The 72,089-nt window shown below is 36.6% G+C and overlaps 1 protein-coding gene across 1 annotated transcript; it reads right to left on the reverse strand.

Annotated features, from left to right (window-relative positions):
- Positions 1-4,872: 4,872 nt before the first annotated feature.
- On the reverse strand, positions 4,873-59,774 carry LOC140147530 (protein NEDD1-like). The gene is made up of 15 exons (XM_072169312.1): positions 59,634-59,774; positions 52,054-52,212; positions 50,786-50,878; positions 49,920-50,036; positions 43,789-43,929; positions 42,219-42,448; positions 40,374-40,572; positions 39,366-39,612; positions 39,066-39,170; positions 36,870-36,983; positions 34,893-35,074; positions 18,722-18,965; positions 17,873-18,143; positions 14,126-14,192; positions 4,873-5,561 (listed from the first exon to the last, which is right to left on the reverse strand). Exons 2-15 carry the CDS (start codon positions 52,180-52,182, stop codon positions 5,457-5,459), a joined length of 2,244 nt encoding a protein of 747 aa, XP_072025413.1. The 5' UTR covers positions 52,183-52,212; positions 59,634-59,774; the 3' UTR covers positions 4,873-5,456.
- Positions 59,775-72,089: the final 12,315 nt, after the last annotated feature.

Genomic DNA, 72,089 nt, shown 5'->3' on the forward strand with positions numbered 1-72,089 from the left:
TGGTATAAACTATTTTAAAATTAATTTGAATCCACATACAAACTTGGTAACATTATATAACTGCTGCCACCTCATAAATTACAGCTAACATACTTGTAATGGATTTATAGGCCAACAATAATGTCAACTTAACATTAGGCGACAGTAATCTGTAGGCCTACTGTGAGTCACAAATCATAGACAACTATATCCATGCTATGTGATGTTACATATTCAAACAACACTTATCATGGAAAGTACACATACTGTCAACAGCTGATTTCAATGGGATTGTTATGCTAGCAAATTATCACAGGGGATTTAACATTATGCAGCAAAGAAAATGTACTCAAGTTAATACATAGCAGTGAGTAATACAAAATTGGTCCTATCATATCTATATATTCTAATTATTGTGGCATTTATTTATATATCCAGTAAAAGTCCAAAATGGTCTTATTGTTTAGTTTTGCTATATTTGATTTCCAAAAATTGTTTTTAGGGACAAATCAACTGATTATGAATTTATGCATTATTTTCATATTTAACTTTTCCATTTTACTTCAGCTTTATTTTCATAAAAACAGGCTTTTTTTCTTGAAAATTAAAACAAAAGAAAGAAAACATACATGGAAAATGTAAGATGTATTGTAGACAATATGTGAGGGATGCTCCTTGTATTGTGTTGTCACTTTTTCAGCAAACCTCTGAGATTTTGTTTGCATATCTCTTTTCAGAAAACCTCATGAGATATTGTTTGTATGTCTCTGAAATTATTATAAAAACATTCATGTCATTCGTCCTGTGTACGGGTCATTCATTAGTTGATTACCACTCAATATTGTTATCATCAACCAACACTGCTTGATAGTTTTTACCATCCCAATGACGCTTATGACACGTAATGCGTTATGACCATTTGTGCCTTTGCCAGGTATAGTAGTCATGTTGTGCACATGCAGGAAAGAGATTACTTTGTGACGTGACTTGTGTATGCATTGCCAATTTAATTATGGGTAAATTATTGTAAATATGAGCCAAATGATCGCTAAACCTGAATTATATCCATTGGCTTAGGAAAATTTTCATCTGGGGGGGGGCTGAAACTTGAAAAACTTTTGGTGGGCCAGCCTTGGGGGTGCCCTCGGTGTTTGCAAAAATATAGGTCACAAACACCCATTTTCCCTCTATTTTATCACAATTTTTGAACTTCACCTAGCATAAAGGTATTCCATCCCCCGTACCAAAATTATTGAGGGGACTGATCCCTCCAAGCCCCCCCCCCGGTTCCTAAGCCTATGAATATCATGGTCAAACTTAAATACCACTATAGTCCATATATCTACCTCACCGGCATTGCTTTGAAGTTCAGTGTGTTCTATGTTAGCTTTGTGTTACTTGGTGCGTGTACATATAATACTTTTACGTGTGCACGATCAAAGTGGCGCACATGTACACACAAGAAACAACGCTAAGTCAATGCAACACATGCTGAACTTCAAAGCTAGTGCCGGTGACTGGAGGTAGATGTATGGACTTATAGTTACAGAATTTATGTACTTGATATAAGACAAATATTAACTGGTTTAATATAATCAGCTGGTGAAGATGGATTGTAGTGCCTATAGCTAAAAGATTCTTTGAGCATGTTACTAGTTACTACATTTTGAGACATCCGACTTATTCTACTCAAGATTTTATCACATTTCCTTCAATGTGTATGCTCCTCCTGCATTAGTTAAGTAAAACTGACAATATTAAATGTCATCTTACACAGTAATAATCCAAAAACATGTGTGGTTGTTATGATTGTTTCATATCAGGCAACTGACTCACTACCAGCAAGGAAGAAAAATTAAATAATAAATTCCTTCACCAACTCATCATGATGATAATTGTTTTGCTTTAAGACAAAAAAGCCACTAAAACAGGTTTAACGTAAGAGGAATATATGTGAGTAATGTGACTGATCACTACTATGCTTTTAAAAGAAATGAATCACTCTTTGCAACGTACATATCTTGTCACTGCTTAACCCTGTTATGCAATATACAAAATTACATATAAACTTGGCAACATAAATATAGATAATTGGCATAATTTCACATACTGTAACCTCAAAGCATTCATTTTTCACTTAAAACTCTTAATGCATACAGAATACCTGACGATCATGATGATCAAATAATATACATGTTTCAAGTAAATGGTAAAAAGGCAATAATTTAAACAATACTTCAAAAGAAAAATACAGTTACTTTACACATCAAAATTTATGATCATTTGTACAAATCATCAAAACGCATTATTTAGCAAAGAATATGAACAGCACTTATGTTGTCTTCAGCAAACTCTGCAAAGTTTAACCTCGGAGGTATTTCTATATAGAAGTGGGAATTAGTATCACAAAACTGTACAATATTGGCACTACAAAAATACTTTCTTTTCAGTTTTATATTACAGAAATTTACTGATTGCAGATGCAAAAAGATCAATAGGATTACTTCTATACTATTCAAATGCAGCAATTTTAAACAATTACTACAAATTTGTGACATGATCTGGTCCATGGGGGCCCAAGGAGGCATTGTAATTATTACATTGCATATATACAATAGGTTATCATTTACTGAAAACACCAAAGGTCTAGCATACTTGGTTTTAAAGTTATGAAGTTTTTTGATGTCTATTTTCTTATGTATTTTATTGTTTTTTACTCCATATTTTTACCTTTATCTCAGTTTCAAATTTGCCACCTTTGGCCCCCATTGACCAGATTGTGTCACATTTGCATATTATTTGATATACTGTACATTACAGGATCATTGTCAAAAGCTGATGGGTAATGTATCTGTTATAATGTTGTCTATGCTACACAGAGCCATTGTCTCCCACAAAACCATTCTTCCATATTTCAAATATTTAGGAACAAACCAAAGATTAACCCTAACCGCCTAAGGGCTTTTTGGCGACGGAAGGGAAAGAAGGAAGGAATAAAGAGAAAAGAAGGAAAGAAGTTGTTTGCTCTGGGTGGGATTCAACCCGAGACCCCTCGCATGCCAGGCACTGGGTCGGCGACACTTTGCCACGGTCTTGGGCTTCAGCTGGCCAGCCGAAACCGTGCCTATATATCACTTAGGGCGATTGCGTCAGCACACCACGTGGGATGCATGCACGAACAGCGCATATATCAAGTAGTATTTTGTAGTATACCGTCCTGTTAGGGTTAAGGACATCATATAAATGGGAAATATATTAAGTTGTCTGTGCTATAGAGATCAATTGTCTCCCATAAAAAGCATTTTGTCATATTTCAAATTCTTAGGAACAAACCAAAGATTAAGGACATCATTATAAACATAAAGAATTTTGAGGAAGTAAGGAGCGAAGGGTTAAAAAGCTTTGGTTTGTTCGGTAACAGATCAGTGCTGTACGGTGCGACCATTTTAGGCGCATTGGCGACTAGATTTTTTCTGATGGCGACTAAATATTCAATCCCTGGCGCCAGTGGCGACCAACTATTGAAGCTTTTAATCGCCAGCAAATGCAAAACATGTATGTAATGTAGCATTCAAGAGTATGAATGTATGCTATGAATATATGCATTTATCATGTCTCAATGGGGTGTATAGTAAGAAGTATGTAGAGTTCAATGGGAATATGTAGATTGAGTAATGAGTACAGCAGCTATGAACATTCAACGCACATGGCTGTTCAGTTGGCACCACATATTTTTTACCTGGGAGCAAAATATGGGCGCCTAAATTTATAAAGTTAGGAGCCATTGGCTCCTCAATCAGGTTTTGCACCGTACAGCACTGTAACAGATACACTGTAAATAGGAGTCTCAAGTCAATTACGGCCTAAATTGTAAACATTTTAGGATCATTGATCTGGTAGGAAGGTGTCAACCAGATGGACCTCATGGAAGAACAGAGGATACCTTAAACATCCACTGAATGAGTAACCCAGGCAAAAGAAATAAAACAAACAAACAAACAAACAAAACCTATAAGATTTCATTTATATTTGGCTTGTCCCCTTAATGAATGATGGCAATCACAATCAGATATGGTCCAAGACATGCTGCATTTATGGGAATCTACATACATATATTCCAGTCACTATGAGGGTTAGGTTTTTAACCAAGGAACTGAATTTCTAGGAAATAATCCTGCTTCTTGGTTATATCAAAGTCACTAATATCACTGGCACCTCAAATATTTCACAGCTTTCACAACTTCAACAAAGCAGTGATCACTCTACCTGGTGCACAAATGAAACATTGTTTCTCAAAATTGGTGCAGTTTGGGGTTTAAATTTCATAATTTTTCACAGAGAATGGTTATTCTCTTGTGTATTTTCACTGCACCAAAATCACAACATATTGCCTCAGAGTGAGCACTGCTCTAGGATGGTTCAATTTCTTGCAATTTGTGTGCAACAATTTCAGATTCTTTATGCTGACTCAGTATCACGGTATTACATTCCCATGCAGCGATAAAGCTCATAATGCAAAATCCTACTTCATTTCCCACTTCTTCCTACTCTTAACAAACTTTCTTTTGAAGTTGATCTTTTTCAATTTCAAGTTGAAATCGTAATGACCCAGTTATAAAATGCACAACATGGTGACTTCACCCTGTGATGTCACCAGACACAGACAATATATATGTATCTGATAGCATCATTGATACACGCACCTGTTGCTAACATTTGCCACATCCCAGGTTACACCCAATGTTCTACCTATTTGTGTTATCACACATAAGGCAGCTAAAGATTTTGGGAAGAGTGAGAGGCACTGTTAACTGTAAACATGATCTGCAAGAGGAATTCAGTCACTTCTTATAGGTCACCCCGTTATCCGGTACTTATTTTACATGGCGCTACAGTCGGCTACACTTACGCTTTTCAACCCACAATAGATCGTGCAGCTGAGCGACTACTTGAAGACTTGTAGCAGAGCTCATTCAGTTGTTTACGTTCTGTTTTTACCTTGAGAATCGAGCAAATTTCTCGGCCGATTTCGGTAAAAAAAAGGTTAAATACTTGGCGAAAATTGCATTTTATGTGAAGCTGAACACATGAACATGTAGAGGAGAGTCTTTATTTTTGTTGTTGGCTGGAGGCCCCATGTCGAGAAGTTATAGAAATGGTAGTATTTTGGCCGATTTGAAAAGGGACAGCCCACAGAAAACTACAAATTTGACTTCTGAATCGGATTTGTTGTCAACGGAGGTCAACGGCTTGTGACGTCACTCCAGGGTCACCTATACTGTCCAAACAGCTCTCTACACTAGTAATTCCAGGAGAGCTTTTGATAGCTCCTCAGCTGCTTACAAAAGATGCAATAGCTTGTGTCTTATTGCTTCATGCATCAAACCTACTCTTCTCTGTCCAATAGGAGGTGGCAGTGGTTTACTTGCATAATACTCAGCTAGGTACGGCTCCAATAGCACATGGGCTCAACAATTCTAGTATTTGTTTTTCAATTGTTTGTTTTCTTCCCTCAATCTCTCTAGTTCACTCAGAAGTCCCTCATTGACCGAATATCTTTCCAACATGGCCTGCATCTCATTCTAATAAAAGGAAAAGAAAGAAATCAAAAGACATTTTGTTACTAATTGTTAACAGATTTCACACAACTTAAATTGTCACATGATACTTGATCAATGTTTTAAGATTTTCTTTAACAAGTTTATAAGTGGACAAACTTGTTAAAGAACACTATCTGTTTACTGATTTGAGTTTAGACACGTGAAAATTTAAAATTCTGCCCATTTTGACTGCAGAATTTTGCTGAAGATCTCATTCAAATCGTAAGTGCATAATTTAGCTGTAAATCTAAAAATTCAGTCCAATCCCTCCAAAAAATCCTTATCTTTTGTTTTAGTATTTTGTTGTTTTTCTGCACAATGAAAAAGTGGTCATAATGTTTACTTTTCATTCATGTTCCATGGGAAATCAAACCCCAATACCCAACCTCATATTTCAATCTCACATAAAATTGGGACTAAAAACAGCTCAGCGTGGTAATTATCAAGTTGTCTCTTTCCAATGACGTTGATAGCATTCGACATTATGTTTTCATAGCACTTAAGTAAAGATTAGATGCTTCCTTATTTATAAATGCATCCTCTTTGAGCGACAAGATCAACACTACTTATAATAATATCTTCCCAAAGTGATGGCGATTCACCTGAATTAAAGGATACATACATGCCAATGTTGTGTTGATGTAGTCAGCTTCCATAACTTGTTAATCAAACAGTTACAATGTATATATTGTATGCACAACATATGTTTTAATATCAATGTTTAGATTTTCTTATGTGTATGTAGTACCTGTGACATGATTTCCTTGTAACTATTTCTGTGACCTACTGGTCAGTCACAGGTAAAACCTCACACCGGGACTTCCAAGTAATGACTAGCTGCAAACTGCAATATACTGGGTGATTATGTGCAAATACTAATCTAATCAAGGAAGTAATTACAGATTGGATTGATATTACTTAGAAGCATTTTGTAAAATGTTTGTTCCAAATGGTTTCAGAGCTTTGGTCATAAATTCTGGTAATATCCCACAATTTTGCCTTGATGTGATACTCTAAACAAGATCATACCCATAAGAAACTATGACCAAATATGAATGTAAATAAGTAAAAGTCATAACATGTCTTCATTGACTCTTCTATTATAAGAGCAACCTGTCAAATATTTGGCAAATCCTTTTACGATATCATGATATGATACACCCAACATGAAAACATCATTTCCTCTTGCGTGAACTCCTAAGATAATATTCATGACTAGGCAAGTGTCATCACTATACTGATGTTAGCTAATCTTAACTTCACTGTAACTTCACATCATATTATCATATGTCATGTTATCTCAGCCTACCATCATTCATTCTTACAGGTGTGCAATGTATCACACAACTATTTCAAGGTATCACTCATCATCCTATCTATAGGTGACATCAATAAGAACATTTAGAAGGGAAGCCATTACTTTATGAAACCTCAACATAATAGGACCTGTGCCACCTATTCACAACCAACACAGAAGTGTACTTTTAAAAAGAGTAAGGGTATCTCTTCCAATGTGTAAAAGTACAATCCTTAAATCACACAATATTGAACTTCAACTAGACGGTGTTTTCAACTGGAATTTACTAACTTCTAATACAAATTATTTGACTTGCATGACTTTTATAATGTAGGCTACATAAAATAATCATGCTGGTATCAAATAAGTACAGAATTAAAGGGAAGCACAATGTCCCTTAGGGAGAAAGTCAAAGGAACAACATAGGTTTTAAGGAATCATTTAAAGGGAAAACTGACATTTGTGACAGATTTACAGGAAATCCCTACAAAAATACACCTATTAGCATGATCAGTGTATTTATAAATAGCCCTTTTTGTCACAGATAGTGAGATTTTAACAAGATAACAATGAACCTTTAATTAGTTGTGTTGATGTTTGGTAAGGAGTGTGTTTGGAAGTGTGTGTGTGTGTGGGGGGGGGGGTGATGTGTGGGTGGGGTGTGATGTGTGTGGGGGTGTGCTTAGCTTAGATCCACTGTTGTAAACACAATACTGAATGAATATGTCATATCCCAAGCTATGTTACTGCTTAACAGAGATTCTGCAAGGGTACCTTTGAAGCAAATATCAAAATGACAGAGTCTAATATCAGTCTCCATACTGCTAAGAGAAAATATTGTAATATTGATCAATGCTGAAATTTATTATACTTAGTTCTCTGGATTAAAAGGATGAACAAATTTGTATCTTTCCCCAGAGTAGCCAGTGCACATAAACATTGAAAAAAAAGGAATGCGACGAACATCATTCGAACCGAATACCTAGATTTATATCTTTCGCTCTTCTCCAGCGTGCCTCTTTAGCTCAGTTGGTTAGAGCGTTGTGCTAGTATTTCGAAGGTCGTCGGTTCGAATCAGGCCAAACGCACTGGTTTTGGGGTGTTTTTTTCAATGTTTATGTGCACTGGTTACTCTGGGGAAAGATTAAATTTGTTCATTGATCAATTCTGTTTATGGGATTGTGTTTGGCCAAATGATGTTTCCTTTAAAATACATAAGTAATCTTATTCTTAAGATATAGGTTAGCAGTAAATAAACTTTTTTGTTCCTTCCTCTGGTTAACCCTTTCCTTCCTATCTCAAGTGTACCACTATTTAATGTGTTGGTATGGCTGCTTGATAGCAAGGTTCACTTATAACGCACTCAAATATTTAATTAACTACAAGTGCCTTAACAATGCTTTAATATTAATATTTAAAATGCAATATATAATATAAAAGAAATTTATAAGGTATGTTAGTTATTTTTTGGTAAACATTTCGTCGGTGACATCAAACCTATTTTTTAATTGGTATTCATCCTTCTCATCATGGATATAGGTAGTTATAGAAACAATTTGTCAACAGACATTGCAATTCCAATTTGAATGATAACAGTTTCAATGACAGACCATATTCATATTTATTTGCATTTATGGAACAATCAATCATTCAATATTAAACAGGAGATTACCTAAATCCTCAAAGTTAAAAAGCAAACAATTTGGCACAAAGGACAAATTTTGACAGAAGTAAATGAAGCATATCATTTACTTTGGCACTACTATGGAACCACCTTGGTGGAAGTAACCAGGATATTCAATGGCATCCTGGCAACACTCAACAATTGATACACTCACAGTAATACTATATGGGACTATTGAAATCTTCCTGCTCCATACGGGCGGAGGGAAGGGAGGGAGAATGAGGGGGAGATAGAGGGAGCACACTAAGGTTACCCACAAGTTTACTTAGGGTAGAATTTATGCATGTGTAAAAAAATCATTTTTAACGATATAGGCGGTATTGCTCATGTAGTGGGAAGTTGTTGTGGGTTTTTTTGGGGGGCACAGTGTATTTTACCCATACGAAAAATCATTCCGTACGGACCGTACCGTGCATGCACAGATCACAGACAGTGACGCAATCAACCAATCAGCAGTTGGAAAATCGTTAACCCAATGACGTAATCGCTGCATTTTCATTGATAAAATTCAGAATCGCTCAAAAATACGAGTTTTAATTGCAAATATTTAATTTTGTAATTATGAATGTCACTGTCTATCTCAAATTAACATCGTGTATTATCGTAGCGTTGAATGCGCTGAAGCTTGTGAGGCGGATCCGTTGCAAATTTGGCGGATCTTTTGTTTTTTGTGACATTAAAAATCCATCTTTCGCATGGCCGCTGTGTGTGTGTGTGTGGGAATGGGGTTCAGCTATGCACGCGCTGCATGCATAAACACTAGTACTGCTGACTGCGTGTACCAATCGGAGCAGGGTGTAAAATATACATCAAAGTCAATGTTTAATCTCAAATACGTTATTGGGTAAATATAAGCATTTGAATAATTTAACAATAATTTGAATCTGAAAAATAAATGAACATGAAAGTTAATGAGTGATTTTACAACATATTTGACTGTTGGATAAATATGGGTGCTGCAGCTTTGGAGCTAAGGCAATATGGCGCATTACTTTGAAGTTGGTAATGGGTAAATTACACTGTGGGGGGAGGGTGGTTTTGTTTTTTTGTGACTAACAGTGCAAATGTATTTGTCTACTTCAATAGAGCACTTGTCCCCATTTTACATGGTAAGTGAATGCTTAATTGCTTATATTAAAATGACAATCAGAATGCCTTTCTAAATCAAAGGTGGTGTTTACAGAATCATAATCTAACATGCAATGCACCTCTATAGAGTACCTTTACTGTACCTACAATGTATGGTCAATTCAAATGGACAAAAGAATGACCCCTCATTGAGGAAAACCTGCAAGTGCAGATAACAGGTGAATACTTCCAATCCAAATCATAATTTACAACAAGTATCATATTCGACCTAATTAGCACTTAATCAGTAATTGGGGGATGGTACTAAAACAATCAAATAAAAGTGAAAATAAGATATGCATTACAAATACAATGTATCAGAATGTAATTTTAGAAGGGCATTTGACTGAATTAATTTGACACACTTAGACAGTCGTTCCTTGAAAAATGGTAAGGGCACTTATTTTGGGAAGGAGCACTAAATTTAATCTGGTAGATGAAAGGTCCAATGGCTGGTTAAGGTTGGTCTGAACATGGAATTATGAAAAACGTTTTTGTCTTGTAACTTCTAAATTGGTGATTTAAAGTGTATAAAAGTATACATATTTAGAATGGAAATGGCCTAACAAATCCAACAGTGACGTCAGATTTATGTAAAAATGCTTACTTTTGGAGAAAATCATACACCGTAACTAATTATTTTTTCAGTAAAAAAATTGTTCTTATTGATTTTCAAAAACTAGGTATGAAAATTTAGGATCCATTTTTTTTATTTTTTTGAATTTTGACCATCTTTTAGAAATATTCGATAAAAATGGTGGAAATTTGACAGTTTCAGCCTAATTTAGGCAATACTGGTGTAAATTTTTTATTTTTTGACAGAAATTTAAAAAAATGAAAAAACGGCTCCTAGAGGAAAAGGAGCTGTACACGATAAGACCAAAATCTTACCAGGTTTACAAATAGGTATTGGCTTCATTCAATGCCAGGAAGGTAAACAGACTCACTGTAGAGGTGTAGCACCCCCAGTTGAGGTGACATACATAATGGAGTCTGCTTGTGTATTCAACACTTAAATATACTTATAACAACCTTAAATTGCCTGTAAGTTGTTCAAATAACAAACCAATTATGGGTATTTCATTTGTCTCTTTTGATCAATTCTACTAGAATCAGAAGAGTGTATAGGTATAACATCTGTCCAATCCATACAATTGAATGCAAGGAAATAGTAGGGTTATACATGTCCAACCAATCCAAATGAATTGTGTTTACAAAATGCCAATGTTAATGTTGTTCCTCAATCCATGAACTGGAAACCGAGTCACTTTAATCTGGACAGGCAAGATAATATTGCTTGAAATTGAAATTTTGAATCAGGTTCAACAGCTGTAGGTCTGGAAATAGGTGACTAACAAGTACAATGACACCATATTAACAGATCTACAGATCAATCTATCATTTGCAATGGGACTTGGGAAAATGTGTCAAAATAACAGGATTGGAACTGGATAAATTATGACAAGGATAACTGGGGACTTTTGATTCAATTTATTCCATTCTAATAATTCATTCACTTGTAAAGTTTGAATACTTGATCACCAGGTGGCTGCAATCCATTTGATGATGTCATTATGTCAAGTTCTTTTAGCCACATTGAGGCAATACAGCCTGTAGCACTTTTTAAAGTTTAAAGCTTCCTTCAGGAAGTGATGTTTTTACACACCTGTGACGCATGCTTATGTTATCTTTGTGTGCTTGTGTACATGCAAGACAATTTCAGCGACTACTACAAAATACTGAACATTACTGCCCTAAGGTATCAAAAATTGCATTAGTTTTTAAAATACTACACTTGCCACACAAAGTCTGTCTTCCTGTCATCCCAATTTCATCTAAACTTTGAAGCCTTTCTTTTTGGTTGGTTTCATTTTCCCAATGTTTGGTTTATAGATTACGAATTATGATATCTGTATGCATTTTTAACATTTTTGGCAGACTTTAATCAATTGTTTATTCACTCCAGTACTTTCTAAGCCTGTATCTCATTTTTGCATGCTTGTCATCATTTGTTTTTGCTCTGTATTTTGATAATGTAAAGCGCTTAGAGTCATTTGGGCATCAAGCGCTGTTAAATGCTGCTTTACTATTATTTATATGACTTCTGTTTGTATTTTGACAAGTGATTACAAATGGATTTGCTTACTTCTCTTCATGGACAAAACTGTTGACCAATTAATCACAATAGACCCATTCCATGTCAACTCCAGGGATGTGCACCGCAGCACCTCTTCAATTTTTTTCTTTTTCTGTGTGGTGGTAGATATTGATGAGAAAGTAAAATCCTGAAAGTTTGAGCTTCATACTCCATTTACGTTTTCCGTGGCATCAATTTGAAATTTAGGGGTCAGCGTAAAATGTGTTGAATGTGTACTACGCCAAAGACTCCACGCTTGAGGTCCATAAATGCATAAAGGAACCCTTTACAACTTTGCGAGCAAATGCGTTGGAGGTCCATAAATGTATAAAGGGAACCCTTTACAACTTTGAAAAGTATGTATCCTGGGGTACTTTTTTGTGTAGAATTCAAATCTGGCATCAGAAAACTTGTAACTTCTTTATTTTAAAAGATATAGGGCCCTCAAAATGTTGACATTGGTTTTCTTGGGGTCAGAACTCCAAAAGTAAAAATAATTTTATTGTCCATTTTTTTTGCCAGTCAGAGCCCTATTGGTAACATGTATTCTTATCAATATTGATATTAGAGTACATTTACCTGAAGGGCTATTACCAAAAAATGGACAAAAAATTATTTTTACTTTTGAGTTCCCCTGAAAATCCTGTCAGACAATTTGCATTTTGAGGGCCCTATATCAATTTCAAGGAGTATGTTTTCTGATATGTTCTTGACATTTCTGACAGATATTGGCTTAGGATACTTGATACTTTTCAAAGTTAGTTAAGGTTTGCCTACTTTATACATTTATGGACCTCCAACGCCTGCAGTACACATTTTTGATTTCGCATGTTCAAATTGATAATGATTTAATGTACAACTCTGGAGTATGAAGCTCAAATTTTCAGAATTTTACTTTCATCAATATCTACCACCACACAAAAAAAAAAATTGAAGAGGTGCTGCGTGCACATCCCTGAGTTGACATGGAATGGGTCAATAGGTCTTTTATACTTTATTCATCATCACTTAATTCAAGTGCATCTTATCTATAAGAATACTTCCAAAGGGTTTGTGATGTGCATAGGTACAGTATAAGAAGCAGCATGTATAATTTTAGAGTTCCTGAAATCAAAAGTCTTGCTGCTTCCATATTTTACTACAGTACAATAAAAGACTGTCTCTCCCTGATGAAATAAAACATGTAAATCACTTCAAATGTGCAATCAAAAACCAAAAAAAAAAAAAATGCATTGACTTTGGAAAGTGCATCAGTCATTTACTATTAACTTACTAATAACTTATTTCTTGTACGTGCAATTTAACAGTAGTAGAGTAATATATTTAATTTTTATGATGTTTATTTTTTGTTCTTCGAATCTATGCCTGCCTTTTTCAATTTTAGCCCCCCTTCCAAGGGCCCTATTGGAAATAAGTTATTATTAATTTATGAATTTCATGGGTGATCCTGTTTTAACAACATTTTGTTTGGAATTGTAATCTTTTTATCTTATCATATTTTTAAAAATGTAATTTTTAAGATGTAAAAAATGTGTGCAATAATGTTATCTTAATTTTTTTCATAAATGTTGTTATTTCAAATAAATTCAATCAATCAATCTATTTTGCAACAATTTTCAATCAATACTTATGCGACAGACAAAATGCAACATCGGTTTTGTTTCAATGCACCATTATTCTCATGATTGCAGCAAAATTGCAATATTGCTTTACCAGGTCTACATCCTTGACAATCCAATAGTGTATTGCTTTACATATCTATCTTCATATAAGCAATACATGTACCTTTTTAAAGGGGGATTGTTTTGTTTTGTCCAGTGTATGTCATGAATAGCCACAGTCATAAGTTCATCCAACCACGTGCAAGAATTTTTTCTTTCCAGTACTCGTTCTTTCCATATACCATCAAGCTATGGAATGATCTTCCTCCATCCCTCATTGCAGCTCCGTCCGTAGAAGCATTTTGGCACGGACTTGCTAGCATCCAGCTTCCATAATTGCTGACGCTATATTTACTCGCACGAAGCACTGTATATAATAAACTTTCTTCACATTCATCACTAGCACTTTTGTTTGCCTCACCATGTTAATATTCAAGGTGCAGCAATACTCAATCCTGAGGGATGCACCATATCTAATGAAGATGAAATGAGGAGAGCAGTTTTTTCCAATTTGTGTATTTTCAAGAAAAAACCTCAAACGTGTACTGAATAAATCAATATATGTTACTTCACAAAAACATAAAAACTCAGTCTGGCAGTTTAAAATATTTTGACCGATCATTGAATGTGCATACTTACCAGCTGAATTTGAAATTGCCGCACCATGTCTCTTTGTAAATTTCTGATTTCTACATGAATTGAGTCCCTGCAAAAAAGAAACGACAATTAAATAAGTAATATGTTTGTTGTATAGCATATACACATTGGAAATTGACTAAAAATACACTTCCTTTATTCAAATAAATAACTGCATTTATTTATAAGATTGTTAGGATGACATAATTAAATGAAATGGGGCCAAATCATATAATTAAATTTGAAGTAGTCACAATCAATTAAGTCACCTCCCACCTTTTCCTACATCAGGCATGAGAATGAACTTGTCTAGAAAATATATAAAAAACTGAAAAACCCTCAAAGTGATGGGATTATGGGAATACCTGAACAAGTACAAGATATTAAACAAAAACATCCTAAAAATATGGAATGCTGAGAAAAGGTAATAATTTGAAATACTGGTGTAAAAAAAATTCAGGTTTAAACCGGAAAACCTCATGCCTGATGGGTGAATGCATTTCAATATTATCCTTACAATAAAAAATTGATATATTGTTTGCAGAATATACAAATGACACAAGTTTGAATTCCCCCAATAGGAAATGTCAGCCATAGAGTAGCATATCCCACTGCAAACAAATGACACACAAAGATGATAAACTATCAGGATATGAGATACTGAGTGCTGACATGATGATTGAAAGAAATTTGACAATTGCTACATAATGGGTAGTATTGTCTTTTCAGTTAATCATTTAGCATTGTTTATAGTAGTGTCCTTATTACTCAAGGTTTTAAAATAAAATGTCAATGATTATTGTTAACACTTGTTTAATTATTGTTACCACTCTAAAAATAATGAATTTGTGTTGGAGCATTTTCAAAGTCACACAGGTTTTAACTACTTTCAAGTTTCTCCCTAACCTTTTGCACCATCTCAATTTTAGTATTTTCCCATTCTAGCTTACTCCCCTCTTATCAAGTTTTTTATTTTATCATCTCCTTCCTTTCTTCTATATCTTCACCCCTTCTTTTTTCTGATTTGAATTTCTTTTTCATTTCCTTGTCATACTCTTACCCATTCCTTATCCATACTTTTTTCTACTCCAGTTCAGTAACTCTTGTCTGACTTATTCTCATTTAATAACTCTTCTGTGTTTCTTGTATTATTCATCATTCTCCTGCTCCTTCTTTTCCTGCCTAGTTTCCCTTTTTATTCTTCATATTTTTCACTTTTCCTCTTGTTAGTTTTGTTAGAGTTTCATTAGGGGGGGGGGGAGGTTAAAAATGGTGATTATGCTTTTCATATGCTTTTATAAAACACCAATGTTATTGTGACCCACATCTGGTTTTGTTACAGACAGGGAAGGAGGAGACCAGCTAAGAAACTAAACTTTACTTTTTGTTTGTTCCCTTATTCAACTGTTTAGCTATCAATTTTTAATGATGACAAAATGTTTGTAAATAATCAGTTCATCCTCAAATGCAATAAAGGAAAGTGAGCAATAAACAATCATCCCCCAAGTAAACACTAAAACAAACCGCAGATCACTAATGATGAGTTACAAGTTCCGAGAAGATAATTGATAAACTAACTCCCTGAGCACATAGCATGACAGTATAACACCCAAGAGAGCCCTCATTGTGACTACCTGGCCATAGGGGGTTTAATAAGTTCATTCATGTAAGAGATATCGACCTTGGATTGAATGAAATCACCATGAATAAGACTGCTCTTTTCATGAGGATGCTATTTATCATCAAAAATCTTACAGCTTATTATGTCCTGCCATGCAAAATATTGTCGGCGATCAGTTTCACAAAGAGTTGAGACACATCGTAAGTCTTAAACCCACTATCTAATTCTTCCACAGGATTACGGCCATATCACTATGCAATCGCAAGGAGCGTAGCATTTTTTGTGATGTAACTTCTGTTCCTTATCGGAAAAGCAAATGACCGATAAGTTGATCGCAAGCCCTAGCAGAACATCACAATTCACAACCAGGTGACTTGAAGGCATTTGTTGCTACACCGCTAGCCACAACTGGACGGACGCTGGTAGCGATTGTGAAAACACTACCAGCATTTGGCTACCAGTGATTTTTAAATCGCCCACTGTGATTGCTACTATGATATGCCCTTCAGAGCTACAATGGGTTTAAAGACTTACGATGGTTGTAAATGTTAGTGAAATCAACATTACAACAGGATCCTGATATTCAACTGTCATACAATTAAGCCCAAGTTGAAATTCAAGGTCATTATATCTTTGACAATGCATATTTCTTTCTCTTTTATAATTCTTTCTCATTTTTCTGCTTTAATCTTTCAGTAAACAGATGAGGCACATCGACATGGAAAACCTGCTATGGACAATTAATCTCTAAATCCCAGCTACGGGCAATTTGGTAATGGCTTCATGGGAATAGCATGGTAGAGCTAGTGCAGCCGGAACACTGATGAGTTACACAATGATGAAGCATGTGTATGTCTAACTGACAAGGATAATTGCTTTATTATCAGCAATTAGTCAAATCTGACTTAAATACATGGATGAGTCAAAACTACTTTTGATTCCTATATTAATGCTACATCTTTGTCCCTAATGCATGGCTAGTGTTATCAGGGAGAACAGTAGCTAACAAATGTGCCAGTCACACTGTTTTTATAAATAACATTGGCAACTATTATTCATAAATGCCCTCTGTGCATTTATATGGGAACACTTTTTTGAAACACTCTGTGAATCACATTATTTCCTAACATAGATTATCATGAACTATGACAAGGAAGGAACTTATAAAATGACAATTAAGGAGCAATTGATCTTACAAAATGATGCATGTCAATGACATTTCATATCCCTTTTTTCTTTGGATAGCATTTTGCTACAGGCACATTGGCAAATAAATTGTAATCTTATTTACTTAAAAAATTTCAAAACAGTGGCATGATCGATAGGAGTTAAATATTAAGTCGCAAATGATAAAGGAGACAAATAGAAAAAGTAATCCTGCCTGGGAATCCATACCCAGCTTCATGATTTTGCAGGTTGAAATCCAAACCAATAAGTGGTCACTTAGTCTTAGGTCCTGTTGCCAAGTGGTTAAGGCACAGGTCTCATAAACCTGAGGTTCTGGGTTTGATTCCCAGGCGTGATCACTTTTTCAATTGGTTTCCTTTATTATTTGCGACGGCGAACCTGGTGAAAACTTATTAAATTTAGATCACTTTGAGTACTCTATATGTCATTTGAATATGGGCTGGCAATTTCTTAGAATTATCTGTTCATGCTGGGAAAAATGATGGGAGAAAAAGCACTTCCATCAACATGGATTATAATAAGTATTTAGAATCATGCAAACTGTTTCCTTGATTGAAGCATCACTACTATACCAGTATCACACTTCACAATCAATTCAGTTTCATTACCCATTTATAATTACAAATTACTGAAAGCATGCCTGCTGCCCTGCTTGGTGGAGCTCTTAGCAATATGCAAAGAAAGCAAATACTAAGTGGCTATTTTCGCATACAAACATTTTCACGATTTCAAACACAAAAGCCTTTTTTGTGCGTGTTGATATTTTCACAAAATTCATGCCTTACCAATATTAATCATATGACGAAATTTCATATTCACATATTGATAAATTTACGATATAACCTCTATTCGCGTAATTCGTAAAATAAAACCCACACAAAAATGACCACTTATACAGTGGCTGCTTGCAAATACCGCTCTAAAGAAGCACACTCACTCACCTAAATGTCTCTAAAGAATCATCAATCAGATTCTTCATAAATTCTACTTGGAAAGCTTGGAAAGGGACACCATCAACTCCTACAGCACCAATGCCACTGGTTCCTGCAGCAGCAGCAGCCCCAGCTGCTCCAACACCAGATGGCTCCAATCCAGGGTGCGGAAGGGTAGATGATACCGCATTCACTAGTGAAGTTGTCTCTGGTGGTTTGGCACTATCAGTTGATCCACCTAGAATACCTCTAACTGGTGTATGATGCCTACCAGGAGATGCTGGAAGATGAATTAGTTGAGAAATCAACAGAAATGTCCAACACATTTACTGGCAGTTTAAAAAAATCTTTCTTATTGATAAGAATGTAAATCTGTTTACACTATCTAGTATATTCCTGTTTTTTCACAGCACAAGAGACTCAAGAGACCTGGTTTTACAAAATGAAATATGGCTAAATCCAAATCAATCAGAAAAGTCAAATTTCAATATTTTTGCAATATGAAGGAAAATGGACCAAAAACATGTGATTTTCCATGTTTTCTTACCATTGGGGTTCTGTAAGCATCAACATTTTGAGTATAGGCTATGAGTTTGTACATAATTGTAATATTTTAAGATTTGTTTGATAATTGGTTTTATAAGATATTTGAAAATGTTGCCCAAAAATTAAAATGCATATAACCTAATTGGCCAAATATTAAAATTTACTTTTATTGCCTGTTAGTTCTATTTAAAGGATTAGGAATTAGCTATGCTTCATTTGGCAAAACAGGATCTACTTCTATTTCCACAAGTTGAAGACAAATGCATTTATTTATAAAATGCATTCCTTCTGAGACAAACCAGAGTGACTTACTATATGCTAATGAAATGGCAGGCATTCCAGACAACCCCATCATTCCAGAGGATGCTGTGTACTGTTGACTGACCAGAGGCGTTGTTATTGAAGATGAGTCGTTGGCTTTTAATCTTACTGGTTCTTCTGGACTTAAAGCTAATCCTCTGCTATGATTTGTGATCTGATCTCGAATTGGATATGACCCTAATCCAAGGCTATTGGGCTGATGTCTAGACACAGAGGGTGGGGAAGTTCTTACAGGCTGAAAAATAGAAAAAGAACATCATTATCATCGATATAATTATGTATAAATTTGAAATTTGTAATCATTAAATTTACCTAATTATCTGCTTTTGTGGAATTGGAAAATAAATGCATTGATTTTCATCAATACTTGCAAGGAAGTAGCAAAGTAACTGCTTTCGTGGAGTCAAAAAATATGACATATTCTGAAATTACTATCACAATTATTTGTCAATATTTAGGCTACAGTGCAATCAGAATAGTCAGTTATCAATCACAACTTTAATTTGGTATTGTTTCCTTTTCAATCATTTAGTCACATGACACAGAGGCTTGCCATGAAGGTCAACACAAGAAGTCTTTAGGATTACACTTAGATTAGGATTAAGATTAGTTGGAGGATTAGGGTGTGGCTTAAGAGGTTTAGTGTTGAAATCAGTATTCCGGTTACGGTTCACATACGGATTCAGGACATCATCCTTTATTCTAAAGTTACTCCTGTCACATTACTAGAATATCCTGTTCACCCAAAGTTTTAAATCTAGCTATGACACATGTATATAATTCTTTTTTCTTATGATATTATTTCAACAACAAAATTATACAGCTCTTTTCTTAACCTGTAATGTACTATAGTAAGAAATATGTTTAGGCTGCATACAAGTCAATTTTATAATGCAAGAATCTGACATGATTTGACAATAATTCTTTGCAGACTTTGTGCATGATTGCAGTTCTGGTTTTGCCATCTACGGTTTGCTGCTATTCCAGCCAACTGCTTTACTGTTGACTGATATTTCCCGTCTATTAACACTTTGTATGAACATGTACAACTTGACATCGCCGACAGTAAGAAGGGTTTAGCAGATATCCTCTTCCATCTACGCTTGTGCCGACTTGATGATTTAATTGCTGCAGATTGATAAATAACTATTTATATGTAAAAGTTTTGACTGTTTTTATTTTATATAATCATATAGTCAAAACAATAAAAAGTTACAGACAGCATATCCTCAAATAATCCAATTAGTCAAATACTAATATGCACACATACATTTCTGTTCTCAATATTTTGTTACCTTTTTCACAGAGTGTCATATTTTGTTGGTGAGCTCTTATTTATTGCTGCATTTGAAGTTAGGGTTCTTTTTAATTACTGTACATACTACATACAGTATGAAAAGTAGGTCGAATCTTGAGATATTGTAGATCAGAAAAAACTTTGTTTTAGTTAAATAGAACCATAAGACCTACCAAACCCACAAGTTCTACATTCCTCCTAAAACTTTTTAAAATAAATCGAAAAGTTTTATCACTGATCATAACCTATTTTATTTCACACACATAGTCAATGTCACACATTGACACATTTCAGTAAGAAAAGATGCAATTGAAAACCTAAGTGGAAGAAGGGCCCAACTCCACCATTTTACAAAAATGAGTTAAACCTGCACATTTTATTCCTAGCAGACAGTTTTTATTTTTGTGTGAAAGAAGGGCTCAAATCCACTCTCTAAATAGTTTTCCAAGTACCCTTAATCATGGTTTCCATGGAAGGAAGGCCCAACTTGGAGTTGGGGCCTTCTTCCTCAGAGGTATTCAATTCTGAAAGTTGCACTTTTGTCCATTCAATTCTCACAATACATGCAGACTATTCTAAACTGTAGATATCATTCTGCAAGCTGAGTTGAATGGACCAAAGTGAAAACTTTCAAACTGCATCTTTTCTTTCTTACAAATGAGCCGTTGTGACCAAATGCAATTGTAAATTGGACCAGATGTTTAAACAAAATAGGCTACTAATAGCTTTTAGAATTTTTAAATTTCATAAAAAACCTTTTGATTTATATTAAAAAGTCTTCGACGGAATTCAGAACTTGTAAACCCAATATTAGACCAATATTTGAACTGTTTTGTAAATTATTTAAGATGTGCCTAGCTTGCTAATGACAATTTTTGCTTTTGAAAATAAATGTTGAATAGGTTGTAGTGTTTAGTAGAGTTGAGGGCTGAAGCTAGGAATATGTCTCATATTTCTTAAACCTGCTCCTCACAACTTGATATATTTCAGTTCTTAACAGAGTTGAAAGCTGAGCAAAAAATAGCAATGACATAATAGGAACATTCAACATGGCTCATGTTCCGTATATATCTGCACCCTTAGATTATTAATACACAGATTGGAATTTTCCATGCCTGTGCCCTCTAAGCGTACTCGAATTCAGCTGACGCCGGTACAGCGTACAGACCTGGCGATATCGCTTATCTAACGCGCAAAGCTTCTTTTGTGTACGCTCGCGCTGTTTGCGCTATTTTTTAGTTTGCTCACGCGGTACCTGACTTAGCGTTGATCCTCTGAGGCAACATGCCATGTTTCCGCGGTATGTCTGCACCTGACAACTGGATAGATAGCAGGTCTTAGAAAGATCACAGGATATGGATATTATTCTCTCTAGATATTCAACATGCGCACCACTACTAGCTACTCATCTAAGAACACAGTTAACATCAATGTGCCATTACTTGCAAGATTTTAACATCAGCCCAGTTGTATTTCCTTCCACCTCTCATCATGATATTTTCAGTTATTGTAAAGACGAGAAACAGTGGCAGAACTTATTTGAGTTATGCCTGGTTCAGACTTTTGTTTCTAATTCAGTATTGTATACGTTCAGCAAGTAGCCTATTTATTATTCAATCTGTTTCAAATCATTTTTCATTTTCTCATCAATCATTTATCTTATTCTCTAATGAATGTTTGATGGGGAAAAATTGTCACAACATATTTGGTGGGGGCATGGTGTACTTTTTTGTAATCAATAATTAGATAGAAGACCAAAATGACATGGAATAGATGGAATAACTCGTAGAGAAGTATCTGATATCCAATAAATGAATTGGTTCCTACTAAGGGGCTGTGCAATAATTATGAGCCCGCTCTCGACCTGCCATAAAATCTTTGCCCCCCCACCCTTTGCACAAGCCAACTTTTTGGGTTCCCAATTTAGAAACCTTAAATGGTCTATATATATATATTTCAAGTGCATCAAATAAAATGTGCATATTTCAGCGTTTCTAAACTGTTTTACTATGCCTTTTTGAGCATTTTTATTAAAAAGGCCCCATGAATGTATGCTATAAATTGCCCCCCCGCTGCATGCACCCCCTTTTGGCTGGCCAATAAATTCTTGTTCCCCATGTTACCCTCCCACCAGGGCTCATATTCATTACACAGCCCCTAACACACCTGTTGCAGTTCAACTTTAATATAATCTTGGGTAATTCTCTAAAAGGAGACCAATTCTAAGCAGTAAGCACTGATCAAAAGCCCAAAATTTAAATACTAAACAATCATATCTAGTAAAATAAACCATGTGATGAACATTAAACTCCTTTATGACAAACAAATCTCAACTGTATTTGGAAACCATTCTGAATTTTACTGTTCAGTTTATGGCAAATAACAACCATATCAAAAGGGAGGATTAAGCTATGGATTAATATATTGTGAGTCAGGTCATATTTCTACACAGATAACCTTTAAAATGACATTCCCTAGTTCAAATGCTGCCAAAAGATTATCACTAAATCATTTTGTGATTAATGCTACTTCTTAGAAAGTTGGCAATCGATTTCTTTGTTTCAACAAGATGGAGGGCACATTCAAACTTATGACCTATGCAATACCTTCAATCTTTTCCTGTCAGCCATTTAGACCTTGTGGTCATATATACTCTCCTGTGAGTCTATAATATTCCTGTAATAGTAATCTACCAAAAAACGTTGACAACGTAAAGAAATCAGCAAGTTTAAAAAACCCACCTCGGCTCACTTTTTGAAACTTGGTCCCATTTGTAAAAGGTATACTGATTTAAACTTTATCATATTTATATAAATTTAAAACATTTCCAGAAGTGTTATGTATCTTTAATGTGCAGATGCGATATTAATTTGTAAGCTTTCTGTAACGACCTGAAAGGTTATTATCTTGTTCTTGCATAATAATCATTAAGCAAATAACAAGTAGGCTTGTAATCTTGTTGGAAACGCTGTGTTCTGTTGAAATAAAATAAAACACTGATTTGCTGTTGGTGTTAAAAATGGGACCAAGTTTCAAAAAGTGAGCCGAGGTGGGTTTTTTAAAACTTGCTCATTTCTTTACGTTGTCAACGTTTTTTTGGTAGATTTCTTTTCTTTTTATGAATGTAGTCAAGCAGCTCCAAGCTTGGAAAGTCATCAGGTTAGGAAGTGCTCCATAAAACGAATAAAACGAAAAATAGATGTTTGAAGTTGCAATTCTTGATTCATGACATTAAATAATTAAACGAAACTTTATAGTCGTTTATTTTTAAAACTTGCTTCTCATGCGTATATTTAATATTTTAATATATTTTTATTCAAGGCAACGTAAATATGTAAAGAAAATGTAAATATGAACAACACACACCCAATGTTGACAATGCCACAGAGACACAGAGAGTAAGTCCGATTTAGGCCTACTTCAAGTCGGAACTGGTAAATGCGCATTATATTTAAGCCTATACTACGGAAGCGTCTAAATGCCCCGAGTAGGCAATATAATCGTGTTTTAATGTTTGTGGTTCTTTGTAGCCCTCTTGGCAAACCTAGTTGGATATTCCTATTAGCGCGCGGTTGTCGGCGATCTTTAAATGGTTTGTGGTTTTCATCAAGCCCTGCCCTCTATCGGGAGCTAATTTATAGTTTAAGCTTGTTGGATATCCATATTTAAATGGTTTCTGGTTCTTTGTAGCTAGTGTGGGGCAATCTATAGTTGCATATCCAAATTTCGCGGTTTCTGGTTCTTTATAGCCCTGCGGGGTATTCTAGTTGGATATCAATATTGAGCTGCAGTTGTTGTTGATCCTTCGCGGTTTGTGGTCTTAATTTGTTGGATATCCATATTTCGCGGTTTGTGGTTGTTTATAATCGATAGGCCTGCAGGCAATCTAATTGGATATCCAAATTTCGTGGTTTGTGGTTCTTTGTAGCCCTGCGAGGCAATCTAGTTGGATAACCCTATAAAGCGGCGGTTTGTGGTTTTAATTTTCCTCATCAAGCCCTGCCCTCTATCGGGAGCTAATTTATAGTTTAAGCTTGTTGGATATCCATATTTCGTGGCTTGTGGTTCTTTGAAGCCCTGTGGGGTAATAGTTGCATATCGAAATTCCGCGGTTTGTGGTTCTTTATAGCCCTGCGAATCAATCTAGTTGGATATCAATATTGAGCGGCAGTTGTTGGCGATCTTTCGCGGTTTGTGGTTTTAATTTTTTGGATATCCATATTTTGCGGTTTGTAGTTCTTTATAATCGATAGGCCTGCAGGAAATCTGGTTGGATATCCAAATTTCATGGTCTGTGGTTCTTTGCAGCCCTCTTGGGCAATCTTGTTGGATATCCCTATTAGCGGCGGTTGTCGGCGATCTTTCATGTTCGTGATTTTAATTTTTCGTATCAAGCCCTGCCCTCTATCTGGAGCTAATTTATAGTTTAAGCTTGTTGGATATCCATATTTCGTGGTGTGTGATTCTTTATAGCCCTGCGGGGCAATCTAGTATATAATATCCAAATTTCGCGGTTTGTGGTTCTTTATATCCCTGTGGGAAATCTAGTTGGATAACAATATTCGGCGGCAGTTGTTGGCGATCTTTCATGATTTGTGATTTTAATTTGTGACAATTTATAATATTTATTCCAAATATAATTTCAATGTGAGCTGTGAACAGAGCCACTGATAAATGTGTTTTAAATGACTAAAATATCATGATCGTCAGGCATGGTGAAAGCATCTGGATGGTGAACGTATGCCCTAGGCCTACATGTGAATAAAAAATCAAACATGTTTGTTTGATGAAAAAAAAAAAAATATCACAATAGCAATGGATGTTCGAAATGGTGTTATTCTTGATTTATGACAATAAATTGGTTAATAAAACATTTTAAAAAAAAGGCGATGGGAAGTTTCGAACTTGAGCAAAACTTCTTAAGTGGATTAGAAGTCCACGTCCTTAACCACTTCGCCACGTGGACGTCCGATATAACGACGTGTGAAAGTGGAGTATTTATTAATATGAATGTATGCTGTGGTCCGGAAAGAATAAAAGAATTGTGAAAAACTTGATTTTTTTGGCGAATGGGATCCAGAATTTGTATGTAGGGTATCCAGGAAAATGCTAGGGTATATTTTGAAAGTGAATCTCAAAAAGTAGTGCGCCAGTGACAGCCATGTATGGCTGTAGCAGTGGCGAAAGATTCTGGATATCAGTATGATTTGCCACTAATTTTGGCTATGAAATACCGCGTGAAATAAACAAGAATGTTTGTTAATTATCAAACAATCGGATTAACTGTAAGATTGGTGTAACTTTTTGAATTAATGAGTTATTAAAATATTACACTTTGGACAGTAAATAAGATTTAGCATGGTTTTAGATATATTTTGTACCCAGCGAAAAATATCATAGAACAATAGCGTTTTGTTCCGTGTAAATATAGTCTTGCGGTGCATCTGTTTATTCTTCTTTATCAGTCGTTTTTTTTAAAACTTGCTGGTCATGCTACCGCATGACTCTAATTAAAATAGATTTATCTTTGACATCTACACATCATTTAATTATTTTTTAAACCCTGGGAGACTTTTCTACACAGCCATAACATTTGGACCCAGATTTATCAAGACTATCCGTAAGTGATGATCATACAATTCAATGGGAATTTCCCTCAGTGTCCAATAATGTTTACATCCCTAAGTACTGTCATCATTTAATCAGTAGGCATCAGACCATATACGATGAATACCATTTTCCACCCTGATGTGGCAGTGACATTGATGCATTGAAGCAGCTGTTCCGCTTGCGCATCTAGAAGCAGCTGTTCTGCACGCGCATCTATGCGGCATCTTTAAGCATGTACACCAGTGCTTTGAGCAAACGCTTGCGAATTGAGGCTGCCCCAATGAAATGTGTTCTGAAGTCACTGCCACTACAGGGTGGAAAATGGTATAGTAATGGAGGATTTTAATATCTGCAATGCTGAATATCCATGCAGGTGATCACACTGACAGGAATTAAATCAGGGTCCTTGTACATCAGAAGTAAACACTTTTTGTTTTATCCAACCGTGAATCTCCCAATCTTGGCTGGAAGTTATTGCTAAAAATGTTATGAGACAGGTGGCTGACATTTTAATGATGATCTAGCTACAATGGTTCATTAATGCATAGAATGACATAGGGCTATAGAATTGTTTCTTGATTGATGACAGTTTTAGGAAGTGTGTCACACATTAATGCAAAACCATTTCAAATATGTTAGTATTGTATACCGGGGTATGTTGATCTACCAAAAATGTTACAAACAATGAAGCAGTGCAACAGTTGACAGAATCTCTCTTTGTGTCTTTTCCTTTGTCAAAGTTGGTTCAACATGATCTGTAGCACCAAACTATCAACACTGTCTTTCTTCAGCAACTGCACTGTGATAAGGTGAATATTATGTGCAAGGTGTGTAAATATGACACACACTGTATTATAAATTAAGGTCTAGTATGACTTCACTTAAAACAATATAATCCGACACAGACAGATCCAAATGCCAACTTCCTGCTTAACACATACATTTTCACTATCACTATCCTCAGTAACTGTCTCCTTTTATTTCAAAGATTGATCAGATTTTAGCCCCAGGTGAGAAGCCTGCATAAGGCTCCTACTTCAGTCTTCTAATGATGTATGTGCCATCGGAAAAATATATGTCATCTACTTCTGGGTTCATGTGCTTACTCAGAAAATTTGTGTAATTAAGTATATCGTATATTAATACGTACACCATTTTGTTGCCAAGACTTACAGAAAAACAAATAGATATATAATTATCAATGGAAGAAAGCCAGATTCAGGACATGTGCATTAACAAAATAAAAGTCATTTAGTTAATACTTTTCATTTTGTTTTTTATAGAACACAACTATACTGTGTTACCCAAGTTACTTGGGCGATGACCAATATGCCACTCAGGACACTTGCTCTATGTTATATGATTTGTTCTTAATTTCCTACATGAATTTGACATCACCGGCAACTGTCAGACTTCTGTATAATGGCCAACCTTTCACATCAGATTAAAATCTGACAATGTCTTACTGGACAAAGCAATGAAAGAAAAGAGGTCTTTAATCTAGATCTGATGCCAAGGCCTATTTATTTCGATAATAGTGAGTTATTTAAACCATGTGTTTACAAAAACCAAAGATTTTGGATGTATTTATAATTGTCAACTTCAAATTTATTTGTGTACATTTCAGAATGATCATTTGCAATGAAAAACAGGGGATCCTTTCATCATTTTACAAAAAATAATAATAATAATAAAGCGGAATGTCCCTTTCAAAGATCTGCTATCGTCTGCTATCAATACTCTTTTTTTCAATAATAGGTATCTTCAATTTGTAACACACAACATAGCACATTCACTATCTCACTTAATTCATTACAATATATCGTTTATGAGGCTTTAGTGTTGTTGGGAGAGATTCACAAAAAAGTTCCAAAACAATTGTGTTACAATTGCCATCTCACAGTGAAAATATAAATGGAAAAACAGTTCTTTTCAAACACACTTTCGCCCATTGCAATATTGCATGAGCACTGCAGTATCTATGTATGATTGATAGCCAGTTTCGTTTTCCTAAAATTGTTCAGCAGATGCCACCAGTGCCATTATCCCATTTATATGTTGTATAGAGAAGATTGAGCCTATATTTGGCACTCCAAGCTAAGAAGCAGAAAATCAAATTTCTACTGCTAACATCCTGCACATGAGCAACTTCAACATAATACAATCCAGGCAATCACGAACTGTTTACTTTAGCTACTGTTTGTATCAAAACTTTGTGATTTTTACTTTAATATGAAAATTCTCAATTTCCTTGCTAAATTGGTTGATACAAACCAAACTTGAATGGCAAATCTCCTATGAGATTGGCTTTGGTAGCATATCCAATTAAATCATTTTCACTGGAAATTGAAAGAATTGATGCATTTGGACTTTAGTTCACCTAAAGGGGCAATTTCAACATTGATCACAGGGATAGAATTCTTGGTACTTCATACAGACAAAATCTTTATATAAGAGATCCTTCTATCCTTACACTATTTCACTTTGGAATTACTACTGGGAAGCCATCATCAAGTCAACTTCCCTCCAGGCCTTCAAATTAGCTGTCCAATCTAACCTCATTAAGCCAGTATCTTTGTGTATTTTTCCTTCTTTTGTCTATTTGGCATGTTTTATACCTTTTTGTGTTTTTACTTATTTTCTTTGTGTGATTTTGGTGTTATTTATGTACAGGCATCGCTTCAACGTATTGCTTGTCAATATTGGGTTTTGCCTGGCATTTCACCGAATGTTATCAATAAAAAATGAAAAAAAAAAAATGATGTTTCAAAGTACAAGCAATAATTCCACTTATTGTTTTTATTATTTTGTAGATATTTCTCTGTTAGTTTCCTGCATTTTACAGTATGGACCATTGGCATATGACATTTCTGGGTCACCTTTCATTGGTTGACAATGAACAAATTATAAGATTATTTTACCTGTTGAATTTCATTTCAATTGACCCATTTATGCCACTCATTTTGGAAATCATTTTTCCCAAGATGTAAATCAGGTCCCCCCTTAGACAGGATATCTTTTCTATGTCTCAAACACAATGCTGAGTCTATTCATTCTATTATTTAGATCATACTTGCTGTGTTGACACCATTAGTAACCAGGCCTGTACAAAGGATTTTGAAAAGGTGGATCTTTTTTCCAAGGGAGAGGTAATTTTGTGAAAAGTGAACCTTCTTCCCAAAATTTTGACTTTTTTAACCAAAAAAGCATAAAAACCTGATTTTATTGGCTCCCTTCGCTCGCAAATTTGTATTTTTTGGGTCTTTTTTATACTTTATCAAATTGTTTTTGGATCAAAGCTTTTTGGTGCACCTTAAATCATAAGCTCATTACCACTTTGCGAGGCTAAATTTGACCATATGGGACACAAAAATGGCCCTTGTCAGTCGTTCTTAATTCCCCCACTCACATGATCTTATCCTCAGAAATTCTGCCCCCCTCCCTCCAAAAAAGAAATGGAGAGCAAAAAGTTTATCCTTTAGAATACCCTACCATTTACTGAGCATGTCTATGCAGTGTTCTTTAAAAGACCCACATTGAAAACCTGACCAAAATCTCACCAAGATATGCTTTCAGAATAGTTAACTCTTTGAAGATACAAGTTTGAAGCAATAACACAAGGATTTATAGCAAACAGAAGAAAAACTTAAAAGACAATGCATTTCTCTCCCATTCCGCTATAAACTTGTCTTGCAATCTCGCCAAGATGTAATTTAAACCATTTCATGGTAGCAATACGAGTAGTATGGGAAGGAAATCATTGCACTCTACAGGACTGGCTGGTACAATTAATAACATTGATTAGATATAATCACATCCACAAAGGAAGACACCAATTGTTATCATTTAATAGCTTGTACTTTCTTACATATCTTAAAGGTAAAGACTCACTACAAATTTCTCCATCAAGCTGTTTAGCTTTACAAAAATCCTACATAAACCTTCCTAAAAACACATTTAAACCCCTTTTTAAACTGATATGAACTTCCATAATGTAAGGAAGCAACACTGGAAGGGTTTTATTTTGCTGTACTTGTACCAATTTTTTTGCAAACTCAGTGGATTATATGCTTATTTAGGGATTTGGCTGAACTTGATCTATTAAATGTAAGTAGACTTGATGAAAGAGACACTAAAGGTTCATTCATACTTCACTACATCTACAGTGCAGTGTTGCATTGCAGAGAGACTAAAGGTTCATTCATACTTCACTACATCTACAATGCAGTGTTGCATTGCAGAGAGACTAAAGGTTCATTCATACTTCACTACATCTACAGTGCAGTGTTGCATTGCAGAGAGACTAAAGGTTCATTCATACTTCACTACATCTACAGTGCAGTGTTGCATTGCAGAGAGACTAAAGGTTCATTCATACTTCACTACATCTACAATGCAGTGTTGCATTGCAGAGAGACTAAAGGTTCATTCCTACTTCACTACATCTACAATGCAGTGTTGCATTGCAGCTGTGAACGTTACCAAGACTAAAGGTTCATTCCTACTTCACTACATCTACAGTGCAGTGTTGCATTGCAGCTGTGAACGTTACCAAGACTAAAGGTTCATTCCTACTTCACTACATCTACAGTGCAGTGTTGCATTGCAGCTGTGAACATTACCAAGACTAAAGGTTCATTCATACTTCACTACATCTACAGTGCAGTGTTGCATTGCAGCTGTGAACGTTACCAAGACTAAAGGTTCATTCATACTTCACTACATCTACAGTGCAGTGTTGCATTGCAACTGTGAATGTTACCAAGTATTTTCTTGCAGTGCGTTAATATTTGTATATGATTCAGGATTGCTAGTAAATGACAAAATTTTACAGCCGATTTACTGGAAGGGAAGGCAATTGCAGTGAAGTATGAAAAGACCTTAATGAAAAGTCAGTTTCTATAACCTGCAAATTAATGAATGCCATGAACAGATGTAGTAACTACCTTTCATCTGAGCTAAATGTACATAAATCCTACCTCACATTGGACAAAATACTACCCAATGCAAGTAACCTTATACTGCACTATCTGAAATTAATACTAATCCCCCCAAAAAAGCAATTGTTTGATTGGCATAACCCAACCTGCCCTGAATAAAATGCCAACCCTGAATATTTTTCATTTATTTTTGAAGTTAAGAAAAAAAGGTCATTTAATTTTGATATATTACGGCAAATGCTCTAAAAATGGAACAAAGTAGTATGTGACAAAAAAAACCCAATGAAACTATGAATTTTAACTGTCTCATGATATCAATCATGTATCACTGTCTTTTAGTATTCAAACAGGTAACATTTAGCAGTCTTTTACCAACAAAAACAAATAAATAAATAAAATTTTTTAATGAATAATCCCGACCTAACTACCCTAATTTCTTTATGTCATGCCAATCAAATAATTGTATGTCCTCGTCCATATGGGTGTAGTGATTTATAGCGCTACGCACAGGCACAATGCTTAGACGTTGATCCACAAGCCTCAGCACACTTTACAGGTTGTCGCTGACCACTACAGCCCCACATCACTCCATAAACCATTTAACAACAAATCAGGGACTTTGCTGCTTCAAGAGTGCACATCCTAGACATTCCTCAAATAACATTTGCAACAAGGATCAGCTCCCTGAGTTCGTACACATTACAACAAGACAATTAACAGTAAGTTCCTTGTCCAAGGGAATTTCAAGCTAACTCAATTTTTCCACGAGAGCGTACTAGGCACCACCAGGGTTCGAACCCGCAACCTCTCGCACCATAATCGAATGCCTTATCAATTCAGCTAACTTAACTGCAATACAGGCTAAGATATCCACTTTTTTCACACCCTGAATAAAAAATGCCACATATTTGGAGCAAAATTAATTATGGGTAAGGGTTTTGAAAAGTCCCTCATAATGATAAAGTTAGCAGCGCTACTCTTTGAACCCTACACCCAGCATACATAACCTAGATAGTGAAAATGTGGTCAAAACTATAAATAACCCTAATTACAGTAGCAGGATTTTTATTGCATGCTTAATTATCAGCTGGTTGAGATCTCTCCACCCAGATTCATGTCATCATGCCTGCTATGCATGCACGACAAAACCCTATACTCATAACATCTCATCTTGATTACTAGTTATTCTATGTTAATTGGTAGCCTGGCAACACTATTGCATTCAAAACAAACCTAGATGGCTGCCTGTGTGTCTGATCATTTGGGTGTTGGGAACATGTGCTCATAGCTCATCCATAAATCGATGAAGTATACATGCCTTCCTGTTAAACTAGACAATAACGTCAAGCTTCTTTGGCACCTAGGGGTGAATCACGAGCAATGCCAAATTTGGATTTCACGTGCTGTTCTTTAAATCTTAAGATTTCATTGCTAAGATGCATCTCCCTCCATTTCTTTAAATAGAAAGACAGCAGCATATCAGCATTAGCATCCAATCTTCACTTTAGTAACATTGAATTTAATTTCTTTAGAGAATTTTATTTCACAGCAAAGTCTGCAGAGCATTTTTTTCTATTTTGAATTAAACTACGAAGTTCTCAATGAATTATAAAGATATATTTAACTATAAAAAGTCCTTTGTGTTTAATTAAGGGATGGAACAATATAACACTAAAAATCCTGCCACCTTTCTTTTGTAGAAGAAAATGCAACAAAGTCCTAAAATCCCATGTCCTAAAATGTAAACTTTGCAAGATGAGCAAATACAAGGTAAAAACAAACAAAAATCTGTCTGCAAGAAGCAGCCTGACAGTCATAGTGTTGACAAACATTTCTCATTACTCATGCAATCTCTTTATCTTTCCAAGTTCAGTATGTTTGACCCACATAGTCATTTTCACTTCAACTCACTTAGTCATTTACACATTATATAAGTTGTGGTTGCAGACAAGAAATACATGACACTGTGGTCTAGCAAGGCCAGTCACTTGTCAAGCAACATTAATTGTCATTGTTTCATCTATCAAGCTACAAAACTTAAGTCATTCCTGAGAAATTATTGTTTTCATGTCAAAAACAATAAAGTAGATAAGAAATTCATCATTCCTTTTACCAGTAATTTGCCAGTAAAATAGTCATAAAGGCACACATGTCATTTATTAGAGGATGCTCTATTTTACATAAAGTGAATGTGACAAAAACAGTAGCAGTCACAGTCACAGTTAAATTCAGAAGCAGGGTTGGGATTTTAAATCACAACTTATAAATCATATCAAACTGGCAATAAATGTGTCTTTACAGTTTTGGGTGTTGAATAACTGTATATCCCTTTACAATCAATTTTGAGTGATAAACAACTTATTTGCTTAATTACATTGCCAGCTCTTTTTCCTAATGATACTTTGAATTGTAAAACTTTTGAATATTGAATCTCATGACCATGAAGGAAGCCCTAAATCTGCCAAATCCTGCCAGGAATCAAGCCCTAACCATAAAGTTTCAGAGTGCTCAACAAACCATGGAACATTCAAACAAAATATTCAACTCTTTTAATTGGAGGAAGTCCTAAAAATACCCAGCAACATAATACGGCAGTCACCCAGGCAAGTAATAAGGTGTTGGTTGAGTGGCTGGCTCCGTGTTTTTGTTCTAATCAGCAAGGCATGCAAGAGATAAGCAATTGGGTGTTTATACTTCATGCAGGAAATCTGGGTGACAGGTGTTACTATGTGTGCATGCACTCTACCACTGAATCCTAGGCTATGTTTGTATGCTTCTATTAAAGAGGACATGGAGCCAAGTTAGCTACAATTTGATTGACCACTCCCCATGTCATCAATATCTAAAAATCTTTACCATATTCAACATCACAGCATGTACGGCAGCGGTTCCCAAACATTTTTACAGGCAACCCAATTTGCCCGACTTATTTGTTGCGACCCACAAACTACTATAGAGGTACAATGTATACACCAGTAGATATCCAGGGGTGGAGGACGGGTGAAAGAAACCAACATTTGAGTTGTCCAGCTTACTAAACTTATTAGTCCAAACTTTACAATTGCAAACAAATCACACACAATTTGCAATGTTGACTTATGAAATATTATGCGGCTTGACCTGAAATTAATTCAGCATGTTCAAAAGGAATCCCCGGGAAGGAATCACACGTATCGCAAGAAAATTTTGAATTCAGGTACACCATGCAGCTTTAGAAAATGCAATTTATAGTCAGGGTTATTAAATTTTCATTGATGCTTATGCTTATAATGCTAGCTTTATGATTTTCTTTCGTAAGGGTTTTCCTCACAGCCTTTTTTCAAATGGCTTGCAACCCCCCAAAAGGATCAATAGCCAGTTTGTGAACCACTGATGTATGATCTTCTTCATTTTTTCTTAAAATATTGTAAACTGTCATATTTTTATACTATTATTGGACAACTTTAATTTGAATAAACCATTTTTTTCATTGAATGCATCTTCCTTGAAATCGTATTTCATTTCCATTTCACATTTCCCTTTGTTCACATAATATCTTATATTGCTTTCATTCTGGATTCTGTAGTGGTATATCATATCATTTATACCAATAATGTACAAAGGACTAAACTATACGGTCCACAACTTACAAGTTTCCCCCTAATACTTTTAAAAGTCAAAAAATATTTTACGAAATGCAAAAATGTAAAAAGATATGCATAGCCCTATTTGTTTTACACATGTGGACCAATTTATAGCATCACACGTCATTGTGTTCAGTCACAATGGTAAATTGTGTAAGAAAAGAGACCGTTTTAAAAGTGGCACCTTAGTCCATAGCAGTCAGGATTTCTTTTACAAACACATGAATAGACCTGGCCTACTGTATTGTTTGAGAGCGGACTCCTATGGATTCAGATGCAACTTTTAACCCTGTTTAAAACGGTCTCTTTCATTTTGTGACTGAACACAATGACGTGTGATGCTATAATTTGATCCATATGTGTAAAACAAATACGGCTACCCATACCTTTTTACATGTTTGCATTTTGTCAAATATTTTTCAACTTATTTAAAAAAGTATTTAGGGGGGAACTTATAAGTTGTGGACCCTCTAGTATGCATATTATGTTACCAACATGCATCAAGGATTTATTGTGTCTTTGTTTTATTCCCTAATTACTAGTTCTAACTGGAAGACAATTACCAGCTTGGTAAAATGACTCTGGTCAGAATAGTTGTCAGAAACCACTCTGTTACCTGAGATACTTCTAATAGAATATGACCAGGGATGATATGTTACTGAAAATCAGCAAACGTGATTGATGTGTCTTACCGTACTATCAAATCCTATACTAGATGTAGATGCGCTAGTTGGTTTGGTTCTATCTGATGAAACAATGTGTGCTATTGGTTTATTGTTTACCAATGGGGTGGGATCAAAGCTCACTGAACCAATAGGAGTCTTTCTTGTTGCACTATCGTTGACGTTGGAAGCAAGAGGAGAAAATACTGAATCTGCAAACAGAGAAAATGTATATGATTCAACTGGTAACAAGACCATGAAAAGTAAACAATATTTTTTCACCTTAAATGTAAACATCAAACTTTCTCCTTAAAGGAGTATTTTGTGATCCTAGCATCCTCTTTTTATGACATTTTTCAGTAGATATCAATAAAAAAAAGCTTATTCCTGATTTTGCGTTTGCATGATTATGTGTATTACACTGCTCCATAGACAATGTGTTGTAATTTCTTTCTGGTATACCAGAACGAAATTCAAATTTCACAATATCTTTGCTAAACAAATCAATCTGTATGTAGCCAGAGGTTTCCAGTGATATACAAATCTCAACTTTTTTTGAGAAAAGGGGGGGGGGGATGATGCTGTAGATCATGAAATGCCCTTTTATTTTAATTGATGACAACAAATATAAGTCATTCAATGTTCCATTTCTGTAGATTTGACATCCCAACAGCTATGACAGGAATCAGACTGAACAACAGAGGGCACTATTAATGATTTGTTAAGGGATCTAAAATGAGCGTTTATTGCGTTTTCGATAGTATTTTTTGTGGGACATGAGAGCACCTCAGATCTATCGAATTGCATTCTGAATCTGAAGCATGTCTTTCTGATATCAAATAATTTTCATTTTTGAAAATCACAATATAATACAAATTTTATGACAAATTATAAAAATTTGATATTTTTCAAATTTTGATATATAACAGTCCTCGAAGTAAATTATATAAATCTAATGATATATTCTTAAAGTGTATGTAGCAGGAGGAAAAGCTGACGGTCAATTGAAAATTTTGACCTTTTATATTGAAGATATGGATTTTTTTTTTTTTTTTACCTAATTTTTTTTTGGTGTTTTGGAGTTCAAATCCATATCTTCAATACGAAAGGTTAACATTTTCAATTGATCGTCGGCTTTTCATCCCACCTACATACACTTTAAGTATAAATCATCAGATTTATAAAGTTTACTTCAAGCACTGTTAAATATCAAAAATATCAATTTTTAATCATTTGCCATAAAATGTGTATTAAATTGCGAATTTCAAAAAATCAAAATTATTTGATAACAGAATGACATTCTTCATATTCAGAATGCAATTGATATGTCTGATGTGCTCTAATGTCCCAAAATAAATACTGTCCAAACGTTCATACCCCCAGCCCTTAACAGCTTATTATTGTGTCCATATTGAGTTGGTTTAATGTGAGGATCACAACGGATACATGCCTGAGAAATACTATTCATAGTTGGCAGTGATGATATAAACCCACCCTTTTTATTTCAAACCCACCCTTTTTATTTTATACCATTTATACCAAAACTCCGAAACCCACCCTAGCTTCTAAGCGTGGTTACTGATCATAGATAAGTGGTTATGCGTGTATGGCGGTCCAGGAGATGCAGATTTGCATTCAAAGAGAATTACATATTGAAGTTTTAGATGACCAAACAGAATGGGATTTCAATTTTTTATTTTTGTGTGTGTTTCATTTAGTGTCGGAAATTACAGTAAGCTTTGAGATTGCAATTGTTGACTTCTAAACCCGCCCTTTTTATCAGTGACCTCGCTTTATATTTGGACACGCATTTTAACGATGGTCCAAAGAAGCATGCAATGGGCATTACAAGTCAATTATGCTCAATCAGTAAAGGAAGAGTAGGCGCTTTAGTGTTTTGTTTGCTACAGGTTTATATTTTGTTTTTCAGGTATGCATTTTATAGTGCATCTCCTTATTTATAATGTTAGCGACCAGAAATAATCTACCCTTGCACACAACTCTTACCAAAATGATCATTATATTGTATGTCTGCCTTGCCAACAGCTTCAGGTCTGCCCAACAGTTCAGGGGGACTAGTAGAAATGACTGGCATATTGCTGGTGGTGGGTGTACCTAATCCTGTAAAATAAAATCAATGACAATTCCATTTACATTGCTATCTCATATCACTCAATGTTCAGTCCAACATATATAATAAGTTCTTTAATTTAGAAATTCCAGCTTTTGTATTTGATCTCTTCAGATCTAATTAGATTGACAACAGTCAAAGCAGCAGTCACAATATCAGAGTCTAGCTGGAAATTTCCCGCACACTTGCAATCTTATGCCCTGTATCATTTCTTGCATCATGTCTTAATGGTAATATCATTGGATGTTGTAATCTCTCCCCATTATCATTACTCACCTTCTCTTAATGGTGAGATGACATCCATGGTATCTGGTGCATCATGTCTTAATGGTGATATCAATGGATGTTGTAATCTCTACCCATTACCATTACTAACCTTCTCTTAATGGTGAGATGACACCCATGGTATCTGGTGCATCATGTCTTAATGGCGATACCATTGGATGTTGTAATCTCTCCCATTACCATTACTAACCTTCTCTTAATGGTGAGATGACATCCATGGTATCTGGTGCATCATGTCTTAATGGTGATATCAATGGATGTTGTAATCTCTCCCCATTACCATTACTAACCTTCTCTTAATGGTGAAATGACACCCATGGTATCTAGTGCATCATGTCTTAATGGTGATATCATTGGATGTTGTAATCTCTCCCATTACCATTACTAACCTTCTCTTAATGGTGAGATGACATCCATGGTATCTAGTGCATCATGTCTTAATGGTGATATCATTGGATGTTGTAATCTCTTCCCATTACCATTACTAACCTTCTCTTATTGGTGAGATGACATCCATGGTATCTAGTGCATCATGTCTTAATGGTGATATCATTGGATGTTGTAATCTCTCCCTATTACCATTACTAACCTTCTCTTAATGGTGAGATGACATCCATGGTATCTAGTGCATCATGTCTTAATGGTGATATCATTGGATGTTGTAATCTCCCCTATTACCATTACTAACCTTCTCTTAATGGTGAGATGACATCCATGGTATCTAGTGCATCATGTCTTAATGGTGATATCATTGGATGTTGTAATCTCTTCCCATTACCATTACTAACCTTCTCTTATTGGTGAGATGACATCCATGGTATCTAGTGCATCATGTCTTAATGGTGATATCATTGGATGTTGTAATCTCTCCCTATTACCATTACTAACCTTCTCTTAATGGTGAGATGACATCCATGGTATCTAGTGCATCATGTCTTAATGGTGATATCATTGGATGTTGTAATCTCCCCTATTACCATTACTAACCTTCTCTTAATGGTGAGATGACATCCATGGTATCTAGTGCATCATGTCTTAATGGTGATATCATTGGATGTTGTAATCTCTCCCTATTACCATTACTTACCTTCTCTTAATGGTGAGATGACATCCATGGTATCTGGTGCATCATGTCTTAATGGTGATATCAATGGATGTTGTAATCTCTCCCCATTACCATTACTAACCTTCTCTTAATGGTGAGATGACACCCATGGTATCTGGTGCATCATGTCTTAATGGCGATACCATTGGATGTTGTAATCTCTCCCCATTACCATTACTAACCTTCTCTTAATGGTGAGATGACATCCATGGTATCTGGTGCATCATGTCTTAATGGTGATATCAATGGATGTTGTAATCTCTCCTCATTACCATTACTAACCTTCTCTTAATGGTGAAATGACACCCATGGTATCTAGTGCATCATGTCTTAATGGTGATATCATTGGATGTTGTAATCTCTCCCCATTACCATTACTAACCTTCTCTTAATGGTGAGATGACATCCATGGTATCTAGTGCATCATGTCTTAATGGTGATATCATTGGATGTTGTAATCTCTTCCCATTACCATTACTAACCTTCTCTTATTGGTGAGATGACATCCATGGTATCTAGTGCATCATGTCTTAATGGTGATATCATTGGATGTTGTAATCTCTCCCCATTACCATTACTAACCTTCTCTTATTGGTGAGATGACATCCATGGTATCTAGTGCATCATGTCTTAATGGTGATATCATTGGATGTTGTAATCTCTCCCCATTACCATTACTAACCTTCTCTTAATGGTGAGATGACATCCATGGTATCTGGTGCATCATGTCTTAATGGTGATATCATTGGATGTTGTAATCTCTCCCTATTACCATTACTAACCTTCTCTTAATGGTGAGATGACATCCATGGTATCTAGTGCATCATGTCTTAATGGTGATATCATTGGATGTTGTAATCTCTCCCCATTACCATTACTAACCTTCTCTTATTGGTGAGATGACATCCATGGTATCTAGTGCATCATGTCTTAATGGTGATATCATTGGATGTTGTAATCTCTCCCTATTACCATTACTAACCTTCTCTTAATGGTGAGATGACATCCATGGTATCTAGTGCATCATGTCTTAATGGTGATATCATTGGATGTTGTAATCTCTCCCCATTACCATTACTCATATCTTTGATGCCATCAGTCTTGCTATCTTTCTGATTGATTGGTGTTACACTGTTCACTAATGATGAGGAGGATGGTAGTGGTGCTTTCTTTTGATTTCTTTGATTTGTGCTGGGAGTTTTACTTGCTATGCTAGACACCCCATTTGCCTGTAAGGCAAAATCACAAGGCAAATCTTTTATACAGAAGAAAGAAACTGCACTGTTACAAACAAGTACACTTTTCATCAGAGTCTCTTCACACTTTATTGCCGATGTAATAGGTGTACTGCTTAAATAAGTGGGGTCCTGATTAGCTAACTGACTCACATCATCACATCGTGAAATATCGTCACATCATTTATTGAACACGCTGTGTAGCATTGTGTGAACCTAACAAGAGCTTGCTCTTTTCACACAATAAACAGAACGTACACATCTGGAAGTGCAATGGGACCTTACTGAGATCTGCTGTAAGTATAAAATTAGGCTCAATATTGAGAGAACTATATACAATTCTCTACTAATAGCAAATAAGTATTCTACTACATAAAACTTCTATTTTCATTTTCAAACTAAGTTATGATATGGGTTTATCTAACAGCAATATTCTTACAATGACAAATTATGAGTTTACATAATTTTAAAGTAAAATTAAGGACAATATGCTTGTTAGGTTGCATTTGATCATAAATTGAATTTAGAAACATGTAAAAAAGTAAGTGAAACCTTCAAATACAAATGAAATATTCCCCCTAACTCAATGATTTGAACTCACAACCCATGGTAATCTGCATAAATGAAAAAGTATCATGTTAAACTGCAACACACTACACAGAGTTAGTTGTGATTGGTATAGATCTCCTTTTTCTATCATCAAGGATTTGAACCCATGTCTGCTCTTACCCATAACTCTTTATTCTTACTCATACCTTTGGTAAACTACCATGTTGAAAGGCAATACATTGCACTGAGGTTTTATGTGCATTGAGAGTTGTAAGAGGTGTCGATCCCATTCTTAAATCAAACATGTAAACTTTGCCTCTGGTTGAGCCTGCAGCTAATGTAGCACCATCATGCATAAATGCAATGCAAGTCAACGGCGATTCCACTGAGATTGTTTTGATTGCACTGAAATAAATAAACAAAAAAAAAACATATTAATGTGGGGGTACAAGTCATCATTTTAACAAAATCAGTTCTGTTCTCTACAACCACCAGTTGCCCCTCATTATACCATTTTTCACCCTGATGTGGCAATGATGTCAGTGGGCATGTCATTGGCATGGCCTCAAATCGCTAGCATTCGTTCAAAGCGCTTGCAAGCGAACCAGCTGCATCAACGCGGTGATACCACTGCCACATCATAGTGAAAAATGGTATAGTAATATTGTAAATTCCTGATTCTATATTAATACCTATTCATTTACTCAAATACATATCCACTGATTCAGTATATTACCATATGTGACACGATCTGCTCCATGTGGGCCAAAGGAGGCATTTTTGAAAATTGAGTTATTATAATTATCACCATATACAACCATTAGGCTATCATATACTGAAAACACCAAAGGTCTAGCATACTTGGTTCTAAAGTTATGAAGTTTTGTGATGTGCATTTTCTTACGTATTTTATTGTTTTTTACTCCATATTTTTGCCTTTATCTCAATTTCAAATTTGCCGCCTTTGACCCCCATAGGCCAGTGTCACATATGACATCAAGAAGACCCTGTATTGTATCCTGGTGATTTAACAGTATTATTTTGACATATTTGGACCTTTTGTTTGTTATATACAAGTAAAGTAAATTTACAGCAGTAATGGAAATAAAAGTTATGGCATATCTGTGTAGTCACACTATGACATTAAAATACTCACTTGCAAGTTTAAAACAAACAACAGATAGATATAGCTAGACTATTATTTCCCTATTTATACTAATTTTAACATTAAGATTGATATTGACCTAACTGTATGTTATAGGTTGCATAGCCATGAAACGTGCTCGGAATCACAGCATACTATACTTGCATGTAAAGGTGGCACAATCAGAATGCTCTCTCATACTGACACACATTTTGAAATCAGTACCAATCTCAAGGTGACAAACGTTAAACAAGAGCCTGCCTCCTCCCATCAATTTTACTGGTATCAACTTACTTCTTTCCCACTATATCATAACATACTATTCTATAACATGCAAACAAGAGTCTGCCTCCTCCTATCTATTTCTATGGTTTCAACTTACTTCTTTCCCACTATATCATAACATACTATTCTATAACATGCAAACAAGAGTCTGCCTCCTCCCATCAATTTTACTGGTATCAACTTACTTCTTTCCCACTATATCATAACATACTATTCTATAACATGCAAACAAGAGTCTGCCTCCTCCTATCTATTTCTATGGTTTCAACTTACTTCTTTCCCACTACATCATAACACACTATTCTTTTACATTCAAACAAGAGTCTGCCTCCTCCCATCCATTTCTATGGTTTCAACTTACTTCTTTCCCACTACATCATAACACACTATTCTTTTATATGTAAATAAGAGTTTGCCTCCTCCCATCCTTTTCTTTGGTGTCAACTTACTTCTTTCCCACTATATCATAACATACTATTCTTTTACATGGATGGGAGAAGTCTGCCTCCTCCCATCCATTTCTATGGTATCAACTTAATTCTTTCCCACTACATCACAACACACTATTATTTTACATCTAAGAGTCTGCCTCCTCCCATCCATTTCTATGGTGTCAACTTACTTCTTTCCCACTACATCATAACATACTATTCTTTTATCCAATCCCACACTTGTTAAGAGCATATCGTTGACAGGAGAAAATGAGAGTGATGTGGCTGATGCTTTGTGTGCATCCTTGAAGGTATGAAGCGCTTTACGAGCATTGGTATCCCAAAGACTCAATGAACCATCATCTGATACAGATGCTAATAAGGACTTCTTGAAGTGAGAGTACTCCAATTCTCGGATTGTCTATAAAAAGAAAATTTGATAACAAATCAATTAACACACAGATTTCATGAGACAAGTGACATATCACAAATTTATCATTTTGGAATAACTATGTTATCAACTTCCAATGCACATTCTCATGCCATTGTGCATTCTTAATGCCACTGTACATGTTGTAGAGGCAAGAATATGCAATGGAGTTGAACATGCGCACTGACGTTGATGATATAATTTTGGATTGATTTGCAAACAATGAGATAGAATCAAAGAGTACCAGCTCTGCCATGTTTGTGTGTTGCTCAATGCTCATGGAGGCAAAATAGTGTACCTATTTATATATAGGATTATTTCACTATGTATCAGGCAAACTAAGACTTTGAAAAAAGTGCATTATCCTGTGTGCAACAATTTGTGCCAAAAGAGGGGTAGAGGCTAATGCTGGTTTCATACTTTCGGGCCGCTTGCCGCTTTGACAACGATTTTGCTTCACTACATAGTCGCAACAGAAACGCTAGCAGCGACCAGCGGCAAGCCAATATATCGATCACTCTACCGCTTTGCCCAAGTGGCAGCATCACTAGGAGTTAAATTCAAGTCAACTCAGGCTGGGCTGTGCCGCTCTGACATATGAGAACATTATATGATTTCTGCTGTGCTGAGCGGCAAAATTGGCTTTCATAGCCATGCCGCTGCTGCTGAGTGGTGTTTGTAAAACTCAAGCTTACCCCTTACCCAACTGAAACTCACTTAAAGCCATATTATAACATTTGCTGAGGAGAACGCCCTCAAATTTTTTTTAAATTCTGTTTTTTACACGATTGTAATGTACTTCAGTCAATAAAGATACTCTGCAAAAATCAAGACTTTAGGTGCTGTAGTTTGGTCAAAATCCGAGATTTTGAATAAAACGCAGGAACCGACGTTTTATTATTATGATGGAAATATTAGTCGAACACGTATGCACAGTACGTACACGACGTGTGGGATACACATACACACACAATCCGAGGATCGTACCGTGTTTCAACCGCGGGAGTATCATGCATGGGCGCTAGCAGTAAATTCCAATTTTCTATGCTTTACCTGACTTGTTCGGCTCAAAATTAAAAGGGGACATGTCTGACAGTAAAAGCTAACATTTTATGGAAAATAAATACTAATCTATTTTTACAGAAATGTTATAATATGGCTTTCAGCTCACTATGAAAACCACTGGCACGGCCAAGATGACAAATATCAATGCATGAAACACACATATCAAATATCATTTGTTATTACGCTCATAATTTCCCTGTGAATCTTAAATAAGTTGATGAACACAGACGAAATGCACAATCCTACCATCATTGACTGATAATTACCTGTACTTTTGGTGTAAGTAATGCACTACTGGCTTGACCTGAGACTACATTATGTAATATTATATCCCCATTGGATGCTCCAGATGCCATGTATGTATCATTCCAATTAAGAGTCACACATGTTACTGCACTTGTATGCCCCTGGTAACAGAAACAAAAGAAAATGCTCAGATAATGTCATTTGCTTCACAACTTTTTACAGTTCATTACAAATTTCTTTACATTATATGATAATCATCAAAATTTTCTCGTTTAAAATCGAGGATGTCTATACTTCCTTCCAGGAAACTGCATACATACTCATTTTGATGTATTTTACAGTTTATGATACCATGTACAATGGCATCAATGGGATTTCTTGAATAAAAAATAAACTAATAAAACAAAACTAAAATTGAGGTAGCTTGAAGTCTTTTCCCTGATACAAATGTGTCACACACTCGAGTAAGGTGTTTGATATCATTTGCATCACCTCACCCAGGTTTAATAGTACGGTTATGAGATAAATTACAAACAAAGCACAGTGTTATATGAGAACCTTGTTGCGGCAATATGATTCTGATCAATCTTTGTGGCAGTAGAATAAATTGTATAGTATGAGATCTATTCAATATCTTCACAAATACCTATCCAGCATAAGTTTAACCGCTAAGAAGTCATAATATGAACACACTGCAACCAATAAATCCATGTTAACTCGCATGAAGCTATTGATCCTCTACTGTTGTCTACATTGCTCATTATTGTACATATTAAGAATAGATTGATAGCATATTAGAGCTTGGATCCTGGGTGACTACAATGCTCTAAATGCACAATCCAATTATTATTATTATTATTTATTATTATTATTTATTCTTTCTTTATTGAGGGTTATACTGCTTCAGTGACAAGCACTGCTTTTCAAGCAGGCCCTCATTGATACATGTTATATGGCAACAAAATATATTACGATACACAATATTTACAAAGTATCATACAGTATTTACAATGTATTTACAATATATTACAAATAAGTATAATGGTATCATCAACTACAAGATAATTATAAATACCATGATTCAAAATACAGAAATACAATAATTATATTGATATACAAAAATCAAGCAAGTAAATGAATAAAGTATAGATAAAGACAGGCCTAAATTTCTTTAATTTTTGATTGAAATTGGCCTAAAGTCATATTTTCCATCTGAGCTCTTACTGTCGGTGGCAAAGAATTCCATGCATAGGCTGCCCTGACATGAAAAGTACGTTGACCTGAATTTGATTTAAATTTTGGTACAATCAATGTATTAGAAGTATGATTTCTAGTTATATGATTATGGTTATCATGAACAAAATCAAATTGAGAAGATAAGTATGATGGATATTCATTCTTTAAGCATTTGAAAACAGTCATTAATAGAGTATTATGCCATCTTTGATCAAGTTTAATCCACTGCAATGTATTCATTAAATCATTAGTTGGTGTCCTTATATCTGCTGAGAGAATTATTCTAGCTAAATTATTATGAAGTACCTGAAGCCTATTATGGTACTCTACACTAAAATTTGACCAGACCATGCTTCCATAATCAAAGTGGGGAATAACAAGAGCATTGGATAACATTACAGTGGTTTTGTATGGAAGGAAATATTTTATACGTTTTATTATGCCAGTTCTTTTGGAAATAGTTTTACTAACATTATCGACATGAGCTGACCAGGACAGCTTGCTATCAAATTTCACACCTAGATATTTAAACTCATCTACTCTTTCAATATCATTGTTGTTATATATTAAATGTACATTGTTGAACTTTTCAAGCATTTTGTTTGTACCAAAGATCATAAACTTAGTCTTTTCAACATTTAAAGTGAGTTTGTTTACTTTGAACCATTCAGCTACCCTACTTAGACATGACTCCATTTGAATTTTAAGATCAGATTCATTTTAGCTTTACACATTAAAGAGGTATCATCTGCATACATTACAGTTTTACATTCAGACACAGCATTAGGTAAACAGTTAACAAAAATTATAAACAGTAAAGGACCTAAAATTGAGCCCTGAGGAATACCAATATCAATTGGCCTAAAGTCAGAAAAAGTTGAGTTAACATTAACAGTTTGTTCTCTGTTGTTTAAGTATGATTTAAACCATAATAATTCATTCCCACATACCCCATATTGTTTAAGTTTCCTAATCAGAATATCATGATTTACAGTATCAAATGCTTTCTTTAAGTCTATAAATAAAACGCCTGTAGCATAACCTGTATCCATATTCTTTAAAATGTAATCTTGAACATCTAGAAGGGTTGTTGTTGTGGAATGATTCGGACGAAATCCTGATTGAGCATTTGATAATAGTCCTACATTACTCATATATTCATATAATTGATCATGAACAGCTCTTTCAATGATCTTTGATACAATTGGTAATACAGAGATAGGTCTATAGTTACTAACATTAGTTTTATCACCCGATTTAAATATTGGAGTTACTTTAGCCTTCTTCCATGCATCAGGAAAAGTAGAGCCATTCAAAGACAGGTTACAAATATGAACAAGGCATTTTGAGATGAAAGGCGCAGCCAACTTTAATAACCTTACATTGAATGGATCTAATCCTGATGATTTACAATTTTGCATTTTACTTATTTGTTTAAGAACAAATTCATTAGATATTGCTCTAAAACTAAATTTGTTTACACTATGATTTTGATGAGAACATACAGTATTACAAGTGCATACATAATTATCATTGTTATTATTAAATTTACTCCCAAGTTCATTACCTATAGAAGTGAAAAACTCATTGAACTCATTAGCCATATCCTTTTTGTTACCTGAGTAATTACCATTCTTTTTAACAACTGCTGTAGGTATACTTGATGTTTTGTTTGGTATAATTTTCTTAATTGCTTTCCAAAGATTTTTACTATTATTTATGTTGTTATTTATAGCCTCATTACAATAACTCTTTTTCAGTGAATATTTCATATTGTTTACTTTATTTCTAAGAGACTTTGCTTTACTCCAATCTTCAGCATTATTTGTCTTATGTGCTTTTGAAAAATAGTAGTCCCTATCTTTACTTAGTCTCAAAAATTCACTGTTCACCCATTCAGGTAAACAACCTTTAACTTTCTTTTCCTTAAATGGTGCATGCTTGTCACAGGCAGCATTGAATGAAGACTGCCATTCATTAAGTGCTTCATTGACATCATTTATATTACATATTCTACCCCAATCAATATTTTTGATTGTATCAATATAATCTACTTCATTGAAGTTTTTGAAACACCTGGATCTCACAATTTTTGGTGGAAGTTTCAACTTATTACATTTTCTTACAGCATATATTAATGAATGATCACTAAGACCTAAACTATGAACACCAGATGAGATTATAAGTTCTGGTTTTGATACAAATATTAAGTCAATGAGACTCAGAAGCATGGACAATGTGTTTGTAGTAACTTAGGGTCAATGTACTTTCATAATGCACAATTATTTATTGTAATGAGCCTTAATGGATAGGGAAAAACAAAGACCCACACCAGATGAGATAATCAATACAGCAATTTTATTGATGACTGTATTTTATTAAAACTAAAAGCTTGTTTTAGCAACAAAATGTTAATTTAATACATTTGTTGCATCCATCAGAGTTAACTAAGTTCTATAGGGTCACCATGTTTCACAACTGCACAAGTGCTAAGTGTATTTTTAAACAAATGAGTTACTGCTTCATATTGAGAACTTAATTGAAATTTTTAATTATGAGGTCAGTCAAAAGGGTTTGTAAGTGTATGCACCAAAATGGACATGCCTCCCATTTGGATTTCATATCAGATATGGACTGAAATATGAAATGCTCCCATACTTTTGACATCAATGTTAAATGTATGAAGTTTTGTTAGCTTTCATCTTGTTTTAAATATGTGCACAAGAAACTGAAATTTTCATACCGGTCCGAGCTTTATTGTTCTTGAATCAAAGAACGCACTAAAACAATTTGGACTTTATGCCTAACAAACTTTGTTAAAACTTTGATTTTTGGATTTTATCCACTTCAGATTAACAAAACTTTAGATTTTTACAGTTTAGGATACTTCATTTCACAAAAACAGAATATTATTTACATTAGTACTTTTCCCCCTGAAATCGGCAGGATGTTGCAACATTCTGTACCAAAACCTGGTGGGTGTGTACATAGTTGGCAACCTAGGGTCAATGTACTCTTGTTACACAATCATAATAACTGTATTACACCAACATCTTTAAGTATAATTACTAAGATATTACTTGTTGTAGGTAGGTCTTACAAGTTAAACAATAGCTTCATTAAATAGCAGAAAGGTCAAAAACTGAAAATGAAACGGGTTTCATAATCTCTGGGGCTGAATCAATGACTTTATTTGTCAGAAATCCGATATTGATTTATAATATCTGATATTTTATTGCACCCAAAAAAAATCCATGATAAAAGGAGTAGGTAGAAACGGTATACTTAAATTACACAGAACCAACTAAACAATATCCCCATAATTTTAACAGATGCATTAAAATCATGGCTTATGTGTAGATGGTTCCGTCTACACATTTTTGCATCCAAATGTACTTTCAAATGGAACTTCGCATATCAGTAGGATTTATCTATACAAGCACTTACTAATATCTGCCGATCAGATATTGATCCGATTATCCAAATAATGGTGGAAGTTTCAACTTATTACATTTTCTTACAGCATATATTAATGAATGATCACTAAGACCTAAACTATGAACACCAGATGAGATTATAAGTTCTGGTTTTGATACAAATATTAAGTCAATGAGACTCAGAAGCATGGACAATGTGTTTGTAGTAACTTAGGGTCAATGTACTTTCATAATGCACAATTATTTATTGTAATGAGCCTTAATGGATAGGGAAAAACAAAGACCCACACCAGATGAGATAATCAATACAGCAATTTTATTGATGACTGTATTTTATTAAAACTAAAAGCTTGTTTTAGCAACAAAATGTTAATTTAATACATTTGTTGCATCCATCAGAGTTAACTAAGTTCTATAGGGTCACCATGTTTCACAACTGCACAAGTGCTAAGTGTATTTTTAAACAAATGAGTTACTGCTTCATATTGAGAACTTAATTGAAATTTTTAATTATGAGGTCAGTCAAAAGGGTTTGTAAGTGTATGCACCAAAATGGACATGCCTCCCATTTGGATTTCATATCAGATATGGACGAAATATGAAATGCTCCCATACTTTTTGACATCAATGTTAAATGTATGAAGTTTTGTTAGCTTTCATCTTGTTTTAAATATGTGCACAAGAAACTGAAATTTTCATACCGGTCCGAGCTTTATTGTTCTTGAATCAAAGAACGCACTAAAACAATTTGGACTTTATGCCTAACAAACTTTGTTAAAACATTGATTTTTGGATTTTATCCACTTCAGATTAACAAAACTTTAGATTTTTACAGTTTAGGATACTTCATTTCACAAAAACAGAATATTATTTACATTAGTACTTTTCCCCCTGAAATCGGCAGGATGTTGCAACATTCTGTACCAAAACCTGGTGGGTGTGTACATAGTTGGCAACCTAGGGTCAATGTACTCTTGTTACACAATCATAATAACTGTATTACACCAACATCTTTAAGTATAATTACTAAGATATTACTTGTTGTAGGTAGGTCTTACAAGTTAAACAATAGCTTCATTAAATAGCAGAAAGGTAAAAAACTGAAAATGAAACGGGTTTCATAATCTCTGGGCTGAACCAATGACTTTATTTGTCAGAAATCCGATATTGATTTATAATATCTGATATTTTATTGCACCCAAAAAAAATCCATGATAAAAGGAGTAGGTAGAAACGGTATACTTAAATTACACAGAACCAACTAAACAATATCCCCATAATTTTAACAGATGCATTAAAATCATGGCTTATGTGTAGATGGTTCCGTCTACACATTTTTGCATCCAAATGTACTTTCAAATGGAACTTCGCATATCAGTAGGATTTATCTATACAAGCACTTACTAATATCTGCCGATCAGATATTGATCCGATTATCCAAATAATATACTATGACACAACACTTTGTGCAGACTTACTTTATATGTCTTTTTTAGTTTTCTGTTCCTGATATCCCAGATAGACACCATTTGGTTCTTTCCTCCAGTAACCATATAACGAGATGTTGAGTTCAACGCCAGACATGTTTGCTTTTCCTGAAAATCCACAATTCGGACAAATCAATATTATGCAAATTGACCACATTCTTCTTGAATACTGCTCCGTGCCAGATTAAGGCCAAGCAAGGTTTGAACAGTCAATTTATTCATTTTACATTCTAGTTATTAAATTCACGTATGCGCCTACTTGCAGTCTTGCACAAACATCAACACACACCCATACCATCCTGCGCCGGCAATCACAGACCATGTGTTGTTATCAAAACAAGGATGTCTGAAACAAAGTTTAATCAACATACCAAGGACCAAAGTACCAGCTGTGTATGATATACAGAACAAAATATGCCTACCAATTTTAATGCACAATAGCAGACATATCTCTGAATTGAACCTACTGTAGACCTTCACAAACTGAGGACAGTTAGATCCATGGCTGAAATGTGAGAAGTCTTGTGTGTGTCCTTATTTGCAGGCAAGACTGACACACACCCCAAATACTCCATTCCTACCATCCTCAAATGAATGCAATGTCAATATGACCTTGAATATAATGAGGACATTACCATGAAACATTCCTTGACAATAGTACACACCTGTACATATCATTATTATGTCCATGTCAACATTCTTAAATTAGGACTATTGTGTAGAGTTACAACATAATTGGGAGTGGCAACAGTAGTGCCAAATATTTCCTAATGTACATCTTCAGTTTCAGTTCAACACACTGTTACACACATTACATGTACAACTAATTCCTATGCTTGTATCTGTACTGTACTTACCCCTTCAGCTAGGTTAATGATATTGGTGGTGGCATCCTTGACATATGTGAGGGAGACTTTATCACCACCACTGGAAGCACTCACTAAAAGCTGATGTGCAGCAATTATTAAGGAAAATAAACTTACTAAATGTGTCAACTTCTTAAACTTCTAATGAATCTTATTATAATTTTTAAATGTTGAAAGGGGGCGATAATCCTAGTTGCTGCTGCATACTCAATATTCTCAAATCCTGCCCAAGCTTAAACTTTTAATTCCAAAGTGGATGATGGTAAAGTTATCAAGTGGTGAGGATGCATTATCAACACTTAATGATGTCACTAAAAAAATGTTCAGTAAATCCATGTTCATACGGACATGATATATATGCAAAGTATGCATGCAAATTAGGAAATGGCATGTTGTAGCTATAGTCATCTATTAAATATTCATATCCTTTATTAAACCTAAAATAATTATAATAGTGTGCAGTACGTAAATATGGTTCCAAAAAAAAAAACCTTGAAAAATCATTCCTCTGTGGTATAGTGGATAGGACTCTTGCTTTGAAATACAGTATTCCCGGGAGTGATTCACGGCATTGCCTCTTGATGTTTGCTAATTATTAACCTAGGTCAGTCTTACATGGCACACCGACCAAATAGATAATCAAAGTTATCAACTGATGTGTTTCCACTGTGTACCCAGTTGATGGGTGATGCTCAGTAGTAGTCAGTGAGAGGTCAAGTAGAAACACATCCTGATGATGACTATTAAGAGCTGCAGGGTAACTGGATCATCATCCACTTTTTTGTTAATATGATAAGCTGATATGGGATGACTTTTACAATAAACATCAGGGGTCCATTTCACTAAACTTTACAAAGCTTCGTAAGTCTCAAAATCATTTGTAACTTATGACGAGTCGTAAGCTTCATTTCACTAAACTTACTTACAAACGGTACCCTTCGTAAGTAATAGGGATTTACTACAGGGACCCTTCGTAAAGTTACGTCTAGTATTGGGTATTACGAAGGGTTAAAAGTTTAGTGAAATGGACCCCAGGTGATGGTTGCTGGGTACTGAGCATTAAAGTACATCACACCAGATTAACAGAAAATGAGCAATGACATGTTAACCACTAAACTTTGCTAAGCCTACTTGGTGCACAAAAAAGGTACGGTACTGTGCTAAGGTTAAACAAAGATGTTTAACCTTGTTGTGCATCAAGCAGTAGATATGTTAGTGGTTAACTTCCCTATATTATAACAATAATGTAAGTAAAGGATATTATTTTGACTCCATGCCAAGGATGATATCCCATGTGAATGTGGAGAGAATTGATGTAGTGGTGTTGATGTTGTTTGGTCCCAGAGCTTGATGTCATCACCTCCAGTTGCTAGCTTACACAACATCATCCATGTTAGGGTGCACTCACGCAAAGCTAACTGCAAACAAAACAAACAAATAAAACACTTGAGGCATATTGTTATATATTTGAAACACATTGAAATATTAACAGGCAGTTAAATGGTGATCAACATGGTTTTTGAATTATTATCAAACACACAAGCAGACATGATCTAAAGCAGCATGATTATGGTATTATTAAAGAATTTTTTGTATGCTACTGGTAGCTTTCTCATTGCCCACATGGCCCCATACTTTGTACACAAATCTTAAATTTACACACCCAGTTTTTTGAATTTACACATCAAACCTTCAAATCCTGCCTAAGACCCTGAATGTCAGTCATTCACACATCACACAAATTGTGGATTCAGAAGCGGCATTGAGGACAAAACATTATTGATACATAATATAATAATAATAATAATACTTTTATTTTTATATAGCGCATTTACATCATAAAAGATCACAAAGCTGAACAATATTAAAAACAAAATATAATAGTACAGATAAAATATAAAAACATAATAAAAAAGTACAGATAACATTATCATAAAAAACAAATTAAAATGAAAAACAAGATATAATCACAAAATAATATAAGATAAATGAAAAATACAACAACACCAAGATGGGTAATGCAATGAAGGAAAGAAAAACGAGCAGAAGATAATAAAACAAGTCCAAGATTTTATCTACAAATTAGAACATGTACTAGCTACTGCAGTCATTGCTCTATAACTGCTTGATCTCGTACACTGGTATGTAATGTGTTGTTTGTAGTGTTTATATCTACTGCTCATATCCATAAGTACCAGACTTGAGTCCTGTTTATCAGGGACAGTCTGTGTAGCTCAGTGGTAAGAGCGCTCGCCAGACAAGCGAGAGGTCTGGGGTTCGAGTCCCCGCACACGCAGGTATGTCCGGAGTTTTTACTCTGGTATATCTGCCTATGCATGTAATGTTTCCATTTGTAAATTCATGTTTAATTGTGCTAGTGTGTGATGCGTAATTCTTCTTTCCCCTGTGCTTCAGTCACTCAATCGTCGCCAATTTTCAAACATATAAAAGCAAGTGAAGTTCAATGTTAACGAAATTTATTTTGATGGCTTATCTGTATCTTCCAAGCAAAGTTTGCCCATGTTTAAGAGGTTAACCATGCTAACAATTCGCCGATGTGTCATTTGAGCAACTTTTTGGCCACTGTACCCGTCGTGATCGGCATTGTTTACTTCAGAATTTCCATTGCTTTACATGGTGTCATGCTTCACTGATTCTGACACATTTTGAGATAGCTCCACTTTCTATCCTCATATCCATCGTCGGTTATCAGTGGCCTGGATTAAGGATCAAGTGCACATATATCCTGTTTTGAATAGTAAAGGAGAAGTGAGCAAATTGGCACACCACATGTATTGGGTCTTATCCAGTGTGATTTATGATCACGGTCTCCTTCGTAATTTGCAATTGTTACTTCTATACAACTGTTGTCACGGAATGCATGAAATACATGGAATAACAATCTAGGTGGACAGGGATATCCGCAAGTCAAGTGAGTCAAATTCAAAATAAAAACATTTTCATTACATGGACGCACCTACATGTATGCTTGGTCAAGCACCCTCACTGACCAGAACGTAGTGAGGGTGTTTGGAATATTCGCCATCTTAAAATTACAAAGGATAGCCAGCATCCGGGCCTGTCAATTTAAGCTTTATGAGAAGCCTATTTTAGTTGCAAAACAAGAACACAGAGTGGCTTATCTTTAACCCACATTTTCAATCTCTCAAGCCATGCATGGTTTATGAGATGAAATGGAAAGCTATAAAGAGTCTTTCTTCAGTCGAACCCCATGGAAAGAGACGTGAAACCAATTGGACCTCATTTAAAGATTAACTATTTAGCCTCATGGATAAGCAAATCATATACCACAGAGACAGTTATCATCATGGCAAGATACACCATGGATGAACAACACAATTAAGAAAGAGATCAGAAAGATGAAACAATTTAAAAGAAGAAAGCGAAGTAAAAAACAGCACTGAAAAGAACTGGAATGAATTCAAAGAAATGAGGAAAAAGGTAAAGAGCAGCATGAAAAAGGCCACCTATCGTGGGCTAAATTACGATAAATCACGGGTCGAAAAATTTTTATGAACCCCAACCCTTCCGCCTATACAGAGCAGAGTGTGCGAAACGTGTTAAAATGTTTGATCGTAAGTGTAAAGAAGGCACAAGGAGCTCGCAAAAATCTTGTTAATTCAAGGGCTGCTTGGGACCGCACCTCTTCCTCCTTCACATAAATGATATTCATCAAAACGTCTCCAGTACCACCCAGCTCTTCGCTGACGATTGTCTAGTCTACAGATCCATCAACACATCCGAAGATGCGCGGATTCTACAGGATGACTTAAACACCATGGTGAAGTGGCCTGAGACCTGGGGTATGAGATTCAACCCGAGTAAATGCCAGACCATGAGAATTACAAGAAGCAGAGACCCAGTTGTTCCTACCTACAACATGCTTGGTGTCGACTTGGAAAATACTGACACTTGCCAGTATTTAGGCATCCAGATCCAAAAACATCTTCGCTGGAACCACCAGGTTGACCATGCTACTGGAAAGGCAACTAGGATCCTGAATTTCATCAGAAGACATTTCTACCACACCTCAGCCTCCACTAAGGAGAAGCTCTACCGTCCGCTCGTCCGCCCACATCTAGATTATGCCTCTGCGGCTTGGGATCCGTATACCTCCAATAATATAAATCGCCTCGAGACTGTCCAGAAGAGAGCAGCTAGATTCGTCACAAACACATATGAACGTGACTCCAGCATTTCTTCTATTTTGAAATCCTTAAGGGGGTACTACACCCCTGTGGTAAATTTGTGACTATTTTTGTATTTTTCTCAAAAATAATAACACACTGGTAACAAAAGTTATGTATATTATTGGGGCAAGGAATCCAATTACTACACTGAAATTTCAGTGACTCGAGACAAGCGGTTCGTTATTTATGATAAGAAATGAGGTACATCCTATCGGTACCTTATTTCTTATCATAAATAACGAACCGCTTGTCTTTGGTCACTGAAATTCCAGTGTAGTAATTGGATACCTTGCCCCAATAATATACATAAATTTTGTTACCACTGTGTTATTAGTTTTTGAGAAATATGCAAAAATAGACACAAATTTATCGAGGGGTGTAGTACCCCCTTAAATTGGACCTCTCTGAAAGAGCGACGTGGAGACTACAGGATCTTTTGTTTGTACAAGATCCTAAATAACTTCATGGACATAAACTACAAGGACTATATTCCCCCAAAAATTGACAGAGCCAGACGTGGACACAGTAACCAATTTCAACAACACCATACCAAATCAGATGCCTATGCAAATTCTTTCTTCCCCCGCACAATCAAAGCATGGAACAGACTACTGACCGACTTAGTTTCATTACCAAAGCCCGACGCCTTTAAAGCTGCCCTCGAGAAGCTACGTGACACCAATGGACAGCCTTAGACCCCACTCTCCTCACCTCCAGTCAAAGTACCTTTATGGCGTTCTCAGGAGGATATCAACCAAGTATATACCAAGTAAGTAGTATTAAAGTTTTGAAGGGTTTCTGGTCTGTTGTTTTGGTTGCTGGAAAGATGACTAATGTTGGATGGAGTAATTGAATGAGTTTCCTTGAAAACTGTAGTGAGCCTGGCTATAGTGCTGCGTTTCTGTTCAAAGGGTGTCCCATTTGAGATCAAGGAGCATGTCTGTAACACTACTGGTCTTTCTGTAGTCACTGGTTACAAACCTGGCAGCTCTTCTTTGAATTTTATCAAGGTTGTTGATGTGAATGGCTGAATGGTAGGGATCCCAAAATATGGCACTACAGTATTCCAGTCTTGGACGGACGAGGGTAGTAGACGTTGTAATTAACAGTTTGACATTGACTGGAGGACAATGTGAATCCATTAAGATGTGACGATCAATTTCATGATTTCTATCTTTCCTTTGGGGCGATTTTCATTTCTTGCTATCATTTAAAGCCTGGAAGCATCACTACTATAAGTACTAAAGACAGGCTATCAGTCACTTGCGCAAATATGTTAACATTGGATTTCATTTCTTGTTTATTGTTCACTGTATGGAAAGACTCTTCTGTTGTATATTTCACACGCATAGGACACACTACATACATCAAATGTATGGAGCCAGTATATAAACCAAGGCTTGTCCAATTGTCAAAAGCCATAACTCACACATACGATGGGTGTAAGGACGCACCCAACATTGGTGTCACACACATGATGCTGGGAATTAGTTATTTTCACCAGCATCGTATCTCCGCCCTGCATACCCAGATGCCCTGGCTCATGGGCTATGGGAACTTCCAGATATCAACAAGACTCAAGTCAAGCAATCCAGCACTTCTGACACAGTCAGTGACAGACATGCAGACTAGGCTTTATTAGTACATTTTATAGTATGCCATTTAGCCATTTTAGGCCTACTCACTGACTATACATGTACAATCATGACAATCTACAATATTAATAAAGAATATCAGTATTCAGTTGCCATTCATGATTCATGAACATAATTATGATCATCATGATGATCATAAGACATAACATCATCATCATGATAGTCATCAGACATCATGCATGCATGAATGATGACAATGATCATGATGATCATTATACCTGGTCTCATGTGTACCAATACCTTGTGTATTGGTACATGGTTCGGCGAGTATAAATCAGCAACAGCGAATAAGTGGTCGTTTTTTACTCTGTTCAAAACGTCACATGTACACCAAATACAGCCTCTGAAATGGTCTACTTTTAGCGCACCTTAACTCCGAAACAGTTTAGTCAAAGTTAAAAATGCGATCCCCAACCCTTTGCTTACCTTCGGACGAATTTGTAGTAATCTCCGCTAGCTCTGTGTTGAAAAATGTCCGGTACTTGCCTGGTACAAACATAGAAATGGCCACATTGCTTCAGTCCTGGTAATGAATATTTCTTCCGTAATCCAATGGTTTCAACGTGGGCATCACGATGACAGAGCTGCCAACATTTGAATCTTGAAAAAAGGGAGATTTCTGAACATTGCAATCAGGGAGATTTGTCAAAATGTGTACGGTACATCTTAATGGATGAAACCATTTCCTTTTCAGGGAGATGACCAAAAATTAAGGGTTCTGAAGGTTTAAAAGTAGGGAGTCTCCTGCGAAAAGAGGGAGAGTTGGCAGCTCTGCGTTGATAGTCTCCTACACAACCACATTGTGTCGGCCTGACGCTCGTCGATCCAAATCGCTAAAGAGAGGACAGCGTGAGCTTTTACCTGCGTAAGAGTCTGTTGTCATGCTCTGCGCACGGTACAAAAAGGTGACGGGTGCATATATTATACGTCGAACAACTGAATACATGCACAACGTGTGGACCAATATATTTTTGTAAACATTTTAGGCCTATAACAAAATGTATATTTTCGTACAATTGTACAACTATCGTTTCTACCCTATGACCTATAAAAGTTACCTGTTATCAGTGTCCGAAATAAGGAAAATATGGAGGTTATCCCGAGGATAACTAAAGCATAAATTCTGCTTGTCCTCAATACATTTTGGTTGTCCCCAAAATGTGTCATACTTTTTGAGGTCAAATATAGTGGTTGTCCAGGGGATAAGTACATAGCTCAATATGGTTGTCCCCAGTGATTTTTGGACAAGAGGACAAGAGGATAAGTGCTTATTTTGAACACTGCCTGTTATCAAAGTGTCCGCAAAAAACTGGTCATCGCAAGTATCTTTGATGCTGAAAACTAACGATATTCACGCAGGGACAGGCCGAAAACCTTACCTCGATCGTAAAAATCCAGCCCATGCATGTCATAAATAATTCATTATTTCATTGTGTAAATGTCAGTGATTGTGTCCATGTCTTGTTAGTGCACCTGCGAGAGCAGAAGTCATGCTGAATTTATACTCGATCGCTGGATCACCACGTCATGCACGTGAATTCGCCTCTCGAAAACCTCTACGACCAGGTTGTTAAGCATCGAGCACGCTGACTGGCTTAGCAATTATCAAAGTAGTTTTGTAAACCAATCAGGTTAGACGTACTTTACTGGCGGGTCACATTAATTTATACCGTAAAAGACCGTCGCGTTCATTGATTGGCGTACGACTGCAATTAATGGTTTTTGCAACCAATCACAAAACGGGTTATAAATAAATAAGGCGCCCGTCGGAAATTTTGCACACATCCATGATGACGCCATGCCCAGTGCCACGAGAAGCCGGAAGCTTCGCTTTTTCTGCGAAAGCGGCGAGTGGTATAAAGTCAGTTTCACACCTGTGATTTATGGAGCATATCATAAAATCTCTGAGCACATCAACAGCGCATTTGACAGATAAAAATGACATTTGCAATTCTGAGCAACAGGATTCCATGAAATTGAAGTTATTCTACAGGATCGGTACGGTAATAATTAACAGCTGGTCTGCTGTATTTGAAGTGCATATTGAAGTTTGTGACTTCGTATGTTATGTGCAATAGATATTACAGGAAGCTTAAATTGGCACGCATTCCTGCAATTTGTCTGTCGCTTCCGAAAGTTATAATGAGTTCAGGGCACGTCACACTGGAAGTGTGACGTGACTTCGCTGGGCATATGCATATATTACGGCATGGCAGGTTGCGCTGTCCTCTGACCCTGACTGTTCGTCAAGCTCAAGTAGACAGACCGTGACCTGGGTAAACACGTACAAAGCAGGGGATGCGACTGCGAGCCGCCATTTTAAACACATGGTATCTAATCTTCAGAAAAATTACTTTTGTTGACGTTTTATATCAAACAATTTTCGATATAAACGGATTTCTACTAGGATTTCAATTTTTTATTAATGAAGGTACAAGTAGTTTTGAGGAATAACACGGGATGTTTTGAGTTTTATTTCAACTGAACTGGTGGTGTAGGAAGGTGAGTGAATTCGTGAATGAGGCCGGGGAATGAGGTTTTCTTGTTTCAACGATCCGATAATAGGATACGAAACGTAGGCTAAAAATGTCTAATGACGTCATTCATTCGCCATGTTGACATGAAAACATTAGCTGCTGCGAGGTCAGTCAGTGTCGTTCAATTCGTTACCGAAATTGAAATTCCTTTCAGGGTTGAGGATATTCTGATTTCATTATGTGTACGAACGTGCTCCATACAACTCAAAAGTATGAATGCAAGGTGTTATTGCTGACAATAGAAACATTGTTGCAACGTCATTAAAAACAGGTATGTACTACAGACGTTCTTTCGCTGAAACGTGATGAGGCAGTCTGGATGATCATAATGCATGTGCATGAATGATGAAGTCAAGTAAGCTTACTTACGAACATTGCGAACGAACTCCAAACGAAACGACCCAAAATACACAGTAATTATCGGTTGTTTATTTACCTCAAAATATACACAGCTATCATGATTAATTGTTCAAAAGTCTACTTCTTATTTCAAAGGCTAACCACAGCACTCAAATCATTAAAAAAAACTTGTACAACTTCGTTGAAAAACTCGTACTGCCTACCGCCATTTGTTTTGATGCACGATGGGATATGTTTTGCTTTGCTCTTTTTGCCAGACCTGCTTTTTGCCCTGACTTCACCTGTCTGGGCGTTTTGCTAAGTGGATTAGCGCCCTCATCCATCTCCTCCCGTTGTTGCTCACCTTGAGTCATTTCAAAGAATTGGATTTTTGAGAGGTTCATCATTTATATCTGTTATTATCATAAAATAAATAAAATAAATAAAATAAATAAAATAAATAAAATAAATAAAATAAATAAAATAAATAAAATAAATAAAATAAATAAAATAAATAAAATAAATAAAATAAATAAAATAAATAAAATAAATAAAATAAATAAAATAAATAAAATAAATAAAATAAATAAAATAAATAAAATAAATAAAATAAATAAAATAAATAAAATAAATAAAATAAATAAAATAAATAAAATAAATAAAATAAATAAAATAAATTAAATAAATTAAATAAATTAAATAAATTAAATAAATTAAATAAATTAAATAAATTAAATAAAATAAATAAATTAAATAAATTAAAGAAATTAAATAAATTAAATAAATAAATAATCATCATCGCAGGCAGCAGCAGATGTCATCAAATGTTCTTATCATTATCGTCATAGTCGTCATAAAATGTTATCAACGTTAACGTCAACTATACAGAGGCCCATGCACATCCTTTTTGCCAGCCGATGGGCTGGCATTTGGTTCGGAGATCGGCCTTTGTACACAAAAGATTAAAGCCTACTAGTAGTATGAATTATTTTATTTTACTTTTTGTGGTGAAAATGTTTTAAAGTATTGCTATTCGATTTGTAAGGAAAAGAAAGTATGTTTTGCCGTTTAAACGAACAAAAACGAGTGAGTATTGCTAGAATTATGTTTGAATTAATTATGACTTCTGATTCTGAATTATGATTAATATGAGTTTTTTTAATTTGATTTGATTTGATTTGATTTGATTTGTTCGGGTTTTGACAACCCTGGATAACCCAAGAAAGTCTCTATTGAAGCTTGACAAACTGGAAATTGTTTTTTGCTGGAAAAGTAAGTAAAACATTAGGGATCATATTTTTCAAGTATGGAATAAGGGGTTTCAATGTTCTTTGAAAATGATGTGTTTGTGTGAATTTTCATAATGGTAATGGGTGCTGTTATATGTATTTTTTGACAGTTGCGCTCCGTGGCAATCCATGTACCTACACTGTCTTTTAATATCTCTTATTCGTATACCACATGTGCATGTGGTACGAATCAATTTATATAGGGGACGCACCATTAGATTCTCAGGTGGGGGTAGGAAGTTTTTGAAAAAAAAAACTTCACCCACTATATATATGAGCAAAAAAAAAAAAAAACTTTCCCCACCAACACTAAAAACAACAACTTTCCCCACCACCTAACTGTGTATAAAGGCATGAAATTAAAAAAAAAAACTTGTTGTCTTCGGCGGCGAAAAAATTTCCCGACACCAATTTCCTACCCCCCGAGAATCTAATGGTGCATCCCCAGGGCAACAGTAGCAATGGCAAGTGACAATGGTGTAGCCGGACCACCTTTAGGATCTTGTCTGAGCAACACATCTTCAAGGTCACGAATGGGCTTCTCAGCAACAGGATTCTTGTTATAATGATGTATATTCATACGTAGCGGTAAACGTAAATAGAAAGCAAAATTATACTTCTACGCTACTCAAATTTGGTACACTCACCGGAGCGCTTTCACCGGGTCAACCGGCGTCTTCAGCGGATGCTATTGCTCTGAAGATTGTTGTTGCTAGTGATGTAGTACTAGGACACCTCAGATGTTGATGACGTCAAACAGGAAGATGTTGCACATGTTGTGCCGCCCCTTGGTTGGGTCAGGAGGTTGTCCCAGACAGGGAAAACCTAAAAGTTCTTATATGGATCGCTGAGGATTCTTGTTTTCTGGTGTGTTTTTTTATTGTTTTTTAATACGACCGATCTCAACTGATAGATGGTAACGTGTGAGAAGTTTGTGAGTCGGACAAACCCTGGTGCTGGGTCAGTACGAATGATTGCAGGGGCCCATCAATTGAACGAATTTCAATGCACAATATTGAATCAGGGCATCACGCAATGTGCCATGTTGTTCGTTCACTATAGCCTATATGCAAGAAGCTGTGTAGGAAGTTAGGTTTCGCGAAGCACAAGGATTAGTTGGCGGCTACGCATTAGGATATCAGCTGCAAAAGAAATGCCAACTGCATCAGGAGGGTCACTTAAAAACTGCTCGATCAATAATTTAGGGGCATTGGGCAGTGAAGCACACTGGTGACAAGTTGATGTCTCCTGATCAATAGCCTTGTCCATAAAAGTAACGCTGGGTCACCAAACTTAGCTGATGTTTGGAGGGATGGTCAAGTTGGATGTGCAGGGTATTGCGAAGACCGTTTAAGACCTGCTGGGAACAACAATACATTCACGAGTTGGGAACACCATAGATGCGACCTGCAAATAGCGCTTCACGTCTTTGACGGAAGTAGCTTTCTGACTGAAAGGCGAGTACCCTGAATTAGATCATATAGATGAGCATGTGTTTGTCGCAGATCCGGGCTTTTCTGCTGAAATAGCATGCCAGGCTGCTTTGCTTTCCAGATATAATGTCATGAGCAGAAACCCCTTCTCGTTTGACAAAGGAGCATATTTGACAAGTGGGCTCAGTAGAGTCAGGGGCATTACGACAAGCAAAGGGCTGAGATGTGTTAAGCTGATCCTGCAAGATGACGAACGGATGCTTGATAACGACTGACAGTGGAGAGGAATGTGGAAACACAAGGACAGTGCTGATTGAGCCTTGTGAAAAGCAGCATGTAGACTATTAGACCATGTGAAGCATTTCAGTGGACGGGTGCCCTGTAATAGCACCATCTAATGGGGCTAACCAGACTGGCACAATTCTGATATAAAATTGGACGGATTGAGTGTGATACCTGAATTTATCGGTCGAGCTTGAGTTTTCAAATATCACGCGAGAAGAAGTTATGCCATTGGCCAGAACCTTGTATGCACCAATGAAGGGCCGCATGCTACCAACTTTGTTGGAGGCGAGAAACTGTAAAGTGTGGCGATGCTATGGGGGCTAGCACAAATGGTTCCATTTGACCAAATCCATCCCATAATGACTGTCTGGGGGGGGGGGCAAATGACCTTTTTGGGAGCGAAAAGACGTACAGATTTTGACCAAGCTTGTAAAACTTGACGCCAATTCTTAACAAGTTCATCCACAGTATTACCACCACCGAGTTTTGCTACGGCACCTTTCTCTAAGAGGTCACCAAGGACACGACACATCAGCTCCTCAAGGGCTGTTTCAAGCTGTTTCAGAACCTGACATACCCATAGCGCATCGTATATACACACGCACCCCGCGAAAAGGAACAGTATTTCATGGACTCATGGCATTGAGGGATTTGGTAGAAAGCACTAGTCAATTCAGTGGCAATCAAGTACTTCCATTTGGCAATTGAACGCAATATTGAGTCCACATTGGGCATGAGAGAGGGTTATGGCTTACCAACATTAGCCAATGCAGTAACCAGACGAAAGCCTCTATTAGGCTTCTTGACAAGAAAGGATGGGTTAAGGTATTCCACACACGTACACACACCTAGATCTTCAGGTCTAGCAAAGACGCCTGCATTTTCAAGCTGATCAAATTTTGTTTGCAACTCTTGGAGTTTATCCTGTGCATACAATGGGAGACGACCTTCGCGTGGGTGGTTGTACTGGTCCCATATTAACCACATATTTAAAAGGGCCGACGACAGGACCATTGTAACCTGGGAAATTAGGGTCAAAAACTTGAAAAAACATTAAACATCATACTCGTCGAGAAGACTGCGAAAGTTGGATTGATCACAAGTGCTAAGTATACCATCTGGGTAAAGGGTAACAATTGCTGAGTGGAAGAACCTGACACACATGGACTGATGCTGCTGTAGTAGTGTGTGGTGGTTAGAAGCCAGTGGTAGTGAGTAAACATTAAACAGTATGTATCTGGCCAAGATGTTCATGCTTTCTGATGACAAGTGGCACACAAGTATTGTTGGGAATGCGCGGAACCCCGGGTGTGAACCCTGCCTAATACTCATAACGACATCAGGTGTGGGCCGTGCTTGTTGGGCGGAAGAAACCTACCAAGCGAGGTATCCACACTGGGCTCAATGGCAAAGGTAGCATCTGATCTGTCTCAGCGATGGCTTCATTGACCTCAACGTGTATGAGCCTGGCCAAATGTTAGTGTTTTGAGAAGGTCCACAAGTACGTATATGGGCACGACGAACAGTGTGCTTAGATGTGAGGCTCTTTTTAGCACCATAAGTGATGATTATACAATCTGTCAAGATGATTTGGTTCTTTACCATTTACAGGGCTGTTGCGATATCGTTGCATTTCATGAAGGGAATACCTGCTAGGAGTTTCTTCATCAAGGTCTCTAACAACTAAACCTTTAAAGAAGAGGGGAGGACGGGCAGACTACGAACTCTGATGAATGGGGCATCTTAATTGTTGGACAGTGTTCTCCCGCATGAGATTACCAGTGGAACCACTGTCAGCATGGTGCTTGTGGAATGCATCTACATAAGGGGCTCGACTGATCAACATGAATTCGCATCGTTGTTGGAACATCAGGCTGCTCAATAAGATCAGATTGTTCAACAAAGGATATTGAGCTGACGAGCGCCATGTTTACCAGTATGACCAGTAATGTTTACACCTGTATTTTCCGTCCTTTTCAGGGAGGTACGAGCACTCGCTTAAGAAATGCGCATGGTCATGCCTACCAGCTTGCTCACACAGGGGACAGGATTTACTGCCCGATTTACTGACTGACTTTTTAGTTTTGGGTTTTGTTATCGGCCAGTTCGGCCTACGCTGAATAGTGAGCATGGAGAACTGCACAAGCCTAAGCGAGCATGGAGCGAGCTGTTTCTATTGAGTTCAGTTCATCTCGGAGGGAGTCCAGCGCTTGTGAAATTTCAGCTTTAATCGATGCCAGAGTACGGGATCGCAGCTCAGTACCATATCTTTGTTTTACTAAGCGGGGCAGATAAGGGTTAATAAGACACAACCATGTTACTACAAAGTTTTCTAATGCAGGCGTAATCTCATCATCTTGATACATGACTTGGTCATGGTGACTGTTGCCTCCTCCTTGACGCATGAGGTTATGCTCGGTGAACGCTACTAGACGCTGGTACAAGTTCTCTGGGCGTTCATCAGGGCCAAGGCTGATATTGTCAAACCCCGGGAAGTGGCAACCTGTTGTTTGGACGCCACGGAGACGGATGGCTTGCCATGTCTCGCTTAGGCTTGTGCAGTTCTTCAGAATAGTATTACGTGAGAATCGGACAATAGTTCGTTATTTGTCCAAGCATCAGTTCCAATGCGGCATTTTTCTGGACTGCTGTTTTCCTTTGGGCTTCCAGTATGTCCTCACCATCGTTAGTGAGACCTCAAAGTGTGGAAGTTGTGACTTTTTGCCCCATACCATTCCTTCAATCAGGAGAAAAGCTTGGGTCTGACGATAATGTATACTGGAGGTTATGTTTCCAGCTTTGAAATGAGTTTATTGTTTCGTTCTTTGTTAAAGGCCATTGCCTTGGCGCTCGATGTGTTGTGGCCATTCTTCATGTTCTTGATTGTTCTTACACCCGTGTGTGTGAATCAGAACAAAGCTAATTTGCAGGTTAAGCTACTGTTTTAAGCTTACTGGTCCCTCACAGTCGTGTGAAAGATCACACATTTAGAGTTCAATATGACCACCAACTTCGTCATGAAGGTCAGCAGAGAGACTTTAGAGATGACTGGGATCGAATCCAAGCTGTCATCACGCCAATAAAAGGATTAATCTAATGTGATAATCACAACCAGGCACATAGCTTCCAGGGTCAGTGCACCTTAAATAAGGGCACACAATTACTATAAATCAACTGGCGATGTATACCATGATGATGATTTCGGATACGATAATAAACATGACATTGGAATTTGAGACCCCCCCCCCCCTCCACATGCCAGAAGGTGTCTCAAATGCTACTGGGGAAGAGAAACGGATGGCATCATGTTTGTACCCATAACGCTTCAACAATCAACATTAAAGCCGATTGGACGTACTGAATTCGATGGCTCCGTGGGCATAGACGAAACCTGTGGAAAACAAATATCCCAAGGACAATTGGACATTCTGACTGACCAGAGAACTGGACAGAAATGATCTATAATCTTGCAAGAATCTCTGAAATGAGATGAATAGGAAAGGGCCACTTCACCACACCCAACAACCATGTAGTTCACTACTCTGGAAAGGACACCAGAAGAGAACATGGAGTTGCTTTCATAGCAAATTCAGATTTTGACAGATGTGTCCTTGAAAATTATCATCATGCGCCTACAAGGAACACAAATGAATATTTCTGTTGTTCAAGCCTATGTATCTATCTTAACATCAACAGAAGAAGGCGATAGATTACATCAATAAGAGAGACTAGACATAACCATCGTCACCAGATATTTCAGTGCGAAATTTGGCTTAGGAGAACAGAACGAAAGAGGAGAAATGCTAGTTGATTTCTGCCTGGAAAACCTTCTAATCATCCTTAATACCTTCTTCAAGCAACATCCAAGGATCTGCAATATGGTTATCACCAGATCATAGCATAAGGAACCAAATAGATTAGAGAAGAGATCGTCATCTAGCTTCAATCATGGCTGCAAAGACGTACCCAGGAGCAGATTGTGGATCAGACCACCAATTGCTTGTGTCAACCATGAAGTTGAAGCTAAGAAGAATCAAACGTCAAAAAAAGCCAACACTAGATATGATGCAAGTAAGATCAGTGATAATTATAGAGTAGAAGTGAGAAACCAATTCCAAAAATTATTGGAAGATGATCCTGAAGAGTCTACACCAGAGGAACTGTGGGAAGAAATCAAGCATGCAGTAACAGATTCAGCACATAAGGCACTGCCAAAACGTAAGAAAAAGCCATGTTTACAGAAGAAGTTTTCAACCTAGCTGACCAAGGAAGGAAGGTCAAGAAAAGGGACTTGATAAAGATGACCATCGCCAAGAATACCATGATCTGAGTGCATGGGAGAATCCAGAAGCAGATCAGTAAAGACAAAACTGATTTCATCAAGCAGAAATATGCCGAGGTATAAGGAACAATGTAATTAATAACACCAGAGACATGTACAGAAGCATCAAACTACTAACCAGCAAACCAACGCCCAGCTCAATGTTGTGAAGGACGAACATGGCAACATCTTTACAGAGGAGGAACAAGTTGGAAGCGGTATTGTGTGAAGCTATATGCTTCACATAAAGAAAGTATTCCACCTGAAGAAACAGATCAGGAGGACTATGATACTGATCCAGATATCTTGATGAGTGGGGTTGAAGAAGCCATAAAGAAACTCAGGAATGGCAAATCACCTGCGACTGATAACATACAGGCAAAATTGCTCAAAGAGAGTGATGTGGGAGGAGTTACATCATCCATAGACATGATAGATTGTGTAAAGATCTCAAGAAGCAAAGAATGTCCAGCAGATTGGAAAACGGCAGTGTTTCTCCCTTTCCCTAAGAAAGGGCACCAGGGAATATACCAACAATCATACAATATCTCTCATCTCCCAGTATAAGGTATTGCTTCATATCATTGCTGAACGAATTCGGAACCATCTAGAAAGAGAGTTACCACCAGAACAGGTAGGTTTCAGGAAAGGAAAAGGAACGAGAAAGGCCTTTGATTGTCTCCAGCATGGAAAGTTATGGCGCATCATGAAGGAAATGGGATTCTCTGCACAAGTGGTGGACCTGATAAACTCTTTGTACCAAGGACAGAAAGCCACAGTAAGAACTGAGTGTGGAGACTCAGACTGGTTTACAACTGACCAAGGAGTACGTCCAAGATGTATTTTATCGCCCTGTCTTTTTAACATATATGCAGAATATATTATTATGAGATTTGCACTTGATGGATACTACGGAATGGTATCAGTCGGAGGTAGACGAATTAGATGGGCATGTATGACCCCCCCCCCTCCCCGGTCCATCCTCGCAGTACTCAGCCACACCAACTTTTTAGATGCCTTTTAGGGTCCTTAAAAACATTCCGGATGTTAACAGTGAAAAACTCCGATGCTCTCAAGATATTCAAGATGGCCGCCAAGATGGCCGCAAAAAATGGTCAAATTTCAAAAAGTCACATATCAGCCAAAAATATGATAAAAGCATAAATAAAGTGACTAGATATAGATTTATGGCCATTATAAATTCATTTGTGACATTTTTAATTTGCTGCTGTACATCAAACTCAAGATGGAAACCAAAATGGCCGTCAAAGTGGTTGCTAGAAGTGGCAAAATTTCAAGAATGTCATAGATCATTACGATAAATATATGATTATGAATAAGAGAATATAATGGTAGAATGAATATTTTAAACAGTTCTCTCAACAAAATAGTGACTTACTTTTAATATTTCATCACCACATCCGTGGGACTTCAGCAGAATTGTGACAGGAGCGGTAAATCTAATCACGTGACTCACGGGGAAACCCGGAGTCACGTAACTTGATGACCGGTTTGTAGACGGGTGGCAGGTAGAGTCGTCCCATGTCCTGGTTGAGGTCGGGATCCATATCTGCAATGAAGTAAGCCTCCTTGATGCCCCGTTGTGGCCATCTGGAATCAGTGTCCAAGATTTTGACATTGGACTCATCAAACTTGTGTCCTTCAGACTTGAAGTGAGTTCCAAATGGAGAGGGCTTCCTCTTGTGCTTGGCGCCCAGACAAACGTTTACGTAAAGGGCGTTCAGTTTCCCCAGAGTATTGGGACGAACATTTGCTGTAATTGATACCGTAAACAACACAAAAGCGATCACATTTTTTCGGTCACAATTCATGTCCTTGGGTGATACGAGCATGCTCTTGATGCATGGTGTTGGTAGGCTTGTCATATACCAAAATACCCGTTTTTCAGTAACTCCCTGAATGTACGTAAGATTGACACTGCCCGCTGATGGGGGAGAAGGGTTCTGCGTTTTGGGTTTGGGAGTGATTTTGTTGCTGCCGGAGCAGTCCCAAGCCCATTTGGTATAACCGCAGACTGACAGAGCACGCTGAATGTGATCAAGTTCTTGGTTGAAAGAACTGTTGGTAGACACATGATAGAGGAGATGGTACGTGCGCGATGTTTCGATGTTCGTATGACACCCAACTTGCGCTCCAAGGCCAGGGTGCAGTAACAGATTCAGCACATTAAGACACTGCCAAAATGTAAGAGTAAGATGGCTGTCGAAGTGCAAATATTGGTCAGTGTGGATGCTTTTTCGGTAGACACGGAAAACTAAGCTGCCGTCAGCATTTCTGCTGATGAGAGTGTTTTAATAACATGGCAATCTTATTGTCTTGCTCAAAGTCGACGGCGAACTTAACAGCCGGGGAAGCAAATTGAGGTGATTGGTAAAATGCTTTAGGATCACCATGGTGTCATCACCATATCGGCCATAAAATGTGGGCGGAGAATGATATGATGACAAAGCCAATGTTTCCAAGTGTTCCATGAACAGGTTAACGATGATAGGACTAACCGGGGAGCCCATTGCAGCGCCTTCACATTGCGAATAGAACTGACCATCATGGACAAGGTAGGTGGTTTTCATACACACAGTAAGCAAATCAGTGATCTGTTGTGGGGTTAACTTGGTGCGAGCAGACAGATTGGTATTATTAGATAATAAATGATGAATTATGTTGACGCATTCGTCGACAGATACCCTGGTGGAGAGCGCCGTAACATCATAGGATACAAGGCATGCATCCTCACCAACAATGACACAGGACAATTTCAATTGTCCACTAAGTCCGCACTGTTTTTTAAATGTCTATCCGATTTTCCCACAAAGGTGCAAGGAGATCCGCCACAAATTTGGCCGAGTTGTAAGTTGGTTAGTGAGCCACAACTGAAAACTATGAGACGGAGGGGACAAGCGGCCTTATGGATTTTGGGTAATCCATAAAACTTGGGGGCATCCGATGACGTGGGATATAGCCGGCGATAGATGGGAACGTCGATGGCACCACTGTCCCTTAATAATTGTAAAACTTCCACAAGTTGATTGCGATAAGTGGGTGTGGGTCACATTTTAGAGTCTTATATTGATTGTGTTTTAATCACTATCACTAAGAAGTTCAGCATCTTTCTCCCCATAGGTTTTCTTATTAAGCACTACTGTTGCTCTGCCTTTATCGGCAGGAAGAACAAGAATGGATGGATCTGCCTTGAGGTCACGAAGGGCAGATTTCTCACCTTTCGTGAAGTTACTTTTGGGGAGCTTACAGTCCTTCAAAATGCGCACACAGTCTGATCTGAGTTGGCTCGTTCATATTCTTGTGTAAGAGAATATTAGTTTTTGCCCTCAGAATTTCTTCCCATTTAGAATTCATTTTCATCATGCTTCAACATGGCATCCAGTGTGGCCACCTGGTGCTAAACAACTGCAACATATGCCTATCACACCATCATTCTATGTTTTAATCTGTGAGATATGGATTCTTATCTATTTCAGGTCCAGTTCTACTCAGAATGACAATCCTATGAAATCATGCAGACGAAACGCAAACATTTGAGTCCCAGTAGCAAAGAAACAAGAACTGTGCATAATTCATGCACCCAATATCAAGGAAGGCGCTTTTGAATTCTTCGGTGATTTAACAGACCATATAGTGGAAGGCTTTTAACTCCTTCACAATGTGCGGGATCGCCGCTTGGAAGAACCTGACACATCACGATAAAGAATGGCAGACATCTGCCATGGCATCCCTGATCAACTTACTGACAAACATACGCAAAGGTACCACCGTGGCTGTTACCAACGGTTTACAAGTAATCTGGGTAGGTTAGTCAAGCATGGTGATGATGATGCGCCGTCTACCTGTGGTACCAATCGCTTAAAACGCAAACAAAGCACAGAACGGATTATAATCGAGCCTGATTGTGTTCTTTGCAACAAGATAGGCAGAATTCATGTTAAGAAAGGTGGGGATGACACAACAGAGAGTAGGCTACCACATGATTTGAGAAAGGTGGTTGGCAGAACAATCATGATGCAGTCAGGATTTGGCTATTATGGAGAATTAGAGAATACGATTTGTTTGCATGTGAAGCAAAGGAACATCCCAAGTGTTGCAGGTAGTATATACATGATATAGCTAATCCTGAACACTGGAGAAGTGGCAGTCCTGAAAGTGCTGCTGAACAGTCAGCATTGGAAGCTGCACATGAGTCCTGTTTCAGACATGTTGCTCAGCATATTGATGATCGGTGAAACTATTCTGAGAGGCTACCAAGTTGCAACATTATCTTCTCTCCGTCTGATGCCAAGTATCATCCCAAGTGACGCAGGGAGTATTGCTGAGTATAGCTAATCCTGAACACTGGAAAAGTGGCAAGCCTAAAAGTGCTGCTGAATAGTAAGCATTGGAAGCTGCACATGAGTCCTGTTTCAGACATGTTGCTCAGCATATTGATGATGGATGAAACTATTCTGAGAGGCTACCAAGTTGCAACATTATCTTCACTCCGTCTGATGTACAAGCTGATGAGACCAGATATGCAAATCCAAGCTTTCGTGCAGATAAACTCAAATGTAAGGTGCAAAGTCATCCCATCCTGGACACCAAACTTGCATTTGCCAACGTACAACCAGACAACAATTATACTTGACCCTTCTACCTGGTCTAATAGCTCCAGCATTCCAGTTGAGGAAGCCATAACACAAGCGTACCTATTTGCATCCAGGGATGCAATAAAAGATGTCGCATTGCTTTTTCGAAGTGTCATACAGAAACCATTTCAAGAGTCTGAAGAGCTACCGGTACTGTGATCGCCTCACGCAAGTGCTCTAGGAGTAAGCGACGATGTCATACCGTACCAATTGAAACGATTCCTGTGTCTGCTCATGTCTTCAATTCCTACAGCTGCTTCTAATCATACAGAACGGGTTATCCGTTTCATTGGTCAAGACATCTGCAGGGCTGCTACAAATGAAGAATGGAAGCTCCCAAAACACATTCTTCTTTGCAAGACCCTGCGACATCTGTACTGCAGCAAGCAGCTATATTATATATACACTTCTGAACAGATTAGGTCATTGTAAGTTTCCCTTCAGTGTGGAAAACCATGTTCTCCGGTGATTTTACAATTCACGGATTTAAAAGGGATGACATCCCCAATATATATACATAATGCAATTCGATATGTCTGATGAGCTCTCATTTCCCCAAAAAATACTATG

This window comes from Amphiura filiformis, chromosome 3, assembly GCF_039555335.1.
Source record: "Amphiura filiformis chromosome 3, Afil_fr2py, whole genome shotgun sequence".
Lineage (NCBI taxonomy): Eukaryota > Metazoa > Echinodermata > Ophiuroidea > Amphilepidida > Amphiuridae > Amphiura > Amphiura filiformis.

What these genes read in the sequence shown, in the direction of transcription:
- LOC140147530 (XM_072169312.1), bottom strand. Translation starts at nt 52,182, where the DNA reads ATGATGTTGTGTAAGCTAGCAACTGGAGGTGATGACATCAAGCTCTGG. An exon ending in CATCTCACCATTAAGAGAAG is followed by an intron (nt 39,171 to 39,365) that starts GTTAGTAATGGT and finishes CTCACCATTAAG; the next exon opens with AGAAGGTTAGTAATGGTAAT. An exon ending in GATTCTTTAGAGACATTTAG is followed by an intron (nt 14,193 to 17,872) that starts GTGAGTGAGTGT and finishes TCTTTTTTGCAG; the next exon opens with GGACTCAATTCATGTAGAAA.